This window comes from Setaria italica, chromosome II, assembly GCF_000263155.2.
Source record: "Setaria italica strain Yugu1 chromosome II, Setaria_italica_v2.0, whole genome shotgun sequence".
In the NCBI taxonomy this organism is placed as follows: Eukaryota; Viridiplantae; Streptophyta; class Magnoliopsida; order Poales; family Poaceae; genus Setaria; species Setaria italica.
The window spans coordinates 39,205,286-39,272,549 of NC_028451.1; the positions used below are offsets into that span (position 1 = coordinate 39,205,286).

Below are 67,264 nucleotides of genomic sequence, written 5' to 3' on the forward strand. Positions count from 1 at the left end.
GTAAACCTTTTACATTCTAATAAAATACAATTCCCCCTTTATCTTGTGATTGTCAAGACTCGAAGAGGCTATTAACTTGTGTTTCTACGCAAGGATGACTTGCGTTTATGCGCAACATGCAGCCTAAAGCAACAACAAGTTGCGAGACCTCGCATTTCTATGTGATGAAAACTTGCGTTTCTGTGCAAGAAGGACTTGCATTTCTGCGCAAGATCCACCCTAAAGCAACAACAAGTTGCGAGACCTCGTATTTCTGTGCGACGAAAAACTTGCATTTCTGCGCAAGCATGGGGCACAAGCAACAACAAGTTGCAGCATTCGAGCCTCGCACTTTTATGTGACGAAGAACTTTTACCCAACCTTGCAGGTTTATAAGTTTTAAATGATTAGCTTTCATAAAAATTCTATAAAATCTTGCAGGTTTACAAGTTTTAGATGATCAGTTTCCATAAAAAATTCTACCCAACCTCGCAGTTTTACAAGCTTTACGGTCGAAGCAACCAAGAGTTGTGATTTCGACCCAACTTTACGTTAAGTGCTTAAGTCAACAAAACTCGGGAACAAATTTTTGTCGACTTATCTTTAGAACACTCAAATACACAAGCTTTAGCAAAAGCAATAAAATAATTTTTAATCAAAAAAAGGCACCAACCAACACATTTCACACAAAGGAATGAAAGAGGGAGTGACGTTTTTTAACCAAAAAGCCTCTTCATCCCTTTGTGTGAAAAATGCATTAAGACAACGAATCAAATAACCCACTCAAGACTAACAAATCATTCAACAGGCATCACAAATCCTTAGTAACCTAAACAAAACCCTCGCAAAAAGGAACAGGGGGGTTGACGTTTTTCCAAAAGAAAAATAGTATTTATTCCTTTCTGCTGCAAGTTTTGTTACAAGTCCGATAGAATTTCTATCGTATAATCAAGACTCCAACCTTGAAACTTCACGGCCCTAAGAGCCAAGAGGCTCGAAGCCTTAGAAAATGAACCTAGCATAGCAACTAAACGTAGAACAACCTCGAAGCAAAAGGAATTCATGAGAAATAGTGCATGGACAAAAAGTACGAGATGACAAACACAACAATTAACAACTACGTTCAAATAGCTAAGGTCAAAAAGATATCCTGTACAACAAATGTTTATAGCCACCAAATATTACAACCGGCAAATGTTTCATTTCTTGACCCTAAGCATTACAGCGATCCAAATCCAGCCTCAAGCCTATGCCTCGTGTTGCCCAGAACCACCAGCTTCACCTTCCTTCCTCGATTCCTCTCCATTGGCCTGTTCAAAGCAGTACCAGTTAGAACACAGCTAGAAAAGGGTACAAACATAAAATAAGAGTTAATAACACAAACCTTTGCAAGTCGATCGCAAGCAACTAGCCTCACATGATCGTGTCCAGAAGCTGCCCAGAATTGTTTCAAGAAATTTTTCTTCATAATCTTAATATTCTTAGATATCTCTTGTTCATCAAGCTTCGAGGCTAAAGGAAATTGATAGCTGCGTGCCCCCAAACTTCAGAAAGTTAGAACAGCCCTCACTCTCCAGTAATTTCAACATGCCCTCACAGCAAAAAAAGGTAGCGTAGTCACTAGCCTCAGTAATGACCCGGGGCAAGTACTCAAACTCTTGATCCATCCAATCAAACATTTCTTTCGCACCCTTATCGGTACGGAAAGGAAGGGGCTCAGCACCAAACTCTACCAAAGCAAGTTTATATCCATCGTGAATCTAAGCAAACCTGGCCTTGAACACCAGCTCCGCTTCATCAATAAAAACTTTCTGGTCCTCGAGGCTTTTGCCAAGCGTGTCGATCATCATGTCCTTTTCAGCGCAAGCCTTTTTCAAAGATGAAATAGTTGTTGAATCTTTTTCAATAGTGCTCCGTAACTTCTCCAGAACACCAAGATTATCTTGTGAATTTTTCTCAAAATTTTTCACCCTCTGAACGAGGTCACTGCATGTCTTCACAAGCAATTTTTTGTTCTTCTTTAAGTCTGTGTTCTCCTCAGAAAGCGAGGTTTGGAGGTCATTGAAAGCCGTGTTCTCCTTCTTTGACCTCGCAATCTCAGCCTTGAGTTCCAGAATCTTCGTGCTGCGGCTAAGTGCGGCTTTCTCTTTCTCCTAGAGCCTGTCAATGGCAACTTTGCCAGCAATCACAGCCTAATAAGAGAAACCACGAAAAGTAAGTAAAAAAATGAGAAAAAGACCGCATCGCTTAAGCACCAAAACCTTGATAGTCCCAAAAGCAATACCTTATACCCGAGGGTAGTAGTTATTCTTGCCAAGTGATCAGGGTCATAGTGTAGGATCTAGGATACCGACTAGAGGGGGGTGAATAGGCGGTTTCAACTAAAATCACAAGACTAAATAAATTTAATTAGTAACACAAGAGGAAAACTATTTCTAGCTACTCTATAATTAGGTGAGGGTTTGCAACCTAGGGTGACAAGATACAATACAAACTCTAGGAATGTACTCGCTCAAGGTAAATTGCAATAATGAGATTGAGCAAAAAGAAGACCGAACACAAGAGACAAATTCTTCCCGTGGTGTCGATGACTTGCCGGTCACCCCTAATCCACGTTGAGGTGGATTCAATGCTTCAACCGCTCCTCTATTAAGACACCGCTTGATGTTTGAGCCAACTTGAATCAAAGAACCTCTCCACACCTTGATTCCACTAATGTTTCTCTTCACCGCTCCGGCGAGGTGAGCACAAACCTCTCACAAGAATAGTCGGGGCTCCTTCACAATCTTCCTTGAATGGATCAACGGCTTCACAACCTCTAGGCCGTCTAGGAGGCGGCAACCTCCAAGAGTAACAAGCCAATGACGCTTGCTTGAAGACTTCCTAGTGCCACAAAGCTCAAACTCTTGATGCAATGCACTAGAATGCTCTCAAGCTCACAAGAATGCAATCTCTAAGCAAAGTGAGTGAGTGAGAGGTGGAAGAAGACTCAAGAATGTTAACAAAGCTTTTCAAAGTGCCAAGAGACCTCACCCATGCCCGAGCGTGAAGTATATATAGCCCCTTCTTCCAAAAATTAGCCGTTGGGTTCAAAACTCGTGAAAACTGGGGACTGGCGGACCGTCCGCCTCATAGGGGATGGACCATCCACCGTTCAAGTCCAACAGCTACTTTAGCATTTAATGCGTGTCAGCCTGTACTGTTACAGAGGTGGCGGACCGTCCGCCCTTATAGGGCCGAACTGTCCGCGGTATACTTTTCGGCACAGTCAATTCGAGCTTCTAACTACGGACAGTCCGCTCAAACACCTGCACACAGTCTGCCTCTAAAACAAAAGCCCCTAAGCCCAAAAACATGTCTTTGTCTAAGTTAGCATGACCGGCCTTTATGCAGTCAGCACTCTTCTAGATCATCTTTTTCTTCTCATCCTTTTTTTTTCACTTTCTCCAACTATGTTAGTCCATATGCATGCAATGCAATTATTTGAGCAAAGTGGCACTATAGAACCGTCAAGCAAATGAAATTGACCCCTCTTGATAGTACGACTATCTAGCCTATTAATCCGGTCAATTTACATCCGCTAAGTACCTCTTGACCGGTAAAAATAGAAAATCCTACCATATACCTTTGCCTTGAGCTTTCCAAGGTACAAACCATCCAAGCTATCACCATAGCATCCTTTGAGGCTCAATTCAATTTTGGGACTAACCTATGCTTATATTCTCAATGAAATTGTTAGTCCACAAAGGTCGTCATTAATTATCAAAACACAAGTTAGGGGCCTAGATGCTTTCACATAGCACCGTAAAGATTTCTCGTACTCTGTCAAAATAGCAAACGTCATATAAGCAAGCAAGCAAGCAAAGATCAAACGAAACAAGAGACATAATCAAAATACTAACCCTCAGGATCAAATGCACTACCTCGAGTGTCATCTTGAGCAGAGGACTTAGCCATTGTAGGGATCTGAGGAATTTTCTCTTTTTCCTTGGCAACCTCACCCTCCTCAGGAACCTCAGCAGAAACATCAATTTTAGCCTTCCACAAAGCTGCCTTCGCTGTTTCATCTACAACACAGAGTGAGCCCCTCAACCCCCCACAGAAGCAGCGGATTTTAAGGATCATCGTCCTCACCTGACCCAGGCACATGAACAGACAATAATTTCTCCCTAAGATCGGTGCCAAAAGCCTTATTGTAACCAACCATGGACTGGGGCAAAGCGGAGCCCTCGGGTAAAGGATCCACCCTTAGAAGCATCGAGGGCTCGTTGTATGGCTCTCCAGCTGCGCCAACAGTATTTTGCAATTCTATCAAAAATTTAATGGAGGTGCCGCTGGAATATACGAAGCTTAATTTAGGCAAAAATTTGATGATATTTTTACGTAGCTCACCAGGCACTGGGTCAAGTTTGTCATCCTTGGTAGCATCAGCAGCCTCGGGGTGTAGCTCTTTTTGAGAAGATCTTTCCTTAGCTCTGAGGCGCAAAGACGAAGCCAGAGCAAATCCTCCTCCAAAAATCCTTCGTCGTCATCATCATCTTCCTGGACATTTACCATCCTTACTCCAGTTTTTTTTCTAGATTTTTTTAGCTTCAATCCAGCTAAGGCTCCGGCGGCTTCGAGCTCTGACTTGGTCGTATCTGACTTAGCCTCAGGCTCACGTGTTGTAGGCACAAAGCTCTGGAAATGTGGTGGTTGAGGAAGTACATTTTCAGAATGTAAAGTGGCTCATAAGTCACTATAAAAGAGGAGCCCTACCCGTTGTAAAGAGAGAATTTTCAAGTGTTATCTCTTTTCATTCATAAATCTGTTTGGTATCAAATTTCTTTGAAACCAACAGCCACCCTCTGGTGGTTATGGCTGCTGTCACCCGTTGTAAAGAGAGAATTTTCAAGTGTTATCTTTTTTCATTCATAAATCTGTTTGGTATCAAATTTTTTTGAAACCAACAGCCACCCTCTGGTGGTTATGGCTGCTGTCGCTGTCCTTGAGCTTGCAGATGGACGGCGCGGAGCAGCCCAGCTTCTTGCTCCGGTTGTTGCTGTCCGGCTGCTGATTGCTGTTTCTGCAGGAGAAGATGCTCCTGAGCGCTAATATGTAGGATGGGCTCTCCGGCTCCCTGCAGTGGCTGCTCTGCTTTCTCGTCGTCCTGTAACCACCACTGCCGTTTTTCTCCTTCTCCGACTTCTTGCTCATCAGTTTCTTCCTCATGGCGGCGCCGGTGGAAGTGCTAGTCTTGACCATTGTGGAGCTACCTAGCTTGCTTGCTTGCTCGACTTATCTTTATCTGCAACTCCTGGATGAGCTCTTATGCTGGCTAGCTCCAGTTAATCTAATTTAATCAGTGGGTTAATAGCAGTTAACAATGGCTAGGAGTTGTGCGAATTTGTGTGAACAATGAACTACTATTTGAAACAATATCAAATATGTGCGTGCATATGTGTTGTTGTTTAAAAAAAAAGGCACCCAGCTGCTTGTTTTGGCGTCCCCTGTGTTGGCTATCTGACGCAAAAAGTAGACAGCGGCAAAGGAGCAGTGGCAAGTGGGGGTGTTTGGATACACCCCGCTAAACTTTAGCACCTGTCACATCGGATGTTTGGATGCTAATTATGAGTATTAAACATAGTCTAATTGCAAAACTAATTGCACAGATAGAGTCTAATTCGCGAGACAAATCTATTAAGCCTAATTAGTCCATGATTTGACAATGTGGTGCTACAGTAACCATTTGCTAATGATGGATTAATTAGCTTTAATAGATTCGTCTCGCGAATTAGACTCCATCTATGCAATTAGTTTTGTAATTAGCTCATATTTAGTTCTCCTAATTAGCATCCGAACATCCGATATGTCCCTGCTAAAGTTTAGCACATCGTATCCAAACACCCCCTGACGTGCAGAGGAAAAAAAGAGCGGCAACAGAGCAGCAGCGGCGGGGAGTTGGCAGTAATAAAAGAAGGGTAACATGGCTATTTATTTTCAACAACTATCATTTAGATGAGGGATCCAAACAATCCAGCTAAAGTTCAGCTAGGCATGGGTTAATTCGGAAGAAAATTTTCTGCGGTAGTGCCACACCGTGCGCCTGGTGCAACACCAGACGACGGCCATGCGTCCTACGGGACGATCGCGCGCCCGCTCGTCAAGCCGTTTCCGCGATGCAAGCGATCGAACGAAGCCTGAGCCGATTCTGTCGAGATTAGCTTGTGCTGATCGGTTACAATCAAACTAAATAAGGAGCCGTCCATCTTAATCATATCTCGGTGACGACGCCGCGGAGCTACCGGCCGGAGATGGTGCTGGAGACGACGACACGATAGCGCCGGCACCACAACGACACCGTGATGCTGCTGAGAGGGCGCCCCCGATGGCCAAGGCGAGACGACGCCGCGCGCGTGGCTATCGCGAGGTTTCCGGCGGCAACACAGCGTTCCCGCCGCAGCCGACATGCGAGAGCCACGAGGTTTACATACGCCAAGATGACGACCGTGACGGCGTGAGGTTGCCGGAGGCCGCAAGAAGATGGCGGCGCCGTAAGGCTGCCATGCGCCAAGATGACAACGGCGCTGCGACGCTCTGGAGGCGTCAGATGTCTAACTCAAGACGGTGGCCAAGAACGCACGTCCGTGCTGGACAAGAAGAACCGGCGTACGTATCACGACATGCAAAGCAAGAAAGAACGTTCATGCAGGCCATGCATGCACGTTCGTGCACACGTGCTGTATGAACTGAAGATAGCAAACACGAAAGCCTTTGGCAGACGGCGCTTCCCCGGCCTCCCTCTAGCATATGGTGCTTCCCTGCAGTCCGCTTGAGGACCCTCTGACGACCAAGCCACTGTGACGTCCACTCGGCTCCAGCGAAACGGTCATGTATCCTCGACGAATCGGCTCTGGCTTCGTTCGATCGCTTGCATCGCGGAAACGGCTTGACGAGCGGGCGCGCGATCGTCCCGCAGGACGCGCGGCCGTCGTCTGGGCGGTGTCGCACCAGGCGTCCTGTTAAACATGTGTTAATGAGCCTGGACAGGAGAAAATAGTAAAAAAGTTAAGCCATTCCAACGTTTGTGCTGACTGCTGAGTCTTGAGAAGAGCCTGCATTGGTCGCTCGATCAGCCCATCCAAAGAAGATGACCCCAGCGGTTTTCATCATCGTTTCGATAATCAGTTTGGCACTTGGCAGGGCTGTTCCCTTGCGTTCAATGCTATTCAGGGCTCCGGCCGCGCGGGGCGCGACCTGCCGGCCCCTCGGCGCCGGGCCGCCGCCCGCTGGCATTGGCGGCGCTCCGAACGACGGCGTTGTTCTCTTCCTATTGGTACTGGTGGCGCTCAGTGATTGCTCCAGCCGGTGGGGGCGGGGCTATCGTTGGCCGGAGCCGCCATAGGCCATAGCCTGCCATGGCGGGTTCACGGCGGCGCTGGCGGGTTGCAGCTCACCACGGGCGTTGCCGTGGGCTCAGATGGGTCTCGACCGGGTGCTTTGCGGCCTGCGAGATGGACTTTTGTGCGGTCGCCGCAACTGACGACGCGCATATGCTGACTGCTGAGGTTCCTCTGCAGTAGAGGAGGCTCTTCCGATGTTAGAGGATCTGATTCCTCCCTTACTGGCAAGAGGAGACGCCGCCGCGGGATGAGATCCTCTGACATTGCTCTCTCTACCCTTGAGTTATTGCCATGCGAGTCCAAATGCAGCGGTCCTGCATAGTAATGACTCGAAGGTAGAGATTGAAAGTTTGAGGATTTTTTTTTCGCCGCCGCTCCCCCATCCAACGCCGACCCACGGTTACCAGGTTCGATATGCTCTTTCACCATTTCACCGTCCTGTACTTCCTCTCGGGAAGTCTTCCCAAGTCCATGACTGATTGAAGTAACTAATTGCGATCGGAGACGGAGGCATAGATGTAGTGTGCTCTACAATAGAGGGCGGAGGAGAACAATTGATTGATTCAACGTTCCTTCTGAATCTGGGTTTAATCTAATCGATTATTCTGGTGTTCCAGATCCGATTGGGGAGAAAGGCCCGGCCTTTTCCTCTTTTGCGCCGGCGGAAACTCACCGGCGCGATGGCAGACGCCGGACGGAAGCGTCAACGTTTCGTCGCCTGCGAACGCCGGGCGCACGGGAGGGACTGGACGTCTCTCCCTTCGGACATTACCAACGTCATCGCCGAGCGGCTGCTGGCGGAGGACGTGGTTGACTACATGAGCTTCCGTGCCGCGTGCGCGCCCTGGCGCGCCTCGACGGCTTTGCCCGCGCGACCCCACGCTACGGGACGTCCGCTTCCGCCCGCGCGGCTGGGTTGCCCTCTGCGACGGTGATGGCGTCCGCCCGGCTGACGCCCGCCAGGTCAACTTCTTCCACACGTCCACCAGCAGGCGCCTCCGCTTTCGCCTGCCGGAGCTCCACGGCCACAGGATCGTCGGGTTCACGGACGGCCTCCTCATCCTGCTCAACAAGAGCACCACCGTTGTCCGTGTCCTGCACCCGTTCACCCGCGCCTTCCTCGACCTCCCTCCCCTTGCCCCCGTCTTCCATCTCCTGGTGAAGGACTCGTGGTCAAGGGCATGGATGGACGCCGCAGTTTGCTGGTCTTATGCATCCATTGCGGTTGTTGCTTGGTTCCCCAATGTTCCGGTGGTGGTCTATACGAAGCCGACGCATGCACGCTGGCTTGTTATCCACCGAGACCTTAAGCTCTGGACCGCGTTGCCATTCCAAGGCAGGCTATTCGGCATCAGGAAAGGTACCGGCCAGATCGTTCAGGTGTACCCTCGGCACCTGCAGCATCCAGTGGTTGCTTGTGTCCCAAACAATTTTGGCCGTCCCCAGATGTGCAACAGAGGCCGGAAACTATTCCATTTTCTAAAAAAAAAATGCTGCTCGCTGTCCAGCTCCAGCATCACACCATCGACCGGTGCTTGGAAGGGTGGCAGCCCTCCGCCTTCGCCTTCTTCCTGGTTGATGTACACCAGAGAGCGCTTGTTCCAGTAGTCTTGGTGATATGGCAGTCTTTCTTAGCAAAGATCGTTGCCTGTCCGTTTCGGGCAGGGACCTCCCATCCATCAGTGGCAACTCTGTTTACTTCTCCCTGCCCACTACTGACCCTGTTGTGGTGCATTCACTAAGCAAGCGGACGTTTCAGCGGACATCTACGTTCTCCCTCATTCGCGACTTCAAGGAGAGGATTCGGCCCTCTGTACGGCCTTTCACCCTGGCTGATCATCTGCTGTCGAATTGCCACCATATGTCAGTAGTAGGTTCCTGCGATGCACTCCTGCTACCGCACTAACTTATGTGTCAAACTAATCTGTCATCTCTGTTCGTGCAGGTCAAAAGGATTTATGTTTCACGAGTACTTTAGCATTCCTCCATCTTGGAAGAAGATATTGAGGAAACTAAATGCACAAGATCACGAAATCCAAGTCCCATTCATGAGTAGGGAGAAAACAGAGGGAATATTGAGGTAAACGAAACACCAAGAAAGTACACTGTACAACCAATGAGCCATCCTTGAACACTAAACTAAGAGAATCACTTCATGAAAATGCATTTTACAATGTAAAGAAAAAAGATAGCAGATTGGTGGAAGCATAATCTTTGAAGGCATATCCAACGAGATGGGGGAACAGAATGATCAGGACATGTACACATCCTAGACTAAACAATATATCCAATCCACTCAAACAGCAAGGAATCTATGCAAACGAAAAAACACAAATCCAAAATTTGTTTGATCACTTCCATTCGAAATCTGCCTAAGTATTTGTACTCAAGAAAATGCAATCGTTACAACATTTTTGTGTTATTTTTCTTCTCATTTCCATCTCTTTTTTATGAGTGTAACAAATAGAATACATCATCATTTTAGGTCTTTTTCTATGTGTTGGCACAATACATTAGTACAACATCATTATAACTAATATGTAAGGTCCTTGCTTCACATTGTTAATTCACAACAAAAAAAAACAGCTATATCCTTTACAAGTAAGCAGGGGCTAGCTGCCGAAAAGCATCCACCGTATAGTATCACGTCATCTCAGGTGTTCTATTGTACTGGCGCGGCGTATCCAGCCTTGCAGTTACTTGGCCGAACCGTAGTGCCGGTCCAACCACTCAGTACACGTATGAAACCTAAATACTGCCTCTGGCAGTCATAAAAAAGGTTATACAATCCAAACAGTGTTCGCAACTGTCACGAGGAACACTCACTAATCAGCAGGGACTGCCGTGCTGCCGCTTGGCCACACGGCCACACCCATCTCCGGCCTGCTCATGGACCCGTATGCTGGTGGCGCTCCGAGTGCTGCCGTGCCTTCTTCTCGTGAAACACACGCGACGCGATCGAGCGCGGCCGGCTGGGCGTGGCGCGCGTTCAGGCCGAGGCAGGCAGCCGTGCGCGCGCCGTGCACGGCCAAAAGCCCCGAAGGGCCAAAACCCCTCGCGCGACCGCGCGTCCGGACGCGGCCACTGAAAACCGGCGGCCCGGCGCGCTTCTCGTGCTCTCCCCGCCACGCCACCGTAGGAGCCAAAACGGCAGCGCCGAGCGCGCGGTCTCGTCGCCCCGCTCCGCTCGTCATCCCCTCGAGTCGACTGCTCCGCCACCCCGCGCCGGTCCGATCGCTCTGGTGCGCTCTAGTATCATCCGACGCCGCGGTCGATGGAGTTTACCGCCAGGGCTCGGGTGGACCCGCGCCCGCCGGCCGCCGCCGGCTCCCTCCCCGTCCGCAATCGGCGGGTGGGCGGCGGAGCGATCGGGATCGGCTGGCCCCGCCGCGCCGCGGCCCCGAAGCTCTCTCTGCCTCCCGCCGTCGCGAGACGAGCGGTCTCCGCGGCGGGAGGAGGCCACCTGCTTCCCAGGCGCGTCGTCGTTCGCTCAGCGGGCGGCGGCGATGGCGGGTTCCGCGGCGAGGACGCCGAGGGCGACCGGCCGTCTCCGGCACGTGCGTCCCCGCCGGATGCCGCGGAGGGTGCAGCTTCTGAACGGTGAGTCCGTAACCCGGGCGATTCCAGAGCTGGACTGCTTGTGCGTTTTGCCTCTAGCGTGCCGACTCGTCCAGTGATGCCTTTGCTTATTTTGTGCGTGATTATTTCGTCCTCAGAAATTCAGTTGGGGATCATCCTGGAGGAATTAGGAGAGAGCTCATGAATTTGGCTGTACCTGCTATAGTTGGGCAAGCAATCGATCCTGTGGCACAGTTACTGGAGACTGCATATATTGGTCGCCTAGGTAAATTTCCCCTCCGCATCAGTTATGAATAGGGCTTTCTCCTCGGCTGGATCATTTTTTAGTGGATGCTTGAATTCTATATTACATGAATCGAAATGAACTCATCAATTTCATTATCTAGTACTTTTATTGGTGTTTGTCTCAAGTCTGACCTCTAAATTTGGTAGGTCCTGTGGAGTTGGCTTCAGCTGCCGTTGGCGTGTCAGTATTTAACATCATATCAAAGCTCTTCAACATACCCCTCCTAAGCATCACAACTTCATTCGTAGCTGAAGATGTTTCAAAACATGATTCTTCACAGCCTGCTTCAGGTACATATGACAATGGGCTGTTATGTCCTTAAGGAACATACATTATTTAAGATTTGAAGCTAACTTTTTGTGCTGATAAACACAAGGAAATATATCTAGCGAGATTGGAGAAAGAAAGAGGCTGCCGTCCATATCTTCTGCTTTACTCCTGGCAGCTGCAATTGGTGTCATCGAAGCCTCGGCTTTGATTCTGGGGTCTGGAATACTCCTCAACATTATGGGTGTCTCCCAAGTATGCTCAAATCTCATATATTCCAATGGCAAAGTGATATATAATCGGATGTTTTTCACATTCTATTTTCCATTGTAAGTTTGTATTGTAATGACTAAGTAGGAATGTAGGATCCAGAAATATTTATCTTAGCACCTCCGAATGCTATAGCTCATTTTTTCTTCACTTTTCTCCTTGTGAATACAAAAAAATACCGTGGTATGCGATGAAGAAAATTAATCGCATTAAATTCCAGACTTCATTTCAGTAGAGCCTTGATGCAGTCTTTATTTTCTTTGGTAGGCATCTTCTATGCACAATCCAGCAAGGTTATTTCTTTCTGTAAGAGCACTTGGTGCTCCTGCTGTTGTAGTTTCTTTGGCTATTCAAGGTGTATTTCGTGGACTGAAAGATACAAAAACACCTCTACTATACAGTGGTAAGTCTTGGATCTTCATAAGCTTAGTGTGTTGTATCTTCTAGATTGGTCTGATTGTACACCACCTTGTATGATTACAACAGTATATGTGTTACTAAGAAGCATATTTTCCATTTCCGGAACCATATACAATTTAAGTTTTCTACATCACAATTCACGGATGTTCTGAGTTTTATGAGCTTCATTGAAAGCTTATGAAATCTAAAAAATTTGTGGCATGCTGACACTCTACTTTTTTGTTTTTTGCTCATTAATCTATCAATGTATTGTTGAATTTGTAATACACCAGGTTTGGGCAACATCTCAGCTGTGGTTCTACTTCCCTTTTTTGTGTATTCCCTGAAACTTGGATTAACTGGAGCTGCACTTGCTACTATTGCTTCACAGTATGTCCTATGCTGTGTTCAGCTATACATGCAGACACAATCGCACAAAACACAATTGCTGGATTTCACAGTACACATAATTTATCATTTATAGTGCTCTTAATAATGTTGTTATCTTGATATGTCCAGATATCTTGGTATGTTCCTACTTCTCTGGTCTTTAAGCAGAAGAGCAGTTCTACTGCCACCAAAAATCGAAGACCTAGAGTTTGTTGGGTACATCAAATCTGGTGAGTTAAGTTATTGCTTTAATCCGCATATACTATGATAAATCTTCAGATTAGTTAACAGCTTATTAGGCGTGTCCAATCTTTCACTAGAATATAGGTCTTTAATCATGAGCGTTCATTTTGCAACTCTAGTATTGTGGGTTACATGATATGAACTCTTTAGTAGCATAACTTTACCCACTGAATGCAAGTGTGAGCTCTTCTCAAATTTTTCTAGGTGGCATGCTGTTAGGGAGAACCCTTTCAGTTCTGATAACAATGACCCTTGGGACTGCAATGGCTGCTAGGCAAGGTGCACTAGCTATGGCCGCTCATCAAATATGTCTGCAAGTATGGCTGGCAGTATCATTACTTTCGGATGCATTGGCTGTTTCTGCACAGGTCAGCTCTTTTTAGTTATGTATTTCTTTTTGTATTTTGTTAACACTGCCTATTTCGAATAACATCACAAATATTTCTCTCAGTTCACTATGTTTTCTGCAAACTTGAGCAACCTATCCTTCTCAATGAAAACTACAGCTTGATCTATGAGATTTAAAGTTCTGAACAAATGTTGCAAGTTAGCCTGCTTGTATTAGCTTAAGCATTAGTTTAAAGCATCTGCAGACTTAGAAGTGCTGCTGAAACTCTTTAGAATTGGCATTTTATGTACAGCTTGAGATGTCAAATTGCATCCTGCCTGCTCATTTTTTATGAGTTTGTGAACGACATAATCCCTCTCTACTGAGTGCACTCAATTTATTTTATACTTATTTCAGGCGTTGATTGCAAGTTCGTTTGCTAAACTTGACTATGAAAAGGTGAAGGAGGTCACATCCTATGTATTAAAGGTTATATCCTATACTATGTAGCCTATATTAAGTTATTTTTGCTGCTAATTTGTATAAGGATATAGGTAGAAAATAACATTTATCATGTAGCTTGTTCTGAGAACTTACAAATGAATTTTATTTCTCAGACAGGAGTAATTGTTGGTATTGCTTTAGCAGTTCTTCTGTCTGCCTCTTTTGGTAGACTTGCAGAAGTATTCTCAAAAGATCCCATGGTTATACAAATTGTGAGGAGTGGTGTTTTGGTATGATCTCTTTATTTGTGGTACTTTGATAAGATATATTCAATCTCTGTCGCACTATTTTTTACTCATTACTGTTTTTGTTTATGAAGTTTGTTAGTGCTAGCCAGCCAATCAATGCCCTAGCTTTTATCTTCGATGGACTTCATTACGGCGTCTCAGACTTCTCATACTCAGCTTTCTCCATGGTATGTGCATAAAACAACTTATGTCATTTTGACCATGCAACTATTGCTGTTGCTTCTGTATACAGTGCTGTTTTCCTTTCTGCAGTGATTTATTAATCTCTCTTGGGTCCACAGATGGTAGTCGGAGCACTGTCCTCTTTATATTTGTTGTACGCTCCACAAGTTTTTGGCCTTCCTGGTGTTTGGGCTGGCCTGGTTCTTTTCATGAGTTTGCGTATGACTGCTGGATTTATGAGGTAACCTTTTTCTCAGTGACTTTTCCCTGCATGTTTTGGGGAGGAACTGGATATTGTTGGTGAAAAAAACTCTTTTAATCATGAAGTTGACTTTTATTTGAGAAGTATGATTGTCTCTTATGCACTACTCCATAAAGGTTGCAAAATTTAGTTGAGTTTACGTTTTCTTGATCAATGATTCTGGTCTTCCAAATATTTTTTTTTCATAAATTGATCTTCTGTGTCATTCATTGCTCACAAGCCACAAGCCTAATAGATGAAAACCCTGTTCTCTAGTAATCAATCTTTGCCTTTATTACTGCATTGATGAAGTGCAGAACTGATGATGATAACCAGTGATTAAATTGCCAGATGCTTTGTTAAAACAATTTGCATTTGGTCAGTTGTAACATGTGCCTTACTTACTTCACAGATTGGGATGGAGAGCAGGACCATGGTGGTTTTTGCACCAGAAAGAACCTAGATACAAGTTAGTGAAAAATGTAGCTTCCATTTTTTCATGTAGCAATAGTATTTGTTGTGATACTTCCATCTTTAGCCTACCAGATGGTAGGATGGTTGCTAAGATATAAAGTGTTCAACTGTTATATGCAGGTTACATTCAAGAAAATGTTGATCACAGGAGCTGATTAGCCTAATGGCGAGATTAGGATGCAGAAGGGGACTTATGAAAGGCGCATTATGATTTCAAAATATATTTACTTAGCATTATGTTGACTTCTGTGTATGTTTCCAACCATTAGGTAGTTTTGGAACTTACAGTTCAAGAGTAAAGGTACATTGGACAAAGTTCACTTGTAGGTCTCACATAGATGATGAGTGTTCAGTATTATCTTTTATCTTCTCTGTGCTTGAATTTGAAAAATGTACATAGAACATTGCAGACTTATTTTAGACAGATCTGGTAGATTCAAACCTTACAGTCCATACACCAGACAAGTTTTGCTTGTAGGTTTCACATTGCTGATAGTAGTTCATTACCTCTCCTGCCTGAAATTAAAAATGGATACAGAAGATTGTGGAAATATTCTCCTATACTGATAGTAACAGTAATTTTTTGAAGATAAAGCCCTTCTAAATTGTCCGTACAGCCATGAACGTAATAACTGTGGGCTCTTCATCATTCCTTATGAATACTCACTGAGAAGCAACTAGCTTCAGTAGAGACCTGCATAATCAGCAGGTCCATATGGCTGGAACCATTCGGCCAGGAACCCTTTCTTCCTTTTAGGGTTGCATCCGATGTCTTGGCATAACAGATCATTTAACCATATGTTAACGGTGCTTATGCAGGACCTGCGAAAATATTTCCCGTTGTATATATTCTTGTACTTGGCCCATTCTGCTACACTCTTTTCCATGCATGCTATGCTTGGCAATTTGAACCCACCAGCCAGGAAATGGGCTACCCAATTGGCCATCCTCTCTGAGGCATATATGTTAGTAAGGCTCTCAGAGTACCCAACTATTGCCAACTGAGGAATCCGGGGATGGATGCATTCTCTGTAATCATAAGAATTTCATAAATGAGATTACTAAATCCAACATACAGTCTTTAACAAGTATACTGTAAACAGCACATATATTTTTCCGTCTAACTTCATATCTTGAATTTATTAAGCTTGTCTTATCTTCGTCCACCAAAGTCAAAGATACCTACTGTTATGGTCGTTATGCTCTCTACGAAAAAAATAAGAAGACTTTTCAAAAGCTATTAAGTAGGATGAGCAAAGGATGCATGTTTCTTAATTACTGTGAAGAGATCACTTTCGTAGAAATCTTGTGATAGTGCACTACATGTTTGTTTGTTTACTGAACTACTGTATGTTATATGGCCTTCTTAGAAAAAACCTCTGTGATGTGGCTTCCTACTTCACCACTGAATTATTATTTCATTGATTATTCCATTATTTTTTCTTGTTAAAACTGTTAGCTGGTAAGTGGTACACTAGTTTCGTAGAGCAAATGTTCTCCCTGTCCCTTTCAGTTATGCTATGAAATGTAATTTGATGGGCACCTTAAATGTGGACTAAAAAATTGTACAAGGTGTACCGGTATAGAGGAGCTACTGTATCCGGTGATCCTGCCACTATCTTTCTACACCAATTTGCTGTGAAGATGTCCCTAAGCTTCTGATCTCCTCTGAATCCTGTTGCTAGAATCACAATATCACTTTTTATGCTTTCCTTCTTGTCTTGCAGGATTATTCCATCATTAGAGAAGTTGAATGCCTTGGATTTCTTGAGAATAATGCTGCCATCGTCAACCCTGTCATAGAACCCTTCTGGCAGCATTGCAATTGAGCACGAGGACATAGCAAAGGAGAAGCTGTAGTCAGGTACCATCCCATGCTTTTGTAAGGGAATGCTCCACTTGAAGTAAGTTTCAATCACTTTTGAGATCGCCCATCGCTGAAACAACAGATAAACTTTCATCTTTCAGGATTCTGCAGCTTATTGTCTGAATGTGTCTTCATTTGAAAATATATTCTTACTTACCAAGGGAGATAGTGCAGTAGCCAACATATAACGTAGAAATCCTTCACCAGGTTTGTGAAGTAGCAGCTGTGAGATGCGATTTAGATAGAAGTAACTGAGGTCAACTCCCCATATGCTAGACTTGTGGACCAGCCAGTGCTTTGTTCTATATATGATGGTGCATGGCTGATCTGCACCTGCATTGAAATTGAAGACTCAATGTAGTAGAATTACTATTTCTAGTTATTGAGGCACTAATTCTGTACTCACCATTCACCTTGGCAACTTCTGCAGCAATGTCAAATGCTGATTTTCCAGAGCCAACTATCGTGACATGCTTCCCCTTAACAAAATGAGCAACATTATCCATGTAAGAATAGTCCAGTGAGTGCAATATTTTGCCCTTGAACAACTCAGGCCCATTTGCTGGAAATTCTGGGATATTTGGGGTTCCACTATGCCTTCCAATGCACAGGATGAGAAAATCCACCTGAAGAACCTGTGACGGGAGATTGCACAAAAAGTGTTGTAGTATGGTATCCAAGTTTGTTCCATATGTTAGATAAAAATTTAGTAGCAGTGTATCTGGATTGTTTTTTCTATGGAATTTCAGTCTCACCAGTTCTCTTCCTACGCACCAATATAAGGTTGATACATAGGACAAAAAAGATATCAATCTGAACTCTCTGAACGTAGGTAATGTCAATGGAATATACTTACCTGAGTGTCACCAACTTTCAAGTCTTTCACTGTGATGCGCCAACCTCCATCCTTCCCAGTTCCGAATGCTGTCCCATTCCCAGACCATTGCTTCCAGCTCATTATCTCTTCCTCAGTCGCACCAAGATACTCAACACCAAGCACCTGGCTATTGAACTTGATGTACTTTAGGAGTTGAAATTTGCAAGCATATGACCTTATATACTCCATGACCTTGTAGTGGCTGGGGTACGTCTCCGTCACACTCTCTGGCCAAGCCATATCTGAGAACCGGAATGCTGTCGTTGGCGCTTGAAGCCTTGTCGACTCCAAGGTATGTGCCCACACTCCACCGATGCTTCCATCAGCCTCAAACACCACTGGACTAAACCCCTTGTCGAGCGCATGCTTGCAGGCTGCTAGGCCGCTCACACCTGCACCAACAATTCCCACCCTATTCCTCTCCATGCTCTTGCTCTGCTTCTTGAAAGGGAGGGAGTAGTGCTTCTGGGAAGGGAGGGAGGAGAGAGGAGGGAGGAGGGAGGGGAGTCTGTTCTGTGTCCTTTATACAACGTTCACGTTTGGTTCTTTGGATAAGTTAGATTTTTTGAGCTGTTGGATCTTTACATATGGAGCCAAAGGCCGAACCACCACCACTTGCCAGGTTGTTTGGTTGTTTCAGGGTTTATTCCTGTCAGCCTACTTGCTGTCGGTTGTCTTTTGTGTTCAGTCTTCAGTGCCTCAGTGCCCGGAAATCCACGCAGAAAATCTGATGGGTGACTTTTTAAGTAATTGTTTGTTATAGGCCCCTTTCAAATTTAAATACCTACCAACACAGCATCCAAGGTTAGCTAGTGAATACTATCTTGGGCTGTTGAGGTTGATGTACTGATGTGATGTTACACACATTGTATTGCAAATATCAAATTGCTAGGATTGTCTTAGTTCACCTTTAGAAATTCTCTTATGGCCATAACCTACAAAGATATGTATGAGCACTTAGCTTGTTGACACAATTCCACGTTGGTGTGCAACTTTTTGATTCACTTGAGTGCATTTTGATGACACTTTTATCAGAAGTGGGCTTGTTTGAGTGGTGAACGTCATCTAGCTGGATATCTAGATAAGGACTGGTGTCATTTGGATCCACTACTGCTTTGTGTTGGGTAATGCCCTATTTGTTGGTGTTGATTACACTTGATCGAAAGAGACATTTTTGTCTGGGAATATAGTGTGCACTTGAATCGTGCAAGCTAAGTCTGACCATCTGAAGAGAGTTGGAGAACAAGTTCTGCTATATTATTCTAACCTTAACGTGGTTCGTGTGCGCTTAACACGTTAGTCAGTTGATACGAAACATTCAGTCAAAATATCATCCTGATGCTGACCTAGAATGGCTAACCCATGAAAATGAGTCCTGTTAGTGTTAGACCTGTAGTGCCAATGGTATTTTGTGTTAGCTCACTGCTCTTGTCTCAGCATCCATATTTCAGGGCTATTATTTCAGCAACACTATCCTATGATTGTCCTGTTGATCAAGCATTAAAAAAAAGTTCGAAGAAACCCCTAGATGGTTATGATTTAACAGAAAATGACAAATTTAGTCCAGTGACGGTTTGGATTATGCATTCTCATATGGGCTCGACACTTTCTGAATTTGATTCACAATTGCATATGATTTGTCCAGGGGACCGGGACCTGATGAAATTTCAATTTGTTTAATTTCAGCGTAATCTGCTGGCCCATAACGGAGCAGCCAGTCTGCCAGGAACCGCTTGATCCACCTGTGCTCAACCCCCCCACATGTCTCCGCACCGCTGAAGCCGCGGAAAAAAGCGTCACTGGATATCGGCGTAGTCGACGGCGCCGTAGGGCTGGAACCACTCGGCGAGGAGCCCCTTCTTCCTCCTTGGGTCGTAGCCCATGTCGCGGCACAGCTCGTCGTTGTACCAGATGTTCACGGCGCCGAGGCACGACCGCCGGAACCTCTCCCCGTTGCTCCGTCGCATGTACCCGCCCCACTCCGCCACGCTCTGCTCCATCCGCGCCACGCCCGGCAGCCGGAACGCGCCGTCCAGGAACCGCGCCACCCACTTGGCCATCATCTCGATCGAGAAGATGTTGGTCAGGCTCTCCGAGTACCCGATCACCGCCATCTGCGGGATCCGTGGGTGCACGCACTCCCTGCACGCATTCACAAGTTTGTGAAACGAACCAAGAAGAATGAGCTCCTATCCTATGACTGACTCACCTGTAAAGAGGGACGGTGGTGTCCGACGAGCCGGCGACGATGTCCTTCACCCGGGGCGACACGAACATGTCCCTGAGCTTCTGATCGCCGCAGAACCCTGTGGCGAGTATCACCAGGTCGGCGGGGACGACGCGCCGGTCGGCGCCGTCCAGCACCAGGCCGTCCTCGCAGAAGCTGAACGCCCCTGACCGCCTGATGACGATGCTGCCGCCCCTCACCTTGTCGTAGAACGCGTCTGGCAGCATGCCGATGTTGCACGACGAGATGGACCCGGCGAACCCGAGCTCCGGCTCCATGCCGTGCTCCCGCATCGGTATCGCCTTCTTGTAGTATGCCTCCGTCACCTTCGATATCAGCCACGCCTGCAGAGAATGTCGAGTGCAAGGAGCAAGCAAGTCTCTGAATACATTTTCTTTTTTGTGGTTCATGCGTTTTGCGTACCAAAGGCGTGAGCAACGTGGCGAGGAGGGTCGACGCCAGGCCGGCGCCGGGCTTGCGCACCATCAGCTGCGCGAACCGGTTCATGTAGAGGTACCCCAGGTTGAGCTTGCCCCAGACGTTGACGTCGTGCAGCAGCCATTGTGGGCTCCTGCAGACCATCGTGCACGGCCGCTCGGCGCCTGACCAACAAGAAACGAAGAGGTGGCAATAAGCACGCGTCATCAGAGCGTCAGGGGACTCTTCCATGTCGAAGGCGACTGACCGTTGGCGTCGGCGCACTCGGCCGCGATGTCGAAGGCGGACTTGCCCGAGCCGACGACGGCGACGCGCTTGCCCCTGACCAGCGCGGCGGCGTCCGCGTCGTTCATGTCGGAGAAATCCATGGAGTGGAGCACCCGCCCGCGGAACGCGTCGGGGCCGACGCCGGGCGGGAACTCCGGGATGTTGGGCACGCCGCTGAATCTCCCGATGCACAGGATCAGGAAGTCGAACTCGTACGTCTGCGCGCGGCGGCGAACCCGAACATCAGGCAACCTTAGTCGATGCCAATCCTGTACCCTCGCTCTAGTGCTCCGACACGTCCTTGGAGGCTCAGAACACGTACCTGCGTGGCGTCGGAGTCGCCGTGACGCACGGTGAGGCGCCACCGGCCAGCGCCATCACCGCCGAACGCCTCGCCGTTGCCCGCCCACAGCTCCGCGTTAGCGCCGTCGTCGGTGCCGACGAACTCCGCGGCGACGACCTTGCTCCGGAACCTGACGCAGTCTTCGACGCCGAAGCGGCGCGCGTAGGCGGCGAGGTACGCCACGACCTGGTCGTGGCGCGGGAACGCGTCGGCGTCTTCCGGCCACGGGAAGTCGGAGAAGCGGTAGCCCTGGTTGGGCGACTGCAGCCTGGTGGTGGCGAGCGTGCGCGTCCACAGGCCGCCGACGGCGGCGCCCGCCTCGAACACCACCGGGCGGAAGCCCCGCGCCAGGAGGTGCTTGGACGCGGCGAGCCCGCTCGTGCCGGCGCCGACGATGGCCACACGCTTCGCCGCCTTGTGATCCATTGACGCCGCCGCTGTGTCTGGTGGTCCTTGCCGGCAGCTTCGGTGCGGGTGGATCTCGGGGGCGACCATTTTAGTATTTAAATATTGGCGCGAGGCATGTGCGGTGTTTTTCAATGCCGGGATTTGATCTCTTATTTTGGTTTGATTCGGTATGGGTTGAAGTACGGGCGATTCAACGGTTGCTGCGGAAATTTTTGCTCGGATCTTTGCAGCCGGGAACGTGCAACGATGGAACAAATAGCGTCTAATAGTGTACAACCCTTCCGTAAGTATGGACGGTAATACCATTTTCCTTGATTCAGGTTTCTCGACCCAGTCAATGCAGGAGCTGGGTACTATGCCACGGACCTGCCGCGGTTTGATTTTTGCTGAAGTCAGAAAGCACATGTACTGATGTACCGGGACTCCCTATCTTGTGAAAGATGATTAAGGTCAGTCTCAATGAAAGTTTCATAGGAGTTTTATGAGCAACTTTCTATCTTGTGAAAGATGATTAAGACCAGTCTCAATGGGAGTTTCATAGGAGTTTCATGAGCATTAAATTTGTTGCCACATCAGTAAAATTGCTGACTTGGCAATATTATTATGAGGGAGAGTTTCATCGTATAAGAGAGGAGTTTCATCCCTTTGACATTCAACTAGTACAGTCATCGTATAAGAGAGGAGTTTCATCCCTTTGACATTCAATTAGTACAGTTACCAAGTTTTCAGTTTTGGTAACTGTATAATGAAATTGTGCAGTTAAACTGGTCTAAGCTATGCATCTTACATTGGGCCGATCAACTTTAGCCATTGCAGTTCACCAATCACCCACCTCGAAAATGCTTTAACAATCAACATCTTGTTACACTGAATTAAACAATCTATGAACACTGTGTTAACATTTGAGATGGGCTAATTCAACATTTTTAGGGTTGGCTAACTAACAACATATCCTAGCTCGCCCACATCATATGCCTCCCACCAGATACATCTTGCGGAAAAAAGTGAATAGAAAATATATGATGCACCGTGGATATTAATGGACCACCGTTTTTTTTCTCGCTTCACAATTCAACCCAGCTCTTAATTATTTTTAACTAAAACCATATAATATCTTAGTTTGTTCTATTTTAAACTCGTTTTCAAATACTCGTACGGCAATTAATGGTACGAGGTTTTTGTGCCATCGCGTAGGTATCTCCGCTGAATAGTCGCAGCCTTCGGTGCAAAGAAATCGTGAGAAAAAAGGGGCAGCCTGGGGACTTGGCACAGCTGAGTTCTTGTTCTTCGGCGCATTTGTTCCCTTCTTGGACCGGCACTGCATTTCGTGAATAGCAAGAAGCACAGGCCTTTTCGCGGTGTGGGAGGGGCATAGCACAGGTCAAAGCTTAGCCGCAGTCCTTTTCAAAATATAAAAATTATCCATTGCACGCGTGTTCTGCGTTCTTCTTCTTTTTCTTCTTCATTCCTTTTCTTTTCTTGACAAAACGAGCAGGTCAGCATTTCAAGAAATTGCCCTGGAGTTTTTTTTTTTTTAGGTTCATTGCGCTGGAGTTCTTCCGGACGAAGAATAACCAGAAATCCAAACCTACACCGAAGAGCCTAATGGGCCTACAAATTGGGCCTCCAATCGCCCAGCCCAACCAGTGCGGCCTCCTTCCTCTTCCTCATTCAACCAACAGTGCCCCCTGACCTGTGTGCCAAACTCGCACTCGACGCTCCGTTTCTCCCCAGCTTGCAACGCCGTTGCGATGGGTCTCCACCCCATCGATAAACCCTAGCTCATCCTCCTCCCATCCCAGCTCGTCTCTCCCATCGGGCTACCACCTCCAGGTGAGAAGCTACCCCGAATCTCACTTCTCTTACCTTGGCGCTGGCCCGATTGGCAATGCCCGTTCGTCTTGTTCTTCGAATGTCAGTCGTGGGATTGCTTTTAGGGTTCTTGATCTTCGATTGAATTGAGCGGCAGCGTGTGTAGTCGTGGGTATTTCTTGTTCCAAAACCAGCTATACCAACCCTCAATTTCTAGGCTCGCAGCTCCATGGTTTTAGACTTTTAGTCTGACCTCATCTCAATGGCATTTTGACACAATTTTTTGATTCTTGGAATAAATTGTTTTTTTTTACCCCCAGTGACCTGGAAATTTGTCGAGGGATTGTACACTTAGATGCGTTAGTCTTCTAGGATTACACCTTTTATTGTCATTGCTTGACTCTCTTGGTGATATGAATTGTGCTTGTCAGACATTTAGGGAAGTAGTACCTTTGGTGCTGCAGAAGTTAATTAATTTGGCTGTAGAAAAAAAGAGAATGCAGGGTGCATACCTTTACTGTTAAGGCATCCTGTTCACTGTGGTTGCGAGATGAAATCAAAATCATGCTTTTCCTTTTTCTATAAAAGGAACAATAGAATCTACTGAAGTTGTGTGGCATACTGTAAGTTTGCAGTGAATTTCTTTGTCATATATGGCTCCATCGTTTATCATAAATGAACGGAATCGAATACACAATAAACTTTGAGAGGTATCTGATTGGTACCTGGCTACCATATGTTATGAATGCGATATGGCGCCGAGGTCGACGAGGAGAGCGCAGGGGAGAACGCAGGAAGAGATGAGCTTGAGAGTTGGAACGGAGCAAATAATGCGGCGGCGAGCTGTTGTCGCCGGCGGACAAGGAAGTTTCCCTTGCCACCGTCGAAGAACAGCTCCCACCCTGAATGGGAGAGCTTTATTCCTTCGATGATCCAATCTAATACAAACTACTGGCCTTTATAGAATAGGCATCAACTTAACTCACAAGCAACTAACAATCGTAACAAACTACTATCCTATCCCGTTCCCACTTGATCCGAAACAGCTCAGCCACGTTGGTTTGTTGCCGTGTCAGTTGTGGACTCTCCCTTTTTGCGCCTGCTATACGTGTTCCTATAGAAAAAGGAGTCCACAACACCTTCCCCCTCCCCGACAAACAGCCTGTCCTCGAGCTGAAATTGAGGATAAGAGGCCTTGAAATCCTCCACCGAAGTCCAAGTTGCATCCGCAGCTGAATGACCTTGCCACTGCACCAAGACTTCCCAGACACCCCGGTATAGGCGAGCATAAATCACCTTCTCAGGAGCAGGAACAACCCGACCATGTACCAATGGTGGCAATGGTACTAGCGCACCAACAGGAGGAGCACCCATGAACTTCTTGAGCAAAGAGACATGGAACACATCATGAATGCGAGCATGAGCAAGCAATTGGAACTTATAAGCAACGGAGCCTACTCGTTGCAATACCTGAAAAGTTCTGTCCAGAAATTGCTTGTGAAAATCGGGTCATGATCACTGACAATGGAACAAGGAAACCCATGTAGTCTCACAATACCATCGAAGAAAGCCCGAGCGGCTGAATTAGCAGAATAAGGATGACCCAATGGAATGAAATGAGCAAATTTCGAGAACCGGTCAACCAGTGTCAAACCTTAGATGGAACTGGTAAAGGTTGTAACAAACCTGTCGGGTGCAAATGTTCGGAATTGTTGGGTTGACAGACCTGATAGCCCCGAACAAATTCACGAACCAAGCGACTAGCGTGGGGGTTGTAGAAGGACATACGGAAATGGTGCAGAGTTTTTTGAGTACCCTCATGGCCCGTGGTGTGCGCATCCTGTAGCAACTGTGGCCACATAGGGGAATCATCAGGGACATATGGGTGACCTTTAAAGAGAAGAAGACCATCCACCTCAGACCACCGTTCCGGAGCCGAACCTGCAAATATTTGTGCCTGCAAGTCCACAACAAAAGCATCAATAATCAGTTCAGTGCGCAGGGCGTCGAACACCTCGAATGCTGGAAGAGAAAGTGCGTAGAGCAGGGTAGCATTCTCATCCCAGCGTGACAACGCATCAGCAGCAATATTTAGTTTGTCGAGCCTGTATTCCACTGTTAAATCATAGCCAAACAACTTACTAACCCATGTGTGTTGTGGAATCATCGACAGACGTTGATCGAGAAGAAACTTCAAACTCTGGTGATCTGTGCAGACTGTGAATGGGCGGCCCCAAAGGTACGACCGCTAGTGGCGAACTGCCTTAACCAACCCGATCAGCTCGCGCTCATAGGTCGGTAGCTTGGCGTGATGGGCCGCCACAGCGCAATTGAAGAAAGCGATGGGGCCATTGCTCTGATGGAGAACCGCGCCAAACCTAGCGCCCAAGGCGTCACAGTCGACGACGAAGCGCTTGGTGAAGTCCGGCAGATGAAGCAAGGGTGCTGCCATGAGTGCCGCCTTCAGAGCCTTGAACGCCTGGTCCGCAGCCGCTGTCCACCGGAACACATCCCCCTTGAGCAAAGCAGTGAGCGGCGCGGCCACCGTCCTGTAGCCCGCAATAAACTTACAGTAGTATCCAGTGAACCCTAGGAAGCCGCGGAGGGCACGCATGGTGCGCGGCTATGGCCAAGCCACCAAAGCCTCCACTTTGGCCGGGTCCATGGCGACCCCGGCAGCCGAGATGACGTGGCCAAGATATGCCACAGACTCCTGCCCAAAATAACACTTGGAACGCTTGGCGAAGAGCTGGTGATCGCGCACCAATTGCAGCACCATCTGGACCTGTTGTAAATGTTCTAACCACGACGAGCTATAGATGACAATATCATCAAAAAAGACAAGGACGAACCGCCGTAAGAAGGGCTTCAGGCTAGCGTTCATCAATGCTTGAAACGTGGCTGGCGCGTTAGTGAGGCCGAAAGGCATGACCAAGAACTCAAAGTGGCCGTGGTGGGTACGGAACGTCGTCTTGGCCACATCCTCGGGGTGCATGCGCACCTGGTGGTAGCCACTCCGGAGGTCGATCTTGGTGAAGAATCTGGCGCCACGAAGCTCGTCGAGGAGCTCGTCGACCACCGGAATTGGGAACTTGTCTTTCACCGTCTTGTCGTTGAGCTCTCGGTAATCCACGCAAAAACGCCATGAGAATGGCGACGTCGAGACACGGATGATGCCCTGGGCTAGCATGTTCTCGCACTGGCGCTCGATTTCATCCTTCAGCAGCTGGGGGTAGCAGTACGGCCAGACCGCGACGGGCGCCGTGCCGGGTAGGTGGATGCAATGATCTTGACGATGTGGCGGTGGCAGGCCCCGAGGTTTGGCAAAGATGTCGCCGTATTGCTGCAGGAGGTCCTCCATCAAATCCCGTGTAGCGGTGAGGGCTGCTAAGCTGACGTCTGTGCCGCCAATGCCGTGCCACAAGATGGCACGTCCCTTGTACTGGAATGCCATGGTGAGCTCGTCGAAATCCCATGTGATTGGCCCTACCGTCTTGAGCCAATGGACGCCGAGGACGACATCAAATCCATCCAGCGCCAAGGCATAGCAGTCAATGGAGAATGTTTCGCCGTGGATGTCGAACGGTGTGGCCGTGCAGATTCCTGGGCAGCCCAACCGCTCCCCATTCGCGACTTGGACGTGCAGACCAGTCCGGGGTGTGACGGCGAGGCCGAGACGGTGCGCGACGTCGTTGCGGATGAACGTGTGTGTGGAGTCGGAATCCACCAAGGCGGTGAGCTCGACGTTAATCCGCACGCGAAGGCGGATGGTGTCGGCTGCGGTGACGCTGGTGAGTGCATGTAGCGAGATGCGCACGTTGTCCTCGGAGATGTCTGTGCCGTCAACCTCCGTCTCCTCCATGGACAAGCAGAAGACCCCGCCGTGGCTAGAGCACTTGTGATCCTTGGTGAATTTTTCCGGACAGAAGTAGCACAGGCCGCTAGCTCGTTTCTCCGCGATCTCGTCGGCGCACAGGCGGTGGAAACGGGAACGCAGTTGTTCGTTCGGTTTGGTGGCCGCGGATGCGGATGGCATGGTCGGTGCGCGTGGGTGAGGTGTCGAGCGTGACGGCGTCGCGTTGATCGCGCGCTCGGCCTCCTTAGAGCGAAGTTCAAAGGCGCGTGCCAGACTCATAGCCGTCTGCAGATTCGATGGCCGCTGCATCTCGACGTCGGAGGACAATGGCTGGCCCAATCCAGAGGTGAAGAGATCAATCTGGTGCTGCGGCCCAAGCTGGTCGTAGCGGAACAGCAGCGTTAAGAACTGCCGTTGGTACTCTTCCACTGTTCCTGTCCGGTAGAGGACCTTGAGTTCACCTAGGGTGTTGGAGCGGATCGGCGGACCGAAGCGAAGAGTGACGAACTTGGCGAACCGCGGCCATGAGACGACGCCAAAATCCCGTTTCAGCTGGTAATACCACTGGGACGCCACCCCTTTGAGATGCAGGGAAGCCATCCACACCTTCTCTTCGTCCATGGTGCCGTGTCCGCGGAAGATGTCGCAGCTGTTGAGCCACGGAAGCGGATCCGTCTCGCCGTTGTACTTGGGAAACGACAGCTTGGGCAGCCGCGGTTGGCGCCAAGCGCCATCGTGACGGGTGTAGCGGTCGTGAGGAGCGCCGCCGTAGCCGCCGTTGTTGCCGTCGTCGTCGCCGCTGCCGCCGCCACCACGGCCGGATGCGCGGCGCTCGCCGCCCGGTGGTACTTCGCCTGTGATCTCGGAGTCGTCGCTGCCGGTTTGGAACTTCTCCGTGCGTGCGATGTGACGGTCATGGGCGTCCAATCGATTGTTGATGGTCGAGAGTTGCGCAATGATGCGGTCAAGCTTGGCGGAGTCGGTCGCAGGACCGTTGCTAGGGTCGGCCATAGGTGAGGACGGTGATAGCTCGGCACTGGTCCCTTGTACCAAATTGATATGGCGTCGAGGTCGACAAGGAGAGCGCAGGGGAGAACGCAGGAAGAGATGAGCTTGAGAGGTGGAGCGGAGCAAATAATGCGGCGGCGAGCTGTTGTCGCCGGCGGACGAGGAAGTTTCCCTCGCCACCGTCGAAGAACAGCTCCCACCCTGAACGGGAGAGCTTTATTCCGTCGATGATCCAATCTAATACAAACTACTGGCCTTTATAGAATAGGCATCAACTTAACTCACAAGCAACTAGCAATCGTAACAAACTACTATCCTATCCCGTTCCCACTTGATCCGAAACAGCTCAGCCATGTTGGTTTGTTGCCGTGTCAGTTGTGGATTCTCCCTTTTTGCGCCTGCTATATGTGTTCCTATAGAAAAAGGAGTCCACAACAGAATGTTATATTTACAGCGTCTTTTACTATTTTGCTACTCCATCATCATTATTTTTTTGCTACTTGCATGACTGCTTGCAGTATTGTTATATTCTAGTCCAGCAGCTAGATAGTTCTGCTGCTCTGCAAGGTTTATTTGCTTGGTTGATAGATATGAAAGTCCTGCTCTGCAAGTTGTAGTGCAGTGTTGTATTCTTGTTTCTTACTAATATCTTACCGCGTCTTCTTGGAGACTCTGTTCTCTCTGCTCTGCACTAGAACTGTCAATGCTATTTTCTAGAGAACAAAGTAAGCAAAACTACCCAGCTACATTCTGCAACTATGTAATACTGCATCAGATTGTAACTGGAAACTGCACAACAAACATAACCAAAAATACAGAACCTAATGGTAGAAATGGCTTGGTGTGCCTTAACTCTCCATACTTGTTGGTTACTATTTGCTACTATCCTTATCCTTGGCTCAGCAGAACCTACCTGTTGCTGGTGTCTGATGAGTATATAATTCATCCAGCCTGTTTATCTGCAGGACCACCATGCCTGCTGGTGACAACCCGCACTCAATTTCAGAGAAAAAGGCAGCATTGCGGGAGTCTCCAAAACGGACTAAGAATGTTGTTAATGAGCAACCCGGGACTTCCTTCTCTAAAGACAAAGTTGCTGCTACAGTTGGCCTCAAGCGACCACAACCTTATGGCCCCCTGAGTCCAACAAACCATCACACGCTGGGCAATCCAGGGGCAAATGGCCATCTTGTGTATGTGCGCAGGAGGCCTGACACTGATCAAAGCAAAGGAGGCACTTCTGCTCGTGCTGAAAGTTTCAATTCTATAAGCACAAAGAAACCTGTTGCAGGAGGATCACAGCCACAGGAATCAAGTCTGAAGCATCAGAACAATGTACCTCACACCCAGTCCTCTCCTCAATTCGCATCTCCTGCTGCAGTTACTGCCTCCCCTGCTTTGCAATCCACAGTTTTGCTGGCTCAGCATTCCTTTGGGAAACAATCTCCTGGAAAGATTACTGTTCGACCAACTAATGATGTGATTACTAGTTTGCCACCAAGCAATATGGTGTCCTCTACTCCAATGCTTCAAAGCTCTGCAGCTGCTGATTTGGTGACTAGCAGTGTTTTGGCTACTAGTGCAACATCTACCCTGGCACCTGATCGAGCTGATCCACCAAGATCAAGCAATCAAGATTGGAGTGATAGATTTATTCAGCTGCAGGCATTCTTGAGAAATAATGAGCAATCAGGCAAGGAAGAGTATATCCGCAGCAAGCAATCTCCAGGAAAGGTTGCTGTTCGGCCAACTAATGGTGTGACTACTAGTCTGTCACCTCGCAATGTGATGTCCTCTACTCCAGTGCCTCAAAGCTCTGTAGCTGCTAATTTAGCACACAGCGGTGTTTCATCAGCTACTAATGCAGCATCTCGTGCTGCTATATCTGCTGCTAATTTAGTATCTAGCAGTGTTTCGGCTACTACCGCAGCATCTAATAATGCTATATCTGCTACTAATCTAGCACCTAATCGAGCTCATCCACCAAGATCAAGCAATCAAGATCGGAGTGATCGATTTCTTCAGCTGCAAACATTCTTGAGAAATAATGAGCAATCAGGCCAGGAAGAATATATCCGCAGTAAGCAACTCATTTATCTTAGTTCAATGCAATTTACTGCAATCAGGTCACGCAAATTTTGTGTTCTCTTACAAGAATGTAGTTTACTGCAACTGTTACATTAATCTTACATGTCATATCCTTTGGCTGAACTGTAGTGCTTCGGTCTTTGTCATCTGTTGGACTAAGTAAGCATGCCATTGAGCTGGAGAAACGGGCAGCCAATCTTTTGGTTGAGGAAGGTGATACCTGCAATCTGTTTCTTTTTCCTTTTTCAGCTCTGAAGTTATATTTCGGCGTTACCAGTTCTGCTACTCAAGTGACTGAATCTCTTTATGGAAGCATGAGCTCTTGGCTTGACATTTACTTTGTTACACCCATCAGGGAAGGAGCTGCAGAAGATGAAAGTTCTGAATGTTCTGGGCAAGCTTTCGCCCACTGATGCTCCACAGTTCCCAGCTCAGCCCGCTACTGTCAAGCATCTGCCATTCCCAGCTCGCCGATGAAAGGAGTGGGTGATTTGGTTATGTTGCTGCATAACAGGCATTCAACCAAGTTTCTTCTGAACTCTTGCCACCTGAATGCCGTGTCACGGTCACAATTGTTGTGTTGTCTGTAAGAACAGGCCTATGTATATCCATCCGGATGGGTTAGAGTAGATTGACTGACATGCTCTCATGGTGGTATCTTACAATCTGTTGTGCCATTGTTGGAAATCTGATGCAACCATTAACTCTAAGACGGCTGCTTCATAGAGTTTCTTCTCTGGCCAACTCAGCACCCTTCTGTGCAAGCTTTCACCGACTGGTACTCCAGAATTTCCATCTCAGCACCCTTCTGTTGTGCATCTGCCTAGCAAAGCCCGTTGTTGAGAAGAGGTGGAGGAATGGGTGTCTACAGTGAACTTTCTTCTGAACTCTTGCCACCTGAATTTTGTGACATGGTGATGATCGGTGTGTTGTCTGAGAGAACAAACCTTGCTATATATATGAATCTATCATGTTGACTTGCACTAAATCGACTGACATGCTTTTGGCGTGCGCAGCTTCCGATAATCTGATGTGACAATGCACTCTTAAGATGGCTGCTTAGGGCGGGTCCTTCTCTGGCCATCACATTATTCATAATCCGTGCAACTGCGAATTCAAAAAGTCTAACCAAAGCAGAAAAGAAAGTTGTGTTGGACCAACAAAATTTCGGGAAAAGTTTATGCAACTGCTTCAAGTTAAGAAATGTTGTTCAGCAAGTTGACGTGTTGCATTGATACAGACCGTATCTTGTTTAATTGCACGGGGACATCAGGTATCAAATAAGAATGAGATCGCTGGCTAGTTGACCATTTGAGCCGAGATGCTTCATTATTGATGCTTACGACTAACCATGTCGACATAATTTACAAAGGCTATCACCAAAATAAATTCCGGCTCCCTGCTAAGCAGCAGACTATATTTACTTGTTCTAATTGAGAGTTGAAGGGCAAAAAAAGAAAAAAGCACCAACATGGTGTAGATCTGTGGAACACAGTTGTTTTTTTACTTTGTTTCTATCTTCCACAACTACCACTTGTTGCAGATGAACAACTTGACCAGTAAAATTGATGCCGTTTAGGGCAAAAATTATGCAACTGAGCACAAGTCAGAACCATTCTTCTCAGCTCCTACGCCGAAGCAGCAAGCCACAAAGAACACAAGACTAAATGAATCAAGCCTGAATTTCTGTGTGAACCAGAAAGATTAGGACTCCGATTACACTATCGTCAGAAAATGCAACAGGTGAACCATGGGATATTGTACACTATAGTTCGCATGACCTTTGTCGACAAATACAATTTTGTTTGCTGAAGAAAATAGTTCGCATGACGTGCTCTATGAAAGATCAGTAGACATTCAGGCAATTCTGACCTTATTCTCCTTTGCCACTTACTGAAACTTTGCACAAGCACCACCTCGGTGAGTTCAGCAATATGCAGGTTGAGAGCTGTAGCAAGTTCTTTGGCATATATTTTGGCCAGATACTTCAATTATATATACAGCTTCCTTAGACTTGACGACATCAGTAATCGACACACGATCAAGGAGACCGGACCGAGCATCCAAGCACACCATTCGCTCGGCAAACGTCAGGGATGCAGTAACTTTCAGCGGCCGTTGTTTTCAGAGTTCCATCATGCATTGGTTCCTGACGGGTCTACTCTACCGTGGATGCTGCTCCTGGTGCACATAGCAAATCCGAAATTATACTCCTCCATGAATCCATCTTCCTTGACTTGGAATATTCAAAATCCCACGGTCCGATGCAGTTCAGTAGAGCCTCGAGATTTCGATTTCAGATTAGTTGTCAGATTCCGAGTATCCCATGATCACGCGCCACACTGTTGCATGACTCAATTATTAATGTGAACCCCTCATCAGATCCACCAGTCCTCTACAAAGTTACCTGTGAAAAATGATCACTCCTGCAACTGAGCCCTTGCTGTGTATTGGTGGAGGGCCCTGGCCTGCCAAGGCTATAACATGGGTGCTCACCTCATTTTTGAACGGAAAGAAAAATGAGGTGAGCACTCCTTGAATGAGTGTTAGAGCTCCTGGTAAGTTAAAGAAAGAAAAGCTCACTGTTGTGCGAGGTTATCAGACTACTTCAGGAGATACTACTAAATGTCTCATTTAGTGATGTTGCTCTCTTGGCAAATCCTTCATGAACATGCAGAAAGATGCACAGAGAGCAAACAATTCACGTAAGCTAGTGTTTATTAATTGCTAGAAAACAACACCCCTGATATATTATATCTATAGTTTTACATGTTCCCAGGCCGAACTGGATCCACGGTGGTGATGACTCCTCGTGGGCCCCAAAAATTAGGTGGCCCTTGGGCTGGGACCCACTGACAAGAGAATTTTATTTAATCACCAAAACGGTATCTGATTGGCGGGAATTAACAAGGCCTCCACAGCTGGTGGAGGGGTGCTGATGGTATATTGGCATGCCACTAAAGAACATAATAGCTTTTGGTCAAACAATGAGCAAGTAGCAAATAGATGTATTTCAATGAGCTCTATGGCAGTGACTCAACTAATATAGAAGAGGGAAAGCAAGCAGAGAAAAGTGGGCACTCCATTTGTTTTATTTTTGGGTGGTGTCATGGTACATCACAGGCGAGCATTCTTGGGTGCCTTGCACTTTATCATTGATGTCACTCTCCAACTAGTGTCTTCTACTCTTCATCCAATTGAGCCAAGCGATCTGCATGGAGCCACAAACAAAGTAGCATAAACAACCACATGATGGCCTGTCACTACAAAACAGATTCGCTCAGAAGGAATACAAAAGGTAAAGCTGCTTTTCCATGCTAGATTAAATCAGAATGACAAGTTAAGACCAAATTGTAGGCTGTAATCTTGATGTGTGATTTAACCATACCATTTTCTTAAAAACAAAGTCATAATGCTAGAAGCGCGTTTCAAAATAAAAATGTTCAAAGTTTATACAGAAAAGCAGGCCTATATTACAATATTACACCTGTACTGTGCTGGCTTGTTGCATCGTCAAGAGGCACCAAGATTCCTGTACATGTCATGGAATAATGAATCAAAGCCTATTTTAACGCATTCCTCCCTCATCAGGGCGCAGAAACATGTTCACATGGGAGGAATCAAGCAAAATGCAGTTAGTACAAATAGTAAGTTACATCTTGAAAATATTTAAAGCACTTCCAAAACAGGAACAGCCTTGGGAATAAAAATCTATTGCTCCATCATATGATTAACCTTTCAAATTGGACTTTGGTATCCGGATCACATGTATCTCCACCCAAACCACAATTATGTTGCTAGTTTATTGATCTCTGCTCACTAGAGCGTTGGAATAACTTGTACTTTTTAACCTCCCTGAGTAAAGAACTACAGAAAATAAATAAAAGTAAAGATCAAAGATGATTAAATTAAAAGACCAGCCAATCACAAATAGACAAGTACATATCTGGCCGTACATATGTAGCTTTACGAGATGCAATCCTAGGAGCATGCACAAATCATATTTAAATAAGCAAGTACTTCTATGATCGCTAGGAATATTGTTGAGCTCACAAAGCGTGTAGCGTTAAAATAAATATGGTGCAACACTCATAATTGTATCATGATTTAGTATGAACTTTTATCATTTTACCTCTCCTTTTACCTGAAGTGTCGAAGCATTTTTACATAAACATTTGCAAACAGTTGTTCCTTTTAGCTTGGAGATATTTAGAAGCAAACGAGATGACTGATGGGAATGCAACTGTAAATGTAATCATTCATTTGTTTCAAAGTAAAAATGTAATCGTTCATGGTGAAGAGAATTCTAGCCCTCTGATTTTTTTTTCTCTGCTGGATTCTGCTGTTAACAGTCATATATATGGTGGTGGGAACATTACATGCTAAAACTCCTACCTCTTTTGAAGTAGTTGTCCCTGAATCTGTGGTTTGCCGTTCTTTGCGTAGAGAGGACAAATTTTGGTTGGCCCTACACCAATATATGCGAGAATCTTCAATCAGTACGCCACCCCTGATCCCCCTCTATGTTGTTACCATTGAGGTGAGACCTGTTGCTTGCATTTTAGTGGTCTTGTTTGTGGTCCACCAGAACCAAAATTGACAAATGAATGTGTTAGCTATCAGCAATAGTTGCAACAAGTACAGGTAACTTTTTTGTACACATTCCTAAATTTTACACTAGATAACACAACATGAATAGACAGTTTGGGAATCATAGAGCAACAGGTAAATGGTTTGCCTGAAAAATAGCCTCCCCCAGTTCCACCCCACCTTTCAAAACACTCATGTTTGTTTTGTTTTTTTAAAAATCTCAACCACCCATGGTATTGTGAAAGAGAGGATTCGTACCAAGGAATCCTTCTCAAGCTGAATAATTACCCCCTGCAAGTTGACTTTAATATGGAAGCGGGTATGGTCGGATTCCTGCGTGGTGCAGCTGGGCCCCCCATGAGAGGGAAAGATTCTAACAAGTAAAGAACACAAAATTGCAGCGGTGGCCCCACAAGCTTTGTTGCTACGACACAACCAGAGAAAGGAGGGCAAAACCAAAAACAGGCCAGGCCAAGCAAATTTCTTCTCCTTTCGTCTCACGGGCACAGCAGCAGCAGGATCCACTAGAGCCTTTTTCCGGCGGTGAGCTGAGCAGCGCAGAGCTACTTGGTGGGTGGAGGCTAGCACCAAGCTAGCCAGGAGGAAGAGACGAGAGACAGTGCCCCTTTTGATGACAAGAAGGGAGGCGTCAGGCGTGTGATTACCAGTGAGCTGCTTGCTACCTCTCAATCAATCCCTTTCGTGCTTGCTTTCCGCTGAAAAAGATGTGTTCTTGCCTACTACCCACACCCTGCAATCTAAGGATATGCATGTCTAAGACAAAAAATCTGCTCAAGATTCTCATGCCCCCATGGTTTTCCTAGCCCAAGATGTGCATGGAGGCATGGAGCCTTGCCTCTCGATCTCCAGCAGGGGAGAAGTGAAGTGCTGTGTGTCTTGCATGCTCAAGCGTTTTTGTTGTCTATTGTTACCAAGTTTATAGCTGTATAAAGCTAGCTGTGATTATCACTGATTAGATGCAGTGTGGTGGTGTTGAACTGTGTGTGATCAGATCCTGATCGGGTTACCTGCATGGAAGAGGGAGGAGGAGACCCCCAGCCGAGCTTCTCCCTGCAGGCACGCACCCCATCCGAAGGCGGGGCGGCCGTGGACCTGGACCTTCTCGAGCAGCTCCTGTCCGGTGACAACGGCTGGTTCGACGTGGTGTCGCGCTCGCCCAACTCGCTGGCGTCTCCCCCACCCGCGGCCTTCTTCTCAGCAGACGTGACGGCGGCTGCCGTGACGACGACGTCGTCGTCGACGCAGGCCGCCTCGAGCTGGTGGATTCAGACGGGCGGCGCGAGCCCCTCCTCCGTCCGGGATAGGTTCAGCCAGGCTCTGTCCTACATCCGGGAGACGCAGAGCGACGGCGACGTGCTCGTGCAGCTCTGGGTGCCCGTCAGCCGTGGCGACGGGCGGCTGGTGCTGACCACGAGCGGCCAGCCGTTCACGCTCGACCAGAGCTCCGACAGCCTCATCCGGTTCAGGGAGGTGTCCACAAAGTACCAGTTCTCGGCCGACGTCAAGTCGGGGGACTCGCCGGGGCTGCCGGGGAGGGTCTTCATTGGCAGGCTCCCCGAGTGGTCGCCGGACGTCAGGTACTTCACCACCTACGAGTATCCCAGGGTAAGGGATGCACAGTACCTCGATGTCCACGGCACCATGGGCCTGCCTGTGTTCGAGAAGGGGAGCTACAACTGCCTGGGCGTCATCGAGCTGATCATGACAAGGCAGAAGCTTAACTTCACCTCTGAGCTCAACACCATCTGCAGTGCTCTCCAGGTACCAATCTCACAGCCTCTGAAAGTTCAGAGTAGTGTATCGCAAGTGTATTAGGTTAGGAGATCAAATCACCAGCTTAATCCATGAGAAAAGCAGCAGTTTGGTTACTGATGCCACCTTGGAGTACCTGCATGACAATGATTGCTGTAGAAAATGGTTTGAGTGTTTCCAGGTTTGGGCTTTCCTAATGACGATGATCTTTTGCAGGCAGTTAATCTGAGAAGCGCAGAAGTCTCAAGCGTTCCACGCGTACAGGTGAGCAGCAAAGAAATTATGTATTCATTGTATCCCAGCTTTGTTCATTGTTTCACAGCTGAATTTTTGGCAAATATTGCATTTTTTAAAATAAAGAATTTCAGGACCTGTATATTCCAAATTATATGATATAGCAATTCAACACTTACTGTTTGCATGATGCGGAAAGCTACTTCAAATTGCATTTAAGGAAAAAAAAAACTTTGTCCCTATCTCAAATATAAAATAAGTGTAGATAAAGATATTGAGACATAAAACAAGGATACTTATATCTTCTAATGACTGCATGGCCACTCTTGTTGATTATCCACCAGTTCAGCACTGCTTCCTACAAAAATGCTTTACCAGAGATACTGGAAGTCCTGAGAGCAGCTTGCCTCACCCACAAGCTGCCATTAGCTCAAACCTGGGTCACATGTGCTCAGCAAGGAAAACGGGGCAGCCGGCATTCAGATGAGAACTACCCATACTGCATCTCCACCATCGACGAAGCATGTTTTGTGAATGAACCAGAGATGCAAGACTTCCATGATGCCTGCTCTGAGCACCACCTACTGCGGGGGCAGGGCGTTGCAGGGAAAGCCTTCACCACAAACCAGCCATGCTTCCTGCCAGATATTGGATCCTCAGCTAAACTGGACTATCCATTGTCTCACCATGCCAAAATCTTTAAATTAAAAGGTGCGGTGGCGATCCGATTGCGGTGCACGCGCACTGGGACGGCTGACTTCGTGCTGGAATTCTTTCTGCCAACAGATTGTCAAGCACTCGAAGAGCAGAAGGAAGTTCTGGACTCCTTGTCAGGTACCATGCGAAGTGTTTGCCAAACTCTACGAGTGGTCACCGACAAGGAGATGGAAGACGAGGCGATGCGGGAAACGAATGAGTTGAACTCATTTACTCCTCAAGGGAAGAACAAAGCTGAGGAGTTGTCCTTTGGAGGCAATTCAGCAGATCGTAGAGGAGAGGCCTCTTGGACAAGTCTAGCAGAAACTTCACAGCAAGAATCAGAGTTAGCTGCATTGCGAATGCATGGAATGTTCTCATCTGGAGGGCAGGGTCCATCTCTATCTGGTGTTCAGTCAGCTGCAGAAGGCAGCAAGGCAAAAAGGCGTACAAAGGCAGAGAAGACTGTGAGCTTGCAGGTTCTTCGGCAGTACTTCGCTGGTAGCCTGAAAGATGCAGCAAGGAGCCTTGGAGGTAAGTGAAATCATCAGATAAACGCAAGATTCAGCTATGGATAGTTTACTGCTTCAGTAGATACCATCAGTCATTTACTTATAGTGATACAAGTCATCGAACTAGCATGCTAATCTGATTAAGCAATAAGATAGTGTTATTTTATATAAGAAAGTCAACCGTCACATGCATGCCATAGTCAGAAGATGAACATTCTTATCACCCTTATCGTGATCTGTGTTTCCTTTCCCGTTTATAGTATACCACTAGACCCCATACATGGAAAGCACATGAACATGAAGGGACACATGCAAAGTATAGCACAGTAGAAAGTCAACTTTTCATGAACTGACACTACAAACAATAATACTATCTAGAATTTGGTGAGCAGCTCAACCTTATGATTTTTGGCTGGTTGAGCAGACAGTATACATACCCTAGAATTGATCGGTTTCTCATACGGTCTCATTCATTGCTTACAGCTAAAAGCCAATTGGACAAAACAAAACACTCAACTAATAGTTTGAAATGTTCAACATGTTGCTCTCACCCTTGGGCCCACAAACTAACCTATCATAATGGGATTAACGGCAATTATGACATAACAATACACGCAGGAAGACATACTTTTCAAAATAAGCCCATAAACTAACTTATCATAATGACATGGTATGATGTTTTCGAACTAGAATAGATGGTTTTGGAGCTTCATGAGTCAACATAGCTCAAATTATATCTTCCAGACAAAAGGGGGCAGACAGCATCCTTATCATGTGTACATTGCATCTACAGATTGTGATAACATCTTTTATGATAGCATGCTTATATACGAGCTTTATCTAGTTGCAAATATACTAACAACTTATTTTATCTCCCACAGTGTGCCCTACAACCCTCAAAAGAATATGCAGACAGCATGGTATAACCCGCTGGCCATCACGGAAGATTAAGAAGGTAGACCACTCTCTAAGAAAGCTTCAACAGATCATTGATTCGGTTCATGGAGCAGAGACATCTTTCCAGCTCAACACCTTGTACAAGGATCTCACAAACACCTCAATATCATCTGAAAACAATTTGTCAGGAAGTATGACCATTCCTCCAACTAATCAGAGCAATCTTACCGACTTTGACAAGCACCAACACCACAAATCAAACAGCATTGTTCCATCAACTTCACCCTCACACTCTTCGTGCAGCCACAATTCTGATTCAAGCCCCTCATGTAGCGGTGGTGCAAGAAAACATGCACCACAGGGTATAATTGATCTGATGAAGTCAGGAAATCCTGTAAAAGACAGCCCTATTCAGACTCTGCAAACAGAAAACACTTCACTATATGAGCATTTCTCAGTTCATGAGGCACCGACAGATCTTCTACAGGATGTTACTGAAAAGGCTAATGGTGGACTACATTCTTCTCGAAGCCCATCATCCCCCAAGCAGAATGCAGAAGCAAATATGAGAGTAAAGGCAACATTTGGCTCAGAAAAGGTGAGATTCAGATTGAATCCCAAGTGCGACTTTCAAGAACTGAAGCATGAGATAGCAAAACGTTTGAGTATAGTAGACACAAGCTCCTTGATTTTAAAGTACTTGGATGATGATTCAGAGTGGGTCTTGATGACATGTGATGCAGATTTACAGGAGTGCTTTCATGTATACAAACTAGCAGACATCCAAACAATCAAAATTTCAGTTCATTTAGCTGTTAGTCCAGCTACAAGGGTCACTACTGGTCCCACTGGTTTGTCATGACAACAGTATGAGCCTCACCACTTTACGAGGTTCATTCAGAATTCTACCTGGATTACTTGGTTTTATACTTGGGAAACTGAGAGTCCACATTTTGTAGTCCACAAGGTACTATGTGACACCACGTCCCAATTCTGCTGTTAGATCAATTAGTCTTCGATCTGTTGCCCAGGTTAGGAACTGATGATGAAACTAGAGTACTCCATAATGGGAAGATCAATTCTAGGAATTAGGATAAACCGAAGTAAGTATGCATTGCTTGTAAATACTCTCACTGATGCACCTGAATCTATGAAAGACAATGCAGTTGATTGGTTTGATAGGGTGAAGTATCTATAAATCAGATTTGCTCCAACTCTCCAAGTATGTTTTGGTTCTTGGAATACTGATGTGCAATAATCGTTGAAGGCTGTTTTCGGATAATTGATCAGCTACAACAGTTCTTAAGACAACATTCCTTCATTGGCTGAGTGACCAGCATGCTCTGTTCAATGGACATGAAGTTCTGCTTCTGAAATTGCAATTTTCTGCATCAAGGATTAGTTCTAGAAATAGGATGATAGGACACTTACTTTGTTCAATTTGTTTGTCCTTTAAAAAGTTAAAAAAATTGTATTGTACACTCATGCTACACCATGGGCCTCTTTGGAAAGAATGTCTACTGCCTTACCCATTAAGGGTGTGTTTGGTTGAGCTGTGGCTTTTAAAAAAGTAGTTGTGAGCTGTGGGCTGTGAAAAAGTAGCTGTGAGCTGTGCGCTGTGGGTTGTGGAAACACTGACGAGCTGTGGCTTTTGGGAAACACTAACGAGCGGACCCCACATGTCATTCATAGTCTACCTACTCAACCCTATCCCTCTCTCACTGACGAGCGGACCCCACTCGTCAGCCCTTCTTCTTCTTCGACGGGGACAGCGTCGAGCTCGCCGCAGTCAGGGGAGGGGGCTCGAGGAGGAGGTTGCGCTGCCGAGACCAGGGCCGGGATAGGGGCCGCGCCCGCGCCAACCTCTGGGGGCTCGAGGACCTGCCGCTCGGGAGCAAGCCGGCCGAAGACCCGCGTTGGAGCTGTCGGCGTTGACCTCCTCGGGAGCACTAGGAGGAGCTCGTCCCCGCGCCCGCCGGCCACTGCCGCCCCTTCCCTACGCTCGTGCTCACCGGCCAGGAGCCGAAGGAGAAGAGGGGTCCGTCCCCGCGCCTGCCGGCCGTCGTGCCCCTTCCCTGCGCTCGTGCTCGCCAGTCAGGAGGGGCGCCGCCGAAGGAGAAAAAGAGCCCATCCCTAGCCCCTTCCCTGTTGCATTGCCTGGCCTCGGCAGCAGAAGCACCGCCGGCCTCCTATTGCGCCGCCGCCGACAAGATGTGCCGCCGGGAGGAAAGGAGGGGGTCCGAAGATGGGCGTCGCCGAAGTACGGAGGGCGGCCGCCGGATCTGCGGGTGTCCGCCACCGGTCCCGCAAGGATGCCCACCGCCACGCTGCCCAGAAGACAGAGGGAGAGAAGGGGGCCGCCGGAGATGGAAGAGGAGCGCCGCCAGAGCTCGGTTGAGGGGGCTGCCAGAGAGGGCTGCGGGGCGCCACCGCGCCTCTGTGTTCTATCGGGAACGAGGGGGAGGACCGAGAGGAGATCGAGGAAAAGAAAACGAATCGGTACCTCATAACCAGTGGCAGGTGGGTAATTTCTTTGAAATTACCGTTCCACAGCCGGAGGAAGCAGGGCTGAGCGGCTGTGGATTTTGTACTGATGAGGAAGCTGCTTTTGCCCAAAGCACCTATGAGTTGGGTAGCCCTTTGGTTGGCTTTTGGCTTTTGAGAAGCAAAAGCAGCTCCCAAAAGCCCAACCAAAGGCACCCTAAAGACTGTTTTTCTTTAAGAAGCTTTCACTTGCTGAGCATTTGGCACGTCAACTGTCAAGTATCAATAAAAAGATTAGATTGTGTCACCATTCTAATAACTAGCACATGAAAGCAAAAAATGATGAAACCACAACAGAAATGCAACTGGGGTCAACATATTTAATTCAAGTTCAGTGCTAACCATTTATTTCATGTTGCCCTTGCTAATGATACAAATTACACCACAACCAGAACACAATGTAGCTTAGTAAATGAAATGTACATGGGTAGAGGTCTAGAGGAAGCATCCCGTGTTTGTGCATGCTACTCAGATCAAGCAAAGTCCAAAGGATACATTCTTTCACTGAGAGGTTCATGTCAGAAACACGCCTCTACATTATGAACTGCCATAGTCAAATAATGCAGAAGGAATATCGTGCCAACCATATCATGCATATTTCAAATGCAGGAACTAATAAAAAGCTTATAGAATTGAGATGCTAATCCCTGAATATGGAAGCACGAGGCAAGCCACTAATTGACTGCATATGTAACAGCAACCAACAACTCAAAAAACTAAGATATTAAACAGATTTGTTTAGTGTATTTGTCTTTTGCTCCCTGCTTAGCCTTCTTCTATTGCCCATAATAATCTCTCACATTTGCTGAAGTCAAAACTCTTGCACAAGAAACAATACTACCGGTCCTGACCTAAGCAGTCAAGTGTGCGACATTCATGTCCCCACCATATATATATCCTGGAAACCATCCCAAATATTACTAACCCTGAAATCTGAAGTCCATCCTTACAGTTCCAAGATTCACACTTTTCTTCCAAACCAGGATATCGGCAACACGTTTCAGCACCTCGTATTCCTGACAGGATAGAGTTGCTGACTTGCTGGTCAACCTTAAGGCAAAGGGACTCAACTTGGTTCTACAACCTTCCTGAAAACTACCTGTGACTATGCTGGTTTTTTTTAGTGCAACAATGTTTGCAGTCATTGTCCTAAACAACAGTTCACCAACTCATGAACAAGAAGAATGTAGTAACCAACTAACAATGCCTCGAGAAAAATCACATTTTCAACTTTGTTGTATACTGCATACACTAAAGCCCTGGACGTTACAAAATCTGACTATGTTTCAACTTTCATGATGGAGATGGTTTGATCTCTTTACTGATATATCAAATTAACTACATGAAAACAGTCCTGAAAAGCAAGAAATTGCAACAGAAACAAAATGGTATCAGAACACAACATTTTCACCACATGATGAAAAGTAAGACAGAATGAACTTTATCAGTTTTTTAAATGATAGTAAAAAAAGAGAGATGTATTCGATTTGAGACTGTTTCAGGTATAAGCTGAGTTGTATCCTAAGTTCCCAAAGCTAGATAAAAAAAAAATGCTGCCTTTATGTGTCCCCTCTAAGTCTAGGCAGTATGCAAAGTGATTTATTGCAACAAATGAACCTTAGTGATATACGAAAATTTAATCCGAAGAGTGAAAAGAATTCAAAACACAACGATACAGGAGATGTAATTAAGACATCCAGCGAAGCATACACAGCTAGTAACAAAACAATAGCTGGCAACAAGCTACTAGAAGCAATAATAAAGTCCTTGACAAAATCATGGAAATCAAGGCACCGGCAACATAAGTATGATGACAAGCAGTGCTGAAATGCATTTCATTGCTAGATCTAAAATTGACAAACAATCAAGCTTTTCTGAATGGCCATTTTTTATCAACAAAAGCCATAGTAGCCAAACCAGGGGCATTGCTCAAATGAATAATATGCTTAATAATCATAGAAACAATACAGTGACAAGACGAAGTTTGTAACTAGTAATCATACATCAATTAACTTGTGAAATTTGAAGAAGCTAGGATACAAACACTAAGGTGTTGATCTCCTAGATCTCTTTGTCAAATCACAAGAACGCTAGCAGGATACACTGAACCTTAGTCGTCTTCCTCGTCACTCTCGTCGCTGAAGTAGCCTTTCCTCTTCTCCCTCCTCGCCGCCTTCGCCTTCCCATCCTCCTTCTCAGCAGCCTTCTCCTCCTCGCCCCTCGTATCCACCACCGACGCCCACCGGTCGTCCTCGAACGCCGTGGCGGCGGCCTCCTCGTCGTCGTCCGAGTGCCAGGCCACCCCTCCTCCCCCTCGACCACCGCCGCCGCCGCGGCGCGATTTCTTAGACGGCGCGGGCCTCTCGCGGGGCCCGAGCTGGTTGCGGGGGCACTCGTAGGAGAGGTGCCCCTCCTCGCCGCACTCGTAGCACCGCGACTTGTCGCGGTACACGCGGCGGCGGATGAACTCCGCGGCGCGGCCGTTGTCGGAGGCGATGGAGGCGGAGAGCGTCCGCCCGTTGAGCACCTTGCCGTGCATCTCGGCGGCCGCGGCAGCAGCGTCCTCGCGGCGGACGAAGAGGACGAAGGCGACCCCGCGGCTGCGGCGGGAGTCGCGGTCCTTGAGGACGGTGACGAGCGCGACGCGGCCGAAGCGGGAGAAGAGGAGGTGGAGGTCGGAGTTGGTGAGCGCGAAGTCCAGGTTGGATACGTACACCGTCGACTTGGACGGCGCGAGGCCACCGGAACCCCCGCCTCCGCCGCTGCCCCCACCCCGGGGCTTGCCGCCGCCTCCCCCGGAGGCACTCGAAGAGGCGGCGGCGGAGGGGAGCGGGTAGCGATAGAGGAAGCTGTCGTCGTCGCCGTCGGAGTCGGAGCCTCCTCGCCGCCGGCGAGACATTTTGCTTGTGCTTTTTTCCTGCCCAGTGTCCGGATGTCAGCCAGGCCTCGGAAGCCACTGTATTATGTTTTTCTCTGGGCCGAACGTGATTGGGCCGCGTACTAGTAGTATATGGGCCAAATTCTGCTACAAGGAAGCCCACTAGAGGCTTCCGCTGCAGTCATACAGGCTGCAAACTCACGTTTGGTAGTGTAGGCGATGAGCAGGGGAGAATCAATCATTTAACACGATGAAAGGAGGTTATCATGCATTGGAAAATATACCAGCATTGCACGGTTTTACAACGAGGGCAAACATCACAAAAGAAACACGAGCAACCAGTGTAAGATTACACTATGGCTATATCTCATGCCAGATGAAAAGGAAGTGAAGTTTTGAGGCACATACGTGCACTTCTCCCCTTCGAAGCACGAGTCTCTGTGATTTTTTTTTCTTCTCCTCGAAATAACAGTACAGGAACACTGAATGAAACACCAGCCAATGCGAACGGTCGAGTCAAACGAGCATGCAAACCGGTGGCTCCTCTGATTCACAAATCCGCATGGAACTCCGCTCCCTCCCATTAACTTGCAGCTGACCAACGAACGAAGCAACAAGTGGCGCGCACTGCCCAGTCAACAACACCTGATGCATCTATTTAAACGACCCAAGTCACCGGCAGTCTAGACTGTGATCGCCGCCAACGGCGAACAGCATCACAGAAGGGAGTCAGGACTCTACCATGGGGACGGTGTGGGGCTTCACCTTCTCATTCCTCTGTTGCTGGTTCTTTTCGTCAGGAGTGACAGATGGATTTGGTTCTTCAATCCACAGGAGGGGGCCAGGCGATTCACGCTCCAGGTCGAGATGCAGTGCCGCTGCATTGGCTGCGTCAAGAAAGTCGAGAAGGCCATGGCGTCCATCGGGAGTCTCAGGGGTACACCGATGCTGACTGTTGATCTCCTTTTCTTTCTCTGTGTAGACCCCGCTGGCCATTCTTGAGACATTTCGCTTTATCGTGCCATAGGAATTGAAACTTCGGTAGGGGATGTTGACACTGGGGTTGTCACGGTGGTTGGGAAGGTGGATCCAACAGAGATCTGCCACTGGCTGAAGAAGAAGACAAAGAAGAGTGTCAAAGTTGTGCATCCTGATCCAGCAATTGAGAATCACAACCAGGTACTTCAAGTTTCCAGATGAATGTCTTTTGATATACTTTGATTTTCACTGGAAACTGTAATGGGGGATAATGCACAGTTGTGAGTTATGACATGGATTTGCAAAAGACAAACACCAGATTAGACTGAAACCCCGATACCCCATGTTGAGGACAAACAATGAATCTGAACAGTTAGTCATATTTTAGCAGTCCAGGGAGTTAACAGAGGTTCTATGTTCATGGTTCCACCATGATTTCAATAACTGAAACTAACACTCTACTTTGTTCTGTTTGTTGCAGAAAATGGTAGTGGTACTAGGAAGCAGTTCAAAAACTTGGCACACTACACCCTCAGCTCCACCATTACAAGATGACATGTTCTGGGCTCTTGCGCCACCAGTAAGTCATCATGATCATAAGAGCCTACAGTTGATCGAGGAGAGGATCAGGGACCTCGAGAAGGTCAGGGATGAGCTGAAGATAAAGAACCTGGAGAACGAGTTGATTGCAGCTAAGAGTGAGCTCAAACAGTCAAGGGAAGTGATCAACAGCAGTAAGAAGGCTCTGCTGGATAGTGCTTTTAATCAGCTCAAAGCGTATAAGAACCTGGAGGCACTCAGTCTGACACTATATGACTAACAAGTAGCAAGTAAAATTATGCAGCCATTCTATTCTGTGAGCGTTCTGCTAATTGCCACCGTAGCATCATGTTTTGTGAAAGTGCTCTGTGGTTTAATTGTGTCTTGCTACCAGGCAAGTAAAATTTATCAGTTCTTGGAGTCTTTGTATCTATCAGACCTGTGTCACCTTGTTCGAACTACCAAAACACCATTGGATGTAAATTTCCATCCCACTAGGGCAATTACCCTGCTTGGTATTTTGCTGAAATTGCTCGTTCATTTCCCCCTTGTTTGCATAATATATATAGGTGGTTAAATTAAGTAACTGAGAGGTGATATCAAAGTGGCAATTCACACAGAAGTTGCAGTAGTGATCTTGTCACAGCCACACAAAGGATTACCAAACTTCAATTGAGAATCATACTGGCATACACATTGAGGTTGAGGAGCTGGGAGCAAGCATGCAGACTAATTAAAGAGCAAAGCCAGAGGGTTCGAGGAACAAACTGGTGAGCTGATGATTGCTTCAGACATGCCTCCTGTGGTCGCCATCGTCATCGATGTGGAGGTTGACGCCGTGGTTCCGCAGCGCGTTGAGGATGGCCCAGACCTTGGTCTGGTTCTTGAACCCCTTCTTGGCGACCTCCTTCGCGGCGTCGGCGTGTATGGGCTCCCGGGCCAGGCCGTCCACCTTGAGGCGCATGGCGAGCACCTCCCCGACTGCGGCGGCCGCCTTTGCGTTGCAGGCGCGGCCGCACTCCAGCCCGTCCCGCAGCGGCCGCTCCGCGGTCGAGGCGGTCGTCACGATGCGGCCGCTCTGCCGGTCCACCACGTTCGCCGTCACGTACTTGAGCGAGATGAAGAGGCGCAGCACGTACCGCTTCGCGAGGGACATGGATCGGCGGCCTCCCCTCCCGGCTTGGCTCTCCAGGAATGGCGGGGGAAGCTGGAAGCGCGAGTGCGCGTGCGCGTGGAGCAGACGCACGCCAGTGGCTCGGTGGCGTTTCGTCGAACGGCTGGAGCGCGGGGCCGCGGACGGCGGGGAACGGGGCGTCGGATGAGCGCGTTGGGGGCGAGGTGACGGCGGCGGGGACGGAGCGGTGGCGAGGCGATCGTGGTGCGGGGAGGGAGGAGGCAGTGGGGTGGAGTTGGGCGATCGCTGCGGCGGCGCCGGAGGCGATTTGCTCCCAATCGACCGGCGGACCGACTCGACGAAGATAGGAAGAAGAAGATCGGTGAGCCCATTAGGTAGCCGCAGCAGCAGAACAGCCGACTGAGGAGCCCATTTTTTTTTCCGGCCCGGCCTGTCCTGGCCGGCTTCTTACACGGCCCATAGTGTGGTCCCCGGATCGCCGCGGCGGTGACAGACAAGAACATCATCTGAGTCAGTAGAGTTTTTTATTGTTTCTAATCCTGTCACCGTAATCTTATGATTGTTCTGACATTATCAGCCTAATTATAAAAATCATGACGATTGATTTGCTCGAGGACTTGATCCCTCAAAAATGTGTCAACCAAGCTGAAGAATCTGTTTGGTTATTATCCTCACATCAGTAATTCAGCATGACAAAAATGATTGTGCAAATGGAGAGCTGATCCATTCATACAGAATATAGGTCTTCAGCAGGGAATTGAAGCAGTAAGGAGCGAAAGAAATTACGTTGCTCTTGCAAATATAGCGAGTCACAAAGTCTGACTGAAACAGTGAAACTGAACACATCTTCCTTCTACTCCCCGATCCGTAGTGGCTAGCCAACAGTAGGCGCGGATCAGTAACCAGGCGCCGGCTTGGCCTTCTTCTGCCTCAGCCGGTTGTACCAGCACCTGACGACGGGGTACCAGACGACCGGGTGCCTCCAGACGGTGACGGCGGCCGCGAAGAAGCCGACCGAGGCGGTCTGCTAGCACAGTGCCTGGTACAGCGGCGTGGTGGAGGGGGTGACCAAGCCCAGGAGCACGAGCGCCAGAAAAGCGCCGATGTTGGCGAGCGCGGCTCTGTGCTCGTCGGATCGCACCATCTCCGTCCCGGTGCGGTGGCGCAGGGAAGTGAGAGATGGCCGGGAAGTTCAGGGGAGCGGCGTGGGGCCGCCGCAGCGGGGGAGGGAGGGAGATTGGAGTGTTAGAATAAGTCGTCAGTACTGATAGTATTGGACTTGGATAGATTGAGAGTCAGACATATATGTAACAATATCAAGTCGTAGTTGGTTTGGTCAGTTGATTTGAGATAGAGTTCTTGGTAGACAAGTAACAAGTTGTATCTCAACCGAACCATATCACAAACGACTTGCTCGTGTATATCTAATATATAAACACCTAGCCGTGGCCATGGCGGGATAGATAACCATGTTCTACCACTTTTACATCTACAATCCTCCAAGTCAAGCAATGGTGTTGTCTTCTTCCACGCCAGCGCAACTTGGACCACCCATATCTGAGATGCTCACATGAGATAACTACATCATGTGGAAAGCCCAATTCCTCCCTACCGTACGTGGCGCCCAGTACACGGGGATCCTAGATGGAACTGTTGGTGAGCTGCCCAAAACCCTTGAGGTGGCCAAAGCTGAAGAAGGAACTTGTGCCAAACCCCACGTATGATTCTCGTGGGTGGCCAAAGACCAGCAACTGTTGAGCTACTTGCTCAATTCCATCACCAAGGACGTGTTGGCACAAGTGGCAACAGTCACAACCTCGGCAGAAGCTTGGCAAGCGCTGCAAATCATGTTCGCAGCACACTCCAGAGCTTACGTGATGAATCTTTGCATGCAACTCGCTACTCTCAAGAAGGGTAGCATAGCTACATCAACCTACTTCAACAAGATGCGCGCCATCAAGGATGAGCTCGCTGCAGTAGGAACAATCAACAAGATGCTGAGGTTGTATCACATATTTCTCGATGGTCTTGATTTGAATACAACTCGTTTGTGTCCTCGATGCTTGGGCGAGTTGAGCCCATCTCGCTCTCCGAGCTTTATTCTCAGTTGATGGCCTATGAGCTTCGACTCGAGATGTATCAAGATGCAGGCCAGTATCAGTCCTCGGCTAACTCAGCTAGTCGCGGGCAAGGAAGCTACCGTGGCCGCGGGAACAAGAACAATCGAGGGCGTGGCGGTGGTGGCCGTGGCCCTCCAAATCGCAACAACAGCAACGGTGGGAATCAACACAAGCAAGGAGGATAGAGCGGCAAGCCCGTCTGTCAGATTTGTAAGAAGGTGGGGCATGAGGCTCCAAGATGCTGGTATAGGTATGATAAAGATGATGATCAACAACAAAACAACAAGGTGGCAGGCACGGCATCAACTGGTTATGGTTGTGACACAAATTAGTATGTTGACAGTGGGCATCAGACCATATAACTGGAGAACTTGACAAGCTAACTGTCAGAGATAAGTATAATGGGCGTGATCAAGTTCAGACTGCAAATGGTGCAGGTATGAAAATTAGTCGACTTTACATACCCCTGTTAGAGATTTACATCTAAAAGATATTCTTCATGTTCCAAGTGTCCATAAAAATCTTATATCTGTTTATCGCCTAGCTTCCGATAAAAATGCCTTCCTTAAGTTTCACCTAAATTCTTTCTTATCAAGGATCAGGAAACGAAGAACATTCTGCACCAAGGTGATGTCAAGGTGGCTTGTATTCCCTCAAGTCACATACATCAAGAGGAGGTCCCGTCAAACAAGTTTATGGACTCAATAAACCGTCCACCTTTGAGCAGTCATCCTGCTTTTCCCATAGTTGATCGTGTTCTTAGCAAGAATAATCTTCCATGTGTTAGTGATAAAAGTTCTGAGTCAGTGTGTGATTCGTGTCAGATGGTCAAGAGCCACCAATTACCTTATTCAAGTTCACATAATACATCTAATGCTCCTCTTGATCTAATCTATTCCAATGTTTGGGGCCCTGCACCCATGTTTGTTGGTCGCTATACCTATTATGTGAGTTTTATTGATGATTATAGTAAATACACTTGGCTTTATCTTCTTAAAAAGAAATCTGATGTTTTCAAATCTTTCAGAACTTCCAAAATTTAGTTGAGCGACAGTTAAATAAAAAGATCCTCTCTATGCAAAGTGATTGGGGGAGAATATGAAAAGCTAAACTCCTTTTTTCAGTGGCTTGGGATCACACATCAAGTCTCTTGCCCTCATGCTCATCAACAAAATGGGGCTGCCGAGAAAAAACATCACCACATTGTAGAGGTTGGTCTTGCTCTATTGGCTAATACTTCTATGCCCTTGAAATTTTGGGACCAAGCGTTCCTGACTGCTAGCTATCTTATAAATATTTTGCCTAGCAAGGTTATTGATTATGATACTCCTGTTAGCCGCTTGCTTCATGAACAACCCAACTACAACTCCCTGCGCATATTTGGTTGTGCCTGTTGGCCCAACCTAAGACCCAATGGTTCTCACAAACTTTTGTTTGCTCTATAAGATGTGCTTTTCTTAGCTACAGTGTCTTGCACAAAGGGTTCAAATGCCTGGATATCTCAACCGGGCACGTCTACATCTCCCGCGATGTTGTCTTTGATGAGTCATATTTTCCCTTTGCTCACTTACATCCTAATACTGGAGCCCTTCTTCGTCGTGAAATTGTTCTTCTTCCTGATAATCTTCGCAATCTAGGGGATGTAGGTTGTCTTGATCACATTACTAATCCTACTAAATGTGTTGACAATGAAGAAGTGCATGAAAATTCAGAGTCTAACTCAGCGCTAGATGGGCACTGGGAGCTTCGGAACGCAGCCGCACGGGATGCAGACGATCCGGACACGCGATCCCAGGTGGATTCGCTGCACCTGGCGGGAGTATCCGGTGCGGATCCTGGTGCTGATCCACCTGCCCCGACAGCAGACGCGTCCGAGGTTGCCGGAACCAGCGCTGCGTCACCACGTGGGGGGGGGGGCAGCCGACAACGCCCCACCGCATCGATAGCGCCTAAATCGCATGTTCCTACGGCCATTCAAGAGGATTCGCTACCTTTGTCTGGATCTTCTGCACCAGCACTAGGATCATCTGTGGTTTCTGATACACGGGCATCCAGTGACCATATGACCCCGCCTAGGTGGCGCACAAGGCTTCAAAGTGGCATAGTTAAGCCTAAAAAGTTCCATGATGGCACTGTACGGTATGGAAACTACTGTTCTACTAGTGAACCACAAAGCTTACAAGAAGCTATTGATGATCCAAGACGGAAGCAAGCTATGAATGATGAGTTTGTTGCATTGCTCAAGAACCATACATAGCATTTAGTTCCAGAGAAGAAACGCAAGAATATAATTGATTGCAAATGGTTGTATAAAGTCAAGAGAAAGTCAGATGGGACTGTTGACAGATACAAGGCTCGTCTAGTAGCAAAGGGATTTAGACAAAGATATAGAATTGATTATGAAGGTACCTTTAGCTCAATGGTCAAAATTGTTACAGTAAGACTTCTTCTCTCGGTTGCAGTTTCCAGAGGGTGGTGCTTGAGACAACTAGATGTATAGAACACGTTTCTACATGGTATTCTGGAAGAAGAGGTGTACATGAGACAACCTCCTGGTTTTAAACAAGCTGGTGCTTCACATCTTGTATGTAAATTGGATAAAGCTATGTATGGTCTGAAACAAGCTCCTTAGGCCTGGTATGCTAAGCTAAGCTCTAAACTTCTAAATCTTGGTTTTCAAGCATCTAAATTAGATAATTCTCTATTTATTTATCACAAGTCTCAAGTCATAATCTATATGTTAATTTATGTTGATGACATTATTGTAACAAGCTCCTCTAGTGAAGCGGTGGCAGCTTTGTTACTTGACCTTAAGAAAGATTTTGCATTAAAGGATTTGGGAGATCTTCATTATTTCCTTGGAATAGAAGTGCAGCGACACAAGAATAACCTTCTTCTCACACAAGAAAAGTATGCAAAGAACATTCTAGCTCATGCAGGTATGACAAGTTGTAAACCATCGCCAGCTCCACTATCTACAAGTGAGAAGCTTTCAAGGTTTGAAGGAGAACCACTCAGTCAAGATGATAGTACTCATTATAGAAGTATTGTGGGGGCACTTCAATACCTTACTCTCACTAGACCGGATCTAGCCTTTGTGGTAAATACAGTGTGTCACTTCTTGCATGCTCCTACAACAATGCACTGGATGGCAGTTAAAGAATTCTTTGGTACATAAAGTTTACTAGTGATATTGGACTAAACATTCAACTTTCTAACTCTACCCTGATCAGCGCCTTCTTAGATGCAGATTGGGCTGGAAGTATAGATGACATGAAGTCCACTGGAGGCTTTGATGTGTACTTTGGTCCTAACCTTATTTCCTGGAGTGCTAGGAAGTAGGCTACTGTCTCAAGGTCAAGCACTGAAGCAGAATACAAAGCAATGGCGGATGCTACTACTGAGGTAATATGGTTGGAGTCTTTACTACTAGAACTTGGTGTTCAAATAGAATGGTCGTCTTGTTTATGGTGTGATAATTTGGGAGCCACCTATCTATATGCAAATCCGGTGTTCCTAGGGCCGCTGCCCTAGGCCCCCAAATCCAAAGGGCCCCACCCCAGGTGTCAGGTGGCATGACGTCTCACGTCTGGTATTAGGTGCCTTTAGCCTTTAGGCTAGCCTAAAGGGCAACACAATTAAAGATCGCCGGAGACCGAGACGCCAGGCTAAAACGCAGCTGCAGTGATTAGATCGCACATTAGCACTCGAGTACCCAATGCCATTGTCGCACGCGCACTCGAGTACGGAGTACCGCAGCGCCGCCCAGTGCTACCGCCACGCGTGCTGCGCCCGCACTCCCGCCACATGCGCGTGTGATCCCAGTCGTGACTCGTTCCGTCATGCGCATGTTGTTTCTGTTCCTATTCGACTGCACTGGATGAGATTAGGCTATTACTGTTCGACTGCACCGGCACCCAGGTACGCTGCTCGATTGCCAATTCCCCAATTCTCCATACCATTAATTATTAATTCACTATCATAAGTTATTTAATCTCAACTGATTTATAACTATTGTGTATTTATAAGAATTCCAGCACTGTAGGATATCATGTCGTCTAGGAAATATGAATCAGGCTGCGAGAAAAGAAAAAGGAAAAGACGTGTGGATGAGTTGATAGAATCGCAGAGAGGAGCTACGATAAATTTTGCAAGAGTTATCAGGGCCCTGAGAATAATACAGGCGCTTCGACGAACCTAGTTGAGTTGGCAATAGTTCTTGCGAATGAACCAACTAATGGGAATCAGGAAGAAAATGTTAATATCAACATCGATGATAACAATGTAAGTGACTCTGAGAACACAGTAAATGCATCAAGTGCATATCAACGTTGATGAGGAACCAATTTACACTTGAGATATTTATGATCCAAGAAATTGGGATAATCTTGATAATAAAGTAAGAGACATATTAGTCGAGAAAGGGCTTATAAGAGAAGAAAATATCAAATTTCCTCTAGATGTTGCCTTAAGATATTTTTCATATGCTCATTATTCTAGAAAATTAAGCAATGGAGAGGTACATGATAGAAAATGGTTAGTTTATTCGAAGCATGCTGATAAAGTTTTTTGTTTCTGCTATAAGATCTTCAAGTCTAACACTAGCAAGAGTCTTAGTTCCTTAGCAGGTGATGGGTTAAGAAATTGGAAGCATATCAGTGAGAAGCTTAGAGAACATGAAAATAGTGTTGAGCATATTAGTAACATGAACAGTTGGAATGAATTGAGAGCTAGACTGCGAAAAAAGAAAACAATTGACAAAGAATTGCAGCCGCAAAATCACAAAGGAGAAAGAACGGTTGAGGCAAGTTTTATGAAGAATAATAGCCATTGTGAAATTTCTTGGTAAACACAATTTGGCTTTCAGAGAAAATAGTGAGCAGCTTTATAATGATAGTAATGGTAATTTCTTAGATTGTTTTGAGATAATTGCAGAATTTGACTTGGTAATGTAAGACCACCTTAGACGTATTCAGAACAAAGAAATTTATTATCATTATCTCAGTCATAAAATTTAGAATGAGTTGATATCTCTTCTAGCTTCTGATATCACAAGTTCTATCATAAAGGTTGTTAAAGAGGCTAAGTATTTCTCCGTTATCCTAGATTGTACCCCTGATGTCAGTCATCAAGAACAAATGACTTTATTAGTTCGATGTGTTATTGTCTAATGGCAAGATAAAAATTGAGGAGTACATTTTGGGGTTCTTGAAGGTGGATGGCACATCTGGTTTGGGGCTTTTTAATGTATTGCTTGAATCTATGGAGTCATTTGGCCTAAATATTAGTGACATAAGGGGTCAAGGCTATGACAATGGTTCTAATATGAAAGGAAAATACAAAGGGGTAAAAACATGGTTACTTGATATCAATCCAAGAGCATTGTATATGCCATGTGCATGCCATAGTCTAAATCTTACTCTTTGTGATATGGCAAAATCTAGTGGGAAAGCTGTTTTATTTTTTGAAATTGTTCAACGCATATATGTATTATTTGCTGGTTCTACGAAAAGGTGGAATGTTTTGCTTAAATATGTTCCTAGTCTAACTGTGAAAATATTGTCCAATACTCGTTGGGAGAGTCGAATCAAAAGTGTTACAGCAATAAGATGTCAAGCTACTGAGTTAAGATCTGCTTTGTCTGAGTTACATCATGCTTCTGACATTAAACCTAAGGATAGAAGTGATGCAAAAAATTTATTTGATGCACTTGGCAGCTTTGAGTTTCTACTTGATATAGTTATCTGGCATGATGTTTTATTTGTTGTAAATAAAGTGAGCAAGAAGTTGCAATCGCCAGCCATGTGCATTGACTCTACTTTGAAGCAAATACAAGGTATAATGCAATACTTTGAGAATTACAGAAATGAGGGATTTTCTTCTAGTCTGATCATCGCCAAAGGTATTGCAACAGACATGGGTGTAGAGGCATCATTTCCAGAAAAATATCGTGCTACGAGGAAGAAATAGTTTGATGAAAGTAATTGCCAAGAAGAAATTCTTAAGCTGATAAGGCTTTTGAAGTTGAATATTTTTTTTATTTTGGTTGATATGGCTATCGCTTCTTTGAAGAACAAATTTGAAGAACTCATGGTGTTTAAAGATATATTCGGATTTTTTATGAGCTCAAGCACTTTGAAGTCATTAAATGATAATGAACTTGAAAAATGTTGCACTAAATTTGCAGAAACTTTTTCTTTTGATGGTTCATTTGATATTGAGGTATATGATCTTATTTCTGAATTAAAGATTATGAAATTCACTTTGCTAGATGGCGTAATGTCTGCTATGGAGATTTTTTTAGCATGTCAGAGATGTGGATTGTTATCCTAATGTCTCCGTTGCTTACTGACTCTTTTTTACTATTCCTGTGACTGTCGCATCGGCTGAAAGAAGCTTTTCAAAGTTGAAGTTATTGAGGAACTATTTGAGGTCAACATGACTCATGAGAGGTTAAATGGTTTGGCAACATTATGCATCGAGAAGAAATTATTGGATGAGATTGACATCAACTCTATCATAAGTGACTTTGCATCGAGGAATGTTAGAAGAAACTTTTAAGGTAATATATATAAATAATTTGATATGAATATTGCTTTTAGATATTAAGTATTTATTGGTAACATTTCATATATATTTGTTATAATGTTTATATGAAAGGGCCCGAGTTTTACTTTCGCCCCGGGCCTCCCAAATCTCAGGACCGGCCCCAGGTGTTCCATGCAAGAGCAAAACATATCGAAATTGATTTTCATTTTATTCGGGAACAAGTAGCTAAGAAGCAACTCCAAGTACGGTTGATTCCTTCTAGAGAACAGTTGGCAGATGGTTTTACAAAAGCATTGCATCTCAAGAAGCTTGAAGACTTTAAGAGCAATCTAAATCTGAAGAGAAAGAGAAGTTTAAATTGAGGGATGCTGCTAGAATAAGTCGTCATCATATGAGTACCGATAGTATTGAACTTGGATAGATTGAGAATTAGAGATATCTATAACATGGTCGGTTGATTAGAGATAGAGTTCTTGATAGACAAGTTGTATCTCAACCGAACCATATCACAAACGACTTGCTCGTGTATATCTCTTAAGCAGCTTTGCCAATATATAAACACGCAGCCGTGGTAATGCTGGGATTTACATGGAGGAGTCGGGTACTCGGGTGGCGGTGGATGGTGATGTGGGTGATCGCCGCGACGGCGGCGAGGAGCCGAGGAGTGCAAAAGCCAAAAGCAAAGCCACAGTGGTGGAGGAGGCCGGGATTTTACCTGGACCGTAGCCCGTCACGTGTGTCGTCTGGAGTCTGTTGTGGTGGCCCAAACGTCTTGGTGCCAAACTGTCAAGCAGTGTAGGCCCAGCTGACATGGTCACACCGATCGGTGGCCGATTCCTGATCAGGTCCGTTGCCCCTAGCGCTAGAATCGCGGTCGCAGATCCTCGTGAACGCAGTGCGCGCCCGGTAAAGTACACGTGCACGTTTGCTGCCATCGTGCTCGTGATACAATCGCTATTTGCCAAACACGTGCACATCGAGTCCGAGGAGACCTCGGCCTGCTGCCGGTGTCCTTGTCCGGGCGCGTCGTCGTCCCAAAGCCGAATCGAACAGCCGATCGAAACCGAGTCGGACAAACTCCAGCCAAGAGACGCAGATCGACTGGAGGACGATGATCTCATACACAGGCGACGCGAGGCGTGAGACCAACTCATCAAGGCTGACAAGGCGCTAGTAGCACAGAGTCGAGTTTCGGCGAGCTCCATCTCGGAAAGGCAGATCCCGGCGGCGGCGGAAGATTTTTAGGCGCGCACAGCACGTCAGGACCTGACCTGATCTCGGGCGCCCACTCGATGGCAACCATGAACGGCGAGGCGGAGGAGGAGTTCAACCACACGCTGTCGTTCAAGGGGAACATGGCCGTGAGCTTCTGCGTGGCGTGCCTGGCCGGCCTCGCCATGTGCTCGGAGGTCGGCCCTGTCCTAGCCGCGTGCAGCGCCGGCCTGGCCGGCGCCGCCTCCTTCGGCTGGGGCGTGTATTTCGGCGGGGTGCCGCCGGAGTGCGACGATTACTGACGACAGCCGCAACAACGGCATGCACGCGTCCTCCTCGCCTACAGCTTTGCTCCTACGACGAGTTCTTTAGGATCGGATGTGATAGCAGCTAGCTACTGTAGATGACTTTTGTTTTTTCAGTTTTGCAATTTCTACATGTTCTTGCCTCCGGTCTCGAAAGATGACGAATCATTGTTTTTTGTTCTTGCAAAGTGCAACGTGCTCTGCTTGCGTTTTGTTTTCCCTGATGCCGCCTGCGTTACTCAATTAGCCTTAAGCGCGGTACAAAATAAAAATCCACCTTTTAAAAACCGTTGCACGTGTTAACCGGTGACGTGGCGCCACCGGGGTTCTCTGACACGGATATATATAAGCTCGGCCGGATGACCGAGTAAGCTTCTCGATTACGCCACCGTGTAACACGAGTCCAAGCCGAGGACGATCGACACGACTCGCGCGCTTACCCGTCGTGGGCCGTGGGTAGCTACGGAGTACATATCTCCAGACGAACCAAGCAAGGTCTAAAGCTCGTGCTTGCCCTAATGGAGGATGCCGAGGAGGCCTCGCGGTCGCGGCGCGCGTCGTCGTCGTCCACCAAGAGCGACGTCGCGATGAAGCTGCTGCTGGGCCTGGCGTGCCTGGTGGGCGCCTCCACCTCGTCCGCCGCCTCGCAGCGGAGGCGGCCCGCCGGGAGATCACGCCGCGGATCTGGATCGCCGCCGCCGCGTGCTGCGCCGTCGCGCTGCTGCTGCTGCTGTGTGGCGCAGCCTTGAACGTGTCCGCGTGGCGCAGGCGCAGAAGGAAGATATTTGAGCAGAAGAACGAGGCCTTTGTCGCCGCGAACCCACCGCCTGGAGCCACGGCCAGCGAGCAACCGGATGCCCAGCACCACCACCAGGAGCCTCGTACTACCGCAGCAGAGGGGCCCGTGGTCAGCGAGACGACGTCGCGGTCCATGAACATGGAGCGGGAGCCCCTTGTTGTTTCCGACCCACCTGGAGACATGGCCACAAGTGACGAGCTGCAGGAAAACGGCCGGAAGCGTCCTCCGACCCCCAGTCCCAGACGGACGGCACGGCCCAGGCAACCGTCGCTGCGCTACAGCACGGGGACGGACGACGACGACAGGAGAGCGCGCGCGCGTGCTCGTTGAACCCTGAACTGACCCTCCCCGCTTGCTCTGCTCCTCCGGCTGGGTCTTCCTAGCTCTTCATATAATTCTAGACCACCCCACAGTCCAGCCAGACACGCGGACGCCTTGAACAGATGCGTATGACACATGCTGAAATATTTCAGATGGTAGGCGGGCGGCGCGGCGGCGAGCTAGCCGCCAGCCAGGGCGGAGGACGAGGGGGCGACGGCGCACTGGGGAAGAAGAGAAGATGGAGATGGGCCTGGTGGGCCGGAAGCCACGGAGCTTATCCGGCTTCCGTGCGCCACATATGACCCCGCGGCGATCCGGGCACCTCAAAAAGGTTCGCTTCCTGAGTCCGGCTGATCGCCGCCGCGCTCTCCTCTGGATCGTTGCCAAGCAAGCTATGGCGACGCCGACAGGGCTTCTGAATTTTGCCGTTCGCATTTAGCACTAGATCCGTGCATATACTTTGGTTACGCTACATCATCTCTGATGGAGTAGAAAGATCATGGCGGCGGCGGCGGCGGCGCAGGCGAAGGCGGCGCCGCGGGAGGAATTCGGTGGCGCGACAGTGCAAGACGCCGAGGAGTTCTTGCGGTACATCAAGTCCCGGGGCCACCTTCGTGGGCATCCTCATGGCCCTCCACGGCGCCCTCGGCTCCGGCCACACCCGGGAGGACAGGATCGTGATCTGCGTCGTCTCGTGCGTCCCCTTGCTGGTAGGTGTCGGCTTGCTTTGCTGGGACGTGTATGTGCGCGTGCAGCTGGAGCAGGTGCAGGCTGAGGCTGCCGCCTTGGACGTAGAGTCGCCTGGTGAACATAGTTAGGGGGTGTTTGGGAAACACCTGTTAAAGTTTAACACCTATCACATCGGATGTTTGGATGCTAATTAGGAGTACTAAACATAAGCTAATTACAAAACTAATTGCACGGATGGAGTATAATTCGCGAGACGAATCTATTAAGCCTAATTAGTCCATGATTTGACAATGTGGTGCTACAGTAACCATTTGCTAATGATGGATTAATTAGGCTTAATAGATTCGTCTCGCGAATTACCACAAAGAGGTGGAATTAGTTTTGTAATTAGCTCATGGTTAGTCCTCCTAATTAGCATCCAAACATCCGATGTGACACTGTTAAAGTTTAGCACCTCGTATCCAAACAGCCCCTTAGCTTATACTAGATCTCCTTATTTGTATATATGCATCCACCCCTGAACTTTATCTGATGACAGTGTAGGTTTGCAATGGATCACAAATTGATCAGGCCCTTCTTCATGTGCTTGGAATCCTAGTCCACCTTTTTATCTGTTTTCGGAGAATGCATGCGCCATCTTTCATCATCAGTTTGATACCGTTGCTTGTCTTTGATCAGGGTTTATTTCTTGTTCTTGCGATGTGCCGCATTGCTTTGCAAGATACTACGTATTGCTGCTGCGTGATCTTGCTTCGTATCCACATCACAATACCTAGGATTGCGATGCATATTCTTTCAACTCTGCAGCCTGCACATGGGGGACATTGCTTTGTCAGTTGTCAGTAGATAAACCAGGTAGACACAGACAATCTCCCATACGATGAACAACCTACGGCGCACGATTTCATGCTCGGCCACATCAGTTACCATAACGCTAGAAGCTCCTGAATAATCTATACAGATGTCTCGCTTCCCCTGTGGTTTTCTACTGCACATCAGAATCGCTAAATCTCCAACTGCAACTCAACCGCGCGGTTACAACCAAACCCGCTCTACCAACAAATCCACCCAACACATCTATGCACGCTATCACCCTAAGTTACTATGCGATTACACAGCAGGCTCACAATTGCAGCCGAACCAGGTCGCGGTGCGGCTGATCAGCAGCTACCAGAAAACCCCAATGTTGAGGTTGGTGGGTGCGGCTAAGGCCCTCGTCGCTTGGTGCCGTCACGGCCATGACCGGAAGTGGGCACAATCCAAATGTCATGTCGACAATGCTGATTCGATGGCCTCTACTCGTTACTCAATCAGCCGTATGTGTCTGCATCTGATTCACCACCAGTTGTGCCGCAGGTGGAAACATCACTGGTCCTGAAAAAAGCAGATCGGTTTAAGGGGTTTGCCAACATTGAACAAAATGAGCATGGGAACTCAAGCATTATGAGTGTAATGAAGAGACTTGGCTTAGCACCTGGAACAGCATTGAAACCATTTACAGGTTGCTGCATGGCTGGGTGTCCGTGAAGATTATTATGGCCTCCCTTCATTTCAGCATCATGTTCACCTCTATTTATTGGAATATGTGGTATTGATCCCCGTTGCTGGCTTGCTAATGCTCCAGAATCAGTCCTCTGCACGGTACTGGTAGAAGGATATGGCATAGCATGTGGCTGAGATACTGCCAAATGGCTTGAGCTGGCAGCACAATCCTCAGCGGCAGGGCCACTGTTATTAGGTGGCTGGTCACCTGATGCTGCTACATTGCTTGGTGGTGCCATTGTTTCTGAAAAAGCAGCTAGTGCTGGTGGCTGAAATGAGCTTGGTGCTTCACCATCCCCTACCCAGCCAGGACCAAATTTTGTTTCAGGAGGAAGACTTCGTTCAATTCGTCTTGATGCAATTTCCCAGCCAATAGGACCAAGTTGTGCAGCAAAACGAGCCAGGCTGCGGGAATAGGACTGCTGCAACTGAACCCCAACCTGATAAAAACATTTTGTTAAAGTCTGGTCGATCATGTCTTGCTATTCTCTAATGTTAATGGAGGGCTTGTATCAGTATATCATAATTCACTTAGGACAGAATTTGGATGGAACACTCAACTGGTACTAGCAGCTTCTTCGTCCCATTATAGGATGATGATACCGGCAACTCATATATTGAACTGGATGGTTGAGCCTCATAGTATGTGCTTCGACGACTATCTTCCATCAGAATTGGCTTCTTCCCCATTTTTGCGGACCACATACTCCCGTAACCTGGAACAGAAGTCAGACCCCAATGAAGGTTATAAGAAAGATGAATTAGCCAAATTGGACGTAAGTCCTCTGTTCGGTCAGTACTCATTAAATGCTAACCACTTCAAAAGATGATTTTTGAAATAAAAAGAGGGAGAATTTAAAACCTGAGTAATCTTCAATTCTTTCTGATTTCCGCTCGCCAGACCAGTTGTGCTCATTTCTTCGATTCGCAAAAGAAGCTCTCAGCACATCTGCAATCATTGCTTTATCCATTGCTCTTCGTGACAGATCAAGATCTGGCTGTGCATGACGTCCACTATTTGCAGCATTGGCAAGTGTTGCACCGGAAAAGTCTGCAGTAGCACGTTCTGCTGGTGGCCTCCCAACTTTCTGTCTGGCATTGTTCTTGTTTGGAGGCCTGCCCCTACGAGGCTGTGGCTTTGGTTCTTCTGGTTCTGGCTCTGGCTCCGGTTCTGGTTCCGGTTCAGGTTCTGGCTCACTGGCATCACTATCTTGCCTAAGATTCTCAAAATCCTTTTTAGCAATCTCCTGAATGCCTCGTGCCTGTAATGCATGCATATGGGTGTTAAGTACACCATAATTCATGATTATATTGAAAGATCATAACATGTAGGCTTAATGCTTGACCTGTCGATAGTATATTGTATCTGGTGAATTGTAGCACATCGCATTTGAGCTTATCAAGAACACATCATCCTGTAAATTGAAATTTCAGTCATGTTGAATGAGCTTGATAAAACACCAACAGCATTCTGAGACCAGGAAAGAAATAGAACTTTGCAGTAGAACTGCAGGAATGATAAAAGCAACACATATTTGTTCCAAAATGAAATGTGATATTCTTCTAGCATGACTGCACGAGTAAGACGTAATGCTTTAAAAAACACTGAGCTTACAGATGCTACAGTTTGCAGTTTTGGTTAGACAGTAACACACCAGTACCCAAAAGTGCGCTAACTAGCAAATTTATCCTTAAGAAAAAAAATCAGCAAAGATGTTTGAGCACAGAAGATTATTGCATGAAAGAGGCTTGTGTCAGTGATGTTCAATGCAAGACAGAAGAATGCACAGTGAATGTGCAAATCCATGATGTTGTAGCAACATACATATATCAGAAACTTCTCAAATAGCAAGTGTATAAGTAAATTCATTAGCTAGAAGTCAGTGTTGTCCTAAAGCAGTGTTAACTTTTCATGAAATAATTCCACCTGTTCAGGCATTACAAAGGCTGAAATCATCTCATATACCAAATGCCTACCTCATCTTTCAAACAACACATAATTCCCACTGAGGTCCAACATACTTCACGATAAATAATGAATTAGCAACTGAGGTACAACTTGAACATGATTTGCCAACACATACACAAATAAGGCAAGTGGGCTCTGAGTTTTTGTAGAGCAAACATGTAACTAATTACCACCTTCCATAGTATGGTGTGAACATGACTTGCAAAAGGGAAGGACATGTGATTTTTTTTAGTGGAAAATTTGAAAGCGTCAAACCAAAAGTAACACAGGCAGTGCAATGCCTGTAGAATTATTTGCACATCTAGAAATTAACACTATATATGGTGTACAAGTCCATCCATGTGCTGTCATGTACTTCTAGAAAAGCATCGATTCGTCTTTTCTGAGAAGATAATGTCATTTCATCTTTTCTAACAGCATATTTTTTAATGAACACATCTTTTCCGTAATAAGAACCCTACTGCATTGCATTGTGTAATGTGCACTTTTTGTGTTCAAATAATTTTCAGACAGAATGCTGTTATTGGCACTTGCCTTCCTTGTTATACGTATGGAACCAATAAATACCACCAGCTGCCTTAGATGATCTCATGAAAGTACAACTAGGTGGTTAAATGACATATATCGCAGTGTTCTCTTAGCAAATTTCTAATGTGTAAATGCTTGTGTTATTGAACACGCTGCAAAGTTCACAACCATACATTGCAGCAAACAAAAAGTGACATGGGATCTCAGACTCAGTATTTGAGAGTTTCTTCTGGCACATCAACATAACAAATGTATAAACATATACCCCTTCTGTCCTTAAATATATGAAGTTTAGGACAACCTAATAGTTTCATACTAATTAGGTTGTCCTAAATGTCATATATTTAAGGATGGAGGGAGTAAAAGTTAAACTCAACCAGATAGTTGAAAAGCATAAACCAGAGAAATCATGCCTGAGAAAAAGTTAGGGTGCATAGCACAATCACAGAAATCCAAACAGGAAGACAATTGTCTGCTAAGCTAGTACAGTTGTGTCTCAGCTTATATGTAGATGTTAATCTCAATGCTTGAACTGCAATAAAACAAATAAAGAATACACAGGAGAATTTCAAACGTAAAATTGGTCTTTCATTCAAGTTTCTGGGTTTACATGCATATGGAGAAAAAATCAATACAAACAACACTGGATAGGTGACTGAATGCAAACACAGTCTTGGACAAACTTTGTTTTCCTATTGAAATCCTGTTATGGACCTGGGCAAGTGCTTCACTTGAACGATAACATTATAAGACTAAACTTGATTAAGAGTTTACATATCTAAATAAACTGCTAAGAAAATTGACATGATAAAATATATATGTTGCACCAATCTTGAAAGTGTTTATATTGCCAACAAAAATCAGGTGTGGAGTTACGAGATCTAGTATACATGGAACTCCATCGGAGACAGTACCTAGCAGAAAAAACACCCAGGTGACCCATTAACTATTTGTGGCAGTGTTTCAACATCTCTGGGCAAGAGTCCAAGAGAGTGAACATCTGCTCCTAAACTGTACAATCAGCACAGAGCAAGAGGCTCCAAAGGCAACAGTACAAAGAGTTTCTAACCAAGCTGGGGGACGCAAAGATTTTTTTTTCTTCTTTTTCTTCTATTTCGAAAAAAGAATCTAGAATGTGTGTATAAGTAGGTCAGGAAAAAAACATCATCTCATAAAAGGACATGGAGATGGGATGAGTAAGCTAGCTGATATAGCAAACTAAGTTAACCACAAGCTTTCAGAATAAGGTGCAACAGCTTATAACTAGTTATTACCAAACAAACACCTACGATTTGCTGGTTGGTTGAAGAAAAATCCAAACAAAAGAAAAGCACAATCAACCTAAACAAATCCTATAACCCACCTCAAATTGCTCCAAGTTGGAATAGGCCCCCTTATCAAGCTTCTTCCTTATTGTCGAAAAATCCATTGGATGCTTGATAATATCATGATAGTCAGGCAGCTGGCCATAAATGGATACCAACAAGCAAAACAGTCAGCTTCAAAGATCAAAACCAGGAAAAGCAAATATATAGCATCATCATCTTCTAAAGCACAAACAAACCTCTTCGGGATCAACAGGCTCTGAGAATACACCATAAGTGTCCTTCCTGCAAGAAACCAGGACACATAAAGATGAGAGGTCCTGGAGCTGAGAATGGACGAGCTGAAGGTCAGGTAGAACAAGCTGTGAGCACAGCAACTCACTTCTGTAGCCTATCAAGGATGAAGAGCAACAACTTTTTGTTCGGCAAAGGTGTTGTGGGCCCGGAATCTGACGGCTCTGTCCAATGAACAAATCCAACCCATGAGCACAGGGCGATTGGAGGCACGAGCATTAATTAAAGACAAGAAATTTGGAATGCATCCAACAGTAAAAGAATTAAAAAATGGCATCTTTGTGCACATTTGTCCAGGTATATTTTTTTGCCTCCGGAAATCTGAAGAGTAAATGCCACAGAGCAAGGAGCACCAACCTTCACGCCCATCCGTCGCTTTCCTCGTCTTTTGTCCCTGCAGAAACAGAAGATAAAAAGATATTTGGAAACAAAGCATCCAACATAAAAATGTTTACAAGAATCGGCGAAAAAACCCTGGGTAGAAAAAAAAACAGCAGAAAAAGTGGGGCTTTCGTTTACCAGCGCCAGTTACCAAGTACAGAGATCTAACGAGGGCGCGAAATGCAGCGAAATTTGGCGCGAGAAGCAGACAAAAACCAAACCCGAAAAGGGCACGCCTTTAAAAGCTTCGAGCCGGTGCGTTTAAAAAAATTGCGCCAATTATTGCGACGACAAGGCGATGCGACTACGCGAGGGTTTAGGATTATCCCCCTCCCAAATGATTGGGAGAGCTGCTCTCAGTCCGGGGCTGAGCAGAGCGGGGTTGACCACTGCGCCTCTCACTACGGAGATAAATAAATAAATGCGGCCTTTTCATGCCAGAAATAGCAAAGAAATTTCCTCGGGCGGCGCGCGGGCGCGCAGATCCGTACGCGCCCAGGGAGCAGGGCCCCCGAATTAGGCAAATTCCGCCCGGGATCGGCAGAATTGGCGCGGATTCGGCTCAGATCGAGTCGGAGGAGATGGGGTGGAAGTGGGGCGCCCACCTTGGCCGATCCGTCGTGGAGGCCCATGACGAGGCGGAGCTTCTTCTCGCGGCGGCCGGAGCCGGACGCGGGCCCGTCGTCGTCGTCCTCGTCGTCGGGGTTCCGGCTGGTGGAGCGGCGCGCCTGGGGCTGCTGCTTCTGCTCCTGCAGCTGCTGCTCGAGGCGGAGGCTGCGCTTCTGGAGGTCGAGGAGGGACGGGCGGCCCTTCTTCTTCCGGCGCCGCGGCGGCGGAGGCGCCGACATCGCCGGGGGCCGCCGCGACGGTGGCGCCTGCTGCTGCTTGCCCATTCCCGGCGTTCTTTTTGTTTTCTTTCCCCTATTTTTTTTTCCCGTTGGCACCCCGTTTTTGTGCGAGGGGCGTCGTTGCGTTGCGTGTTGGGGGGCGTGAGCTAGCGGAGAGAGGTGGGTAGACTTTTCGGTGCGTTTTGGCTGCGAGCACGTGAGGAGCGTGTGCGCCTGCGAGATGTGGGAGCCGTAGCCGGCTGATGCTGCTTGCGTGCGCGGTGCGCGGCTGAACCGTGTTGTCCGTGTACCGATGTGGTATAGCACTGTAGCCCAGGAAGTCGATCAGAATTCAGAACGTGACCTCTGGTGCAAAGATCAGAATCAAATATACCTCTGGTGCCAAATTATCATAGTAGCTAGAATCTTTGATTTTATTGATGAATGATGATGCAATATTACATGATTCTACGTACTTCTGATTAGGATGATTCCATGATGAACGACTTGCTAAAAAGACTTTCCACTTAATTTTCAATTTAGGTAATCTTATAAACTTCTTTTTATTAGACATTAATATATTACAGTCAATCTAAAATCTATCTTCTAAAGAAATAGTAAATATGTGTGTCCGATAAACTGGAAGGACATGCTCCATTTGTTTGAAATTATAGGCTAATTTTTCGCTCCGTTTGGACAAATCTTTGACCAACCATTACTCAACTAACGTATTGCTTTTACGATACACAATTAATCTCATTAGATTCGTATTCAATAGCACTTATGGTTATATAAAATGCCGATAGAGTAAAATTATTCTCTTATGCTATAAACCAACACATTTCAGTGAAGCAAGTCATGGAGACTGATGATTTGGCATTTCTCTTCACCCTTCCATTCTCAGAGCAAGCCTTGGAGGAATATCAAATGCTGCAAGCTCACATAGAAACAGTCCAATACAACAGCACTGGAGCTGATCAGCGGATGTTTATTTGGGGAAATCAGACTTACACCTCCAGAAAATTCTACAGCCTAGCTTTCAAGCACCTGCAAGTTCCCCAAACCTTCAAATGGATTTGGAAATCGAAATGCACCCCACGTCTGAAGTTCTTTGCACGGTTGATATTAGTGGACAGATTAAACACCAAGTCAATGCTACGTTGTCGGAATTTTAATGTTCAACCTGATGTTCACTGTGTTCTATGCAATGATCAATGCGAGGAAGATATAGAACACTTATTCTTCGACTGCCCCTTTGCAATGGCTTGCTGGCAAAAAATGGGATCACCATTCATAATAGTTGCTCGGGAGCTATGGAACCTGCGAATTGGGAAAATCTTTGAAGGCAACGGTGCAAGCATCCATTTTTGGACCGTGAGGTTTAAGAAACGGATCGTCCTGCAATTGCATAGGGTAAAGGACGACTTTAGACTACATAATTCCTTGTGCTTGTAAATTTCTCTTTCCCTTTTGAATGAAGCGTTGTGGGGAACTCTCCCATTAAAAAAATTGAGTAAAATTACCGGTCAAAATTTTATCATAACAAAATAAGTATATCCTCATAAAAACCGTAGAGGGTACTAAAAGACATGAAAACGTAGAACGATTCCTAGAGAAGTGAACCATGACGCGCTAGATTGGGGAAGGGTCACCGTATATGTCCGAGTCTTTGTCACTTGAGA

At 46.8% G+C, this 67,264-nt stretch overlaps 9 protein-coding genes and 1 long non-coding RNA gene across 14 annotated transcripts; 3 read left to right on the plus strand and 7 right to left on the minus strand.

Annotated features, from left to right (window-relative positions):
* Positions 1-10,490: 10,490 nt before the first annotated feature.
* On the plus strand, positions 10,491-15,055 carry LOC101784271 (protein DETOXIFICATION 45, chloroplastic). The gene is made up of 14 exons (XM_012843493.2): positions 10,491-10,961; positions 11,078-11,205; positions 11,373-11,516; positions 11,603-11,748; positions 12,031-12,166; positions 12,456-12,552; positions 12,682-12,782; positions 13,000-13,163; positions 13,541-13,612; positions 13,741-13,857; positions 13,947-14,042; positions 14,157-14,278; positions 14,691-14,747; positions 14,873-15,055. The coding sequence occupies exons 1-14, from the start codon at positions 10,636-10,638 to the stop codon at positions 14,892-14,894; spliced, it is 1,728 nt and encodes a 575-aa protein (XP_012698947.2). The 5' UTR covers positions 10,491-10,635; the 3' UTR covers positions 14,895-15,055.
* Positions 15,056-15,145: 90 nt separating this feature from the next.
* On the minus strand, positions 15,146-18,009 carry LOC101775611 (probable flavin-containing monooxygenase 1). The gene is made up of 5 exons (XM_004957501.4): positions 17,476-18,009; positions 17,026-17,254; positions 16,777-16,952; positions 16,331-16,689; positions 15,146-15,781 (listed from the first exon to the last, which is right to left on the minus strand). Exons 1-5 carry the CDS (start codon positions 17,920-17,922, stop codon positions 15,436-15,438), a joined length of 1,557 nt encoding a protein of 518 aa, XP_004957558.1. The 5' UTR covers positions 17,923-18,009; the 3' UTR covers positions 15,146-15,435.
* A 1,052-nt stretch (positions 18,010-19,061) lies between these two features.
* Positions 19,062-21,280, minus strand: LOC101776016 (probable flavin-containing monooxygenase 1). Of its 2 annotated transcripts, XM_004957503.4 has the most exons (5): positions 20,751-21,280; positions 20,409-20,646; positions 20,147-20,325; positions 19,706-20,067; positions 19,062-19,638 (listed from the first exon to the last, which is right to left on the minus strand). In XM_004957503.4, exons 1-5 carry the CDS (start codon positions 21,264-21,266, stop codon positions 19,293-19,295), a joined length of 1,641 nt encoding a protein of 546 aa, XP_004957560.2. In that variant the 5' UTR covers positions 21,267-21,280; the 3' UTR covers positions 19,062-19,292. The 2 variants fall into 2 exon arrangements, with proteins under 2 accessions (XP_004957560.2, XP_004957559.2); XM_004957502.4 differs by having other exon boundaries at positions 19,706-20,325.
* Positions 21,281-22,859: 1,579 nt separating this feature from the next.
* LOC101776689 lies at positions 22,860-30,931 on the plus strand. Of its 2 annotated transcripts, none has more exons than XM_004957504.2 (4): positions 22,860-23,012; positions 28,821-29,935; positions 30,073-30,156; positions 30,299-30,931. In XM_004957504.2, the coding sequence occupies exons 2-4, from the start codon at positions 28,828-28,830 to the stop codon at positions 30,418-30,420; spliced, it is 1,314 nt and encodes a 437-aa protein (XP_004957561.1). In that variant the 5' UTR covers positions 22,860-23,012; positions 28,821-28,827; the 3' UTR covers positions 30,421-30,931. The 2 variants fall into 2 exon arrangements, with proteins under 2 accessions (XP_004957561.1, XP_022679607.1); XM_022823872.1 differs by having other exon boundaries at positions 22,864-23,012; positions 28,806-29,935.
* On the minus strand, positions 25,615-27,468 carry LOC106804166. Its single transcript, XM_014804717.2, has one exon. The coding sequence runs from the start codon at positions 27,466-27,468 to the stop codon at positions 25,615-25,617; it is 1,854 nt and encodes a 617-aa protein (XP_014660203.2).
* A 1,761-nt stretch (positions 30,932-32,692) lies between the features above and the next one.
* Positions 32,693-34,799, minus strand: LOC101777104. Its single transcript, XR_002676236.1, has 3 exons — positions 34,339-34,799; positions 33,431-33,810; positions 32,693-33,154 (listed from the first exon to the last, which is right to left on the minus strand). It is a non-coding gene; the product is annotated as an uncharacterized LOC101777104 (long non-coding RNA).
* A 263-nt stretch (positions 34,800-35,062) lies between these two features.
* Positions 35,063-40,181, plus strand: LOC101777377 (protein NLP1). 3 transcript variants are annotated; one of them, XM_004957506.4, is made up of 5 exons: positions 35,063-35,200; positions 35,546-36,315; positions 36,523-36,570; positions 36,885-37,770; positions 38,630-40,181. In XM_004957506.4, the coding sequence occupies exons 2-5, from the start codon at positions 35,566-35,568 to the stop codon at positions 39,505-39,507; spliced, it is 2,562 nt and encodes an 853-aa protein (XP_004957563.1). In that variant the 5' UTR covers positions 35,063-35,200; positions 35,546-35,565; the 3' UTR covers positions 39,508-40,181. The 3 variants fall into 3 exon arrangements, with proteins under 3 accessions (XP_004957563.1, XP_004957564.1, XP_004957562.1); XM_004957507.3 differs by lacking the exon at positions 35,063-35,200 and adding an exon at positions 35,207-35,423 and having other exon boundaries at positions 35,517-36,315; XM_004957505.3 differs by lacking the exon at positions 35,063-35,200 and adding an exon at positions 35,207-35,423.
* Positions 40,182-40,283: 102 nt separating this feature from the next.
* LOC101778728 (U11/U12 small nuclear ribonucleoprotein 31 kDa protein) lies at positions 40,284-44,179 on the minus strand. Its single transcript, XM_004957509.3, has 2 exons — positions 43,299-44,179; positions 40,284-41,401 (listed from the first exon to the last, which is right to left on the minus strand). The coding sequence occupies exon 1, from the start codon at positions 44,086-44,088 to the stop codon at positions 43,300-43,302; it is 789 nt and encodes a 262-aa protein (XP_004957566.1). The 5' UTR covers positions 44,089-44,179; the 3' UTR covers positions 40,284-41,401; position 43,299.
* A 10-nt stretch (positions 44,180-44,189) lies between these two features.
* Positions 44,190-47,119, minus strand: LOC101778325. Its single transcript, XM_004957508.3, has 2 exons — positions 46,354-47,119; positions 44,190-45,177 (listed from the first exon to the last, which is right to left on the minus strand). Exon 1 carries the CDS (start codon positions 46,739-46,741, stop codon positions 46,373-46,375), a length of 369 nt encoding a protein of 122 aa, XP_004957565.1. The 5' UTR covers positions 46,742-47,119; the 3' UTR covers positions 44,190-45,177; positions 46,354-46,372.
* Positions 47,120-59,592: 12,473 nt separating this feature from the next.
* LOC101779144 (bromodomain-containing protein 4B) lies at positions 59,593-65,737 on the minus strand. Its single transcript, XM_004957510.4, has 10 exons — positions 65,361-65,737; positions 64,732-64,768; positions 64,463-64,538; positions 64,320-64,365; positions 64,119-64,217; positions 61,605-61,673; positions 61,121-61,520; positions 60,820-60,974; positions 60,191-60,698; positions 59,593-60,090 (listed from the first exon to the last, which is right to left on the minus strand). Exons 1-10 carry the CDS (start codon positions 65,646-65,648, stop codon positions 60,023-60,025), a joined length of 1,746 nt encoding a protein of 581 aa, XP_004957567.1. The 5' UTR covers positions 65,649-65,737; the 3' UTR covers positions 59,593-60,022.
* Between the last annotated feature and the right edge of the window lie 1,527 nt (positions 65,738-67,264).

Bases quoted from the DNA above. Each gene is read 5' to 3' on its own strand.
- LOC101777377 (XM_004957505.3), top strand. From the start codon at position 35,345: ATGGTTTTCCTAGCCCAAGATGTGCATGGAGGCATGGAGCCTTGCCTC. The intron at 35,424-35,545 runs GTGTGTCTTGCA...GTGTGTGATCAG, and splicing joins CAGGGGAGAAGTGAAGTGCT to ATCCTGATCGGGTTACCTGC. The intron at 36,571-36,884 runs GTGAGCAGCAAA...ATTATCCACCAG, and splicing joins CAAGCGTTCCACGCGTACAG to TTCAGCACTGCTTCCTACAA.
- LOC101784271 (XM_012843493.2), top strand. From the start codon at position 10,636: ATGGAGTTTACCGCCAGGGCTCGGGTGGACCCGCGCCCGCCGGCCGCC. The intron at 10,962-11,077 runs GTGAGTCCGTAA...TTTCGTCCTCAG, and splicing joins GAGGGTGCAGCTTCTGAACG to AAATTCAGTTGGGGATCATC. The intron at 13,613-13,740 runs GTTATATCCTAT...TTTATTTCTCAG, and splicing joins TCACATCCTATGTATTAAAG to ACAGGAGTAATTGTTGGTAT.
- LOC101775611 (XM_004957501.4), bottom strand. From the start codon at position 17,922: ATGGAGAGGAATAGGGTGGGAATTGTTGGTGCAGGTGTGAGCGGCCTA. The intron at 16,690-16,776 runs GTAAGTAAGAAT...CTGTTGTTTCAG, and splicing joins CTACTGCACTATCTCCCTTG to CGATGGGCGATCTCAAAAGT. The intron at 15,782-16,330 runs GTACACCTTGTA...TTATGATTACAG, and splicing joins ACAGTAGCTCCTCTATACCG to AGAATGCATCCATCCCCGGA.
- LOC101778728 (XM_004957509.3), bottom strand. From the start codon at position 44,088: ATGTCTCGCCGGCGGCGAGGAGGCTCCGACTCCGACGGCGACGACGAC.
- LOC101778325 (XM_004957508.3), bottom strand. From the start codon at position 46,741: ATGTCCCTCGCGAAGCGGTACGTGCTGCGCCTCTTCATCTCGCTCAAG.
- LOC101779144 (XM_004957510.4), bottom strand. From the start codon at position 65,648: ATGGGCAAGCAGCAGCAGGCGCCACCGTCGCGGCGGCCCCCGGCGATG. The intron at 61,521-61,604 runs GTCAAGCATTAA...CATGCATTACAG, and splicing joins ATACAATATACTATCGACAG to GCACGAGGCATTCAGGAGAT. The intron at 60,975-61,120 runs GTTTTAAATTCT...CTTCTGTTCCAG, and splicing joins AAGAATTGAAGATTACTCAG to GTTACGGGAGTATGTGGTCC.
- LOC101776689 (XM_004957504.2), top strand. From the start codon at position 28,828: ATGCCTGCTGGTGACAACCCGCACTCAATTTCAGAGAAAAAGGCAGCA. The intron at 29,936-30,072 runs GTAAGCAACTCA...GCTGAACTGTAG, and splicing joins CCAGGAAGAATATATCCGCA to TGCTTCGGTCTTTGTCATCT. The intron at 30,157-30,298 runs GTGATACCTGCA...TACACCCATCAG, and splicing joins CAATCTTTTGGTTGAGGAAG to GGAAGGAGCTGCAGAAGATG.
- LOC101776016 (XM_004957502.4), bottom strand. From the start codon at position 21,266: ATGGTCGCCCCCGAGATCCACCCGCACCGAAGCTGCCGGCAAGGACCA. The intron at 20,326-20,408 runs GTCAGTCGCCTT...CTTGTTGGTCAG, and splicing joins CGAGTGCGCCGACGCCAACG to GCGCCGAGCGGCCGTGCACG. The intron at 19,639-19,705 runs GTGAGTCAGTCA...GAATGCGTGCAG, and splicing joins ACCACCGTCCCTCTTTACAG to GGAGTGCGTGCACCCACGGA.
- LOC106804166 (XM_014804717.2), bottom strand. From the start codon at position 27,468: ATGGACGAAGAGAAGGTGTGGATGGCTTCCCTGCATCTCAAAGGGGTG.